This window comes from Peromyscus eremicus, chromosome 9, assembly GCF_949786415.1.
Source record: "Peromyscus eremicus chromosome 9, PerEre_H2_v1, whole genome shotgun sequence".
Taxonomy (NCBI): Eukaryota; Metazoa; Chordata; class Mammalia; order Rodentia; family Cricetidae; genus Peromyscus; species Peromyscus eremicus.
In genome coordinates this window covers 32,386,566-32,458,654 of record NC_081425.1, presented here as the reverse complement: position 1 = coordinate 32,458,654, position 72,089 = coordinate 32,386,566, and positions in this window count along the sequence as shown.

The window sequence follows — 72,089 nt, the reverse complement described above, 5'->3', positions numbered from 1 at the left end:
AGGTACCACAAAAATATTGGCTCATTTTAGTGTTGTGGTGCCTAAGGCAGTAAATGAAGATTCCAGCTGAGCTAAACAGTATATTTGTGCTTTGCTAAAACATTATGTGTTTTTGCTATGTTTGCAGTATTTTCCCATTATAGCACTCTTCAAGATTCTATCACCTTACAGCCTATCTATATTTTCCCCACAGTGCTCACAGGTATTCTTTTAAAAAACGTGAACTCTGCATTCTTTTCTACAGATGTTGATTTGGATTCCACCTTCTGAGCCAGGAGCCTTCCAGATATGTGTTCCTGTGATGGATAGTGGCCTCCTCTGATATTTATAGTACAGCCATGAAACCACTGAATAGGGTTAGTGATCTGTAAAGGAAACTTGCTAGGCTTGCTAAGACGCTGTTTTATAATGTAATTATGTGGTTAACAGCAAAGTGTGTATGTGTGTGTGTATAATATATAATATATATGTTAGAAAATATAAATAAAATACCTTCTAATATACATAGATCTTATACAAAACCTTTTAATCAAATAAGGCATTTGTGTTGCAACATGCTACATGGTTATGTTCTTTGTTTTTCTTACTGTTTTCCATTATTGGGCATTACATAAGAAGGAAGCATTATGTTGGCCAAGCTATGACAGAAATGTCTTTCTCAAAATACATACCGTATTGTATTAGGGTAATTGTTAATTGCAAATTCCATAATTTTGTCTTTTTTCTATTTAAAATAGAACTTGCAAGATACTTTTAGTTTCCATGCTGGAATGCATAGATGCTGTCCACACACAAGAAAAATAAAATTGAACACACTTAAATTCACCTTTTATTCTGTCATAGAATGAGGTAATATAAACAAACTACCCTCATAACTGAAGAGACACAAAGGAGGAAACAGAATCAAAGGACAATTGTGCAAAAGTATAAGACTAGAAATTCTGCCTGGAACGGAGACCAAGGGAGACAATCTTAACATCAATTGAAAATTTGCCAAAGGTTCACAGTGTAAAAGTTGGAAAGTTGAAAGCACCTAAGAGGCCATTTTGGAAGTGGTTATATACATTCATACTTTAACTTTCTCAACGCTATGAGACACTCACAGTGAAGAACAGAGAGAAAGATGCTGATGCTTCCAATAAGGAAGTGAAAAAAAATACACATTATAAATTTTGTTGAGAGCAATCTCTTTTTCATGAGGGCAATCTGTAAAAGAAACAGATTTCTAGAGCTTAAGAAATTGGAGTATTGCTAAACACTATTTGTCATGAGAAAAAGGATTTCTACATCTCTTTCCCCCTCTAACCTCATGTCATACCTAATGGGGGAAAAAAACCAATAAAACTGAAGAACTTGTGTGCTAAAAATGATGTTCAGAAAGAAAACTCTAGGGACATCTTAAGACAACAAAAGAGATAAAAAACACAGATACAGAGCAGCAGCAAACAGCAGTACTAACTTCTCATAGACCAAGTTTTTTTCCCAATATTATCTTGTTCAGTCTCTGTATTACATTCTTTTTTTTTAAAAAAAAATGTGGTGCATACTAAATAGAAAAAAATAGAACAAAAGGGAACAGAATGGAACCAGATTACTCCATTCATTTCAGAGATATAGGCATATCTCTTGGATTTAAAATAGCAATGGTTAACTTTTCAAGTAACCCAGTGAAAACAGTGAACAATGTGAAGATATCAATGAATAAACTCACAAAGGGATCGATATGTGAGAGATAATAAAAGTCAGTTAGTACACATTGTAACAGAAATGACTGATATTTGTGAAAAAGTCAGAACTTAAAATGAATAAATTTGAAAAATGTATGTCAATATTTTTCTTGACTTAAAAAATCAACAAAGAATAAATGCAAATAAGCAGAGCATGGTAATCACTAATTCACTGGCAGTCAATTGAAACAAATATAATGCGTTTAGAACAATTTCATGAATTCTGTATATTCTAGGTAAAATGTACACACCAGAACAAGTAAAGTTAACATCTACAGATGAAAGACAAGTAGCATTTATGCTCCTGAATTTGTTATTCATACACAACGATTACTTGTAGCTCTATCCATTTTCCTATAAATTTTATACTCTTTTGGCTACATTATCACTACACATGTTCTAACGTCATTTAAATTAAATATGTATGTATATATGTACTATTAAATATGTAATTTTAAGAAAACATAATAATGTGGTTCCTTAAAGCATTTTTCAAACATTTTTAGTGGCATTTATCACTTCTCCCTCCCCCTCTCTCTGTTCCCCTTTCTCCTGAATCCCCAGTTAAAGTAACTCATACTGTTTATCTTAACCCCTCCTATCATAGACCAAAGTCCTGATTTTCCTCCCTCCACAGCTCATTTACCCCTCCCTCCCTCTGTCACCTTTTCTCTTGGACCCCATCTGCTTTCACTTTCCTTGTTTCTGGGGTTCCTCTAGGTTCTGTACTCAAATCTAAAGTTTTAGTGGCTAGTAACATAAATAGGAGAAAACATGCAGCATTTGACTTTCTGGGTCTGTGTGACCTCAGTTAGTATACTATTTTTTTAGGTCCATCAAATTACATGCAAATTTCATAATTTCATTTTGGTATATAGCTGAGGAGAATTCCTCTGTGTATATGAACCACATGTTCATTATTACGTATAAATTTATTGGGTATAGTGATGGCTCTTCTTTGATATCACCTTGATTATATCTAGAATTAAATAAAAAAAAACATATGTCTTGTCACACCAGTGAGGGATTTTCTAATCCTTAGTTAACTCATTTGAAGTGAGAAGATCCATTTCTAACCTGGATCGTTGGGTTGGGAAAATTCTCTTTTAATCTTAGCCACACCTTCTTCTGGCAGCCTATAGAATGGATATGGAAGGCAGTTTCTCTCCTTTCATCTTTGCTCTTGCTCTCACTAGAATTCCATTCCTCCATTCGCATTAGGGCCTACGTCTGGATTCGGCATGTACTTAAGACCAACTGAGACAACAGCTTAATGGACTGAACAATCACTGGATTCTTCAAATTTCCATTGGTAGACAGCCATTCTTAAATTGGCTAGACCAAAGCTTCTAATCCACTCTAATAAATTATGTATATGTATGTGTGTATAAATGTACATATGTATGTATATACACACATAAAGATTATTAGAGTAATATATATATATATATATATATATATATGGAGAGAGAGAGAGAGAGAGAGAGAGAGAGAGAGAGAGAGAGAGAGAGAAAGAGAGAGAGAGGAGATAATAACTCTAGGCTGTTTCAATTTCCTTACTATAATTAGCAGAGCAGCAATGGACATGGACCAGCAGGTATCTCTAGAGTGGGATAAGGACTCCTTGGTAGTCATTCCCAAGAATAATACAGCTGGATCATTCCATTGGTCAACTTTTAGTTATTTTAACACCAGCAACAATGATTTTTATAGAGCAGTGGTTCTCAACCTTTTTAATGCTGTGACCATTGAACACAGTTCCTTGTGTTATGGTGCCCACCAACCATTAAATTATTTCTGTGCTACTTCATAATTGTAAATTTGCTACTTTTATTAATGTAAACAAATAGTATTGTATATATTAGATATGCAGGATATCTGATATTTGCCCCTGCCGGGTTCTTGACCCACAGGTTGAGAAATACTGCCATAGAGGCTGTACAGATTGCACTTCTCCCATCAGTGAAGAAGTGTCCCACTTTCCCCAACTTCTTCAGCATTTGTGATAATTCTTTTTTTTTTTTTTTTTTTTTTTTTTTTTTTTTTTTTTTTTTTTTTTTGGTTTTTCGAGACAGGGTTTCTCTGTGTAGCTTTGCGCCTTTTCCTGGAACTCACTTGGTAGCCCAGGCTGGCCTCGAACTCACAGAGATCCGCCTGGCTCTGCCTCCTGAGTGCTGGGATTAAAGGTGTGCACCACCACCGCCCGGCTTTGTGATAATTCTTGTTTTGTTTTGTTCTGAGCCATTTTAACTGGGGTAAAGTGAAATCTCAAACCATTTTCAATTTACGTTTCTCTGATGGGTATGGGTGTTGATAGTTTTTCTAAAGATTTTAAAATGTCATTTTTATTTAATGATTTGAGAACTCGTTTTGTTCCTCAGGGTAATTTTAATCAGATTTTATGTATATTTGGTATTGAGTTTTATTAGGTTTTTGTATGTTCTGGGTACTAATCCTCTGTCAAATGTATGTATATGTATGTATATATATATATATATATATATACACACACACACACACACATATGTGTGTCAAATGTATGTATACATGTCAAATGTATATATGTATGTATATATATGTATATATTCCCATCTTCAGGCTTCTTTTTTACTTTGTTGCAGTTATTTAATCACTAGGTGCCAAAAATATAGAAAACCCTAAACAATACATCTATTTAAGAAAAAATTATATGTTTATGAAAAGTACTTTTAGAAGTTTAGAATGATGAATTTCCTAAATAGAAATGCCTAATCATCTAATCTTAATTAGCCTCCTTTTAAATTATACTACATTCATTGAGCTAATCAGAGTCAAAAGGATACATAAATTCAGTAGTAGAAATAAATTAACCCTAAAGTTACATCTCTTCTAGCTCAAGTTTAAGTGAACAATGTCGAATTGACTCTATGCATTTTTATTACTACTTTTGCAATTTATGTGAATGATATTTAAATTTAAGCAATATTTAGCAATTTTTCTACATGGAATAAAATTATAATTTTATATTTTTGGTTGTGAGCCTAGCCTTTAATGGCTGAGCTATCCCTCCAGCCTACTCTGGTGATGGGATGGCCAAACACCCTAATTGTCATGCTAGAAACCCCATCCAAGGACTGAGGGATCTGAATGCAGAGATCCACAGCTAGGCCCCAGGTGGAGCTCCAGGAGTCCAATTAGCGAGAAAGAGGAGGGTTTATATGAGCTAGAATTGTTGAGACCAAGGTTGGATAAAGCACAGGGACAAATAGCCAAATGAATGGAAACACATGAACTATGAACCAATGGCTGAGGGGTCACCAACTGGATCAGGCCCTCTGAATGGGTGAGACAGTTGATTGGCTTTCAGCCTGGGAGGAGGGGACTGGATCTGCCTGGACTGAGTCTACCAGGTTGATCTCAGTCCTCCAGGGAGGCTTTGCCCTGAAGGAGGAGGAGGGGGGGAGGGGGTTGGGGGAGGAGCTGGGGGAAGAGGAGGGCGGTGGGGGGTAGTGGGAGGAGGGAGAACAAGGGAATCCGTGGCTGATATGTAGAACTGAATTGTATTGTAAAATAAAATAAAATTTAAAAAAATTATAATTTTAAATGATCACTAAATCATCTTATCAGAAAAAGAATTTCATCAAGATTCTAAATTAAATTCAAAAATAAAAGTATTAAAATTCTTTTAACTTTCTTTAATTTTTTTTATTTTTTATTTTTTTTCAGGATTTGATGTCCCTTGCTTTTTTTTTTCTTTTTTTTTGTCACTTGATTTCTTTTTTTTTTATTTTATCAGAAAAAGAATTTCATAAAGATTCTAAATTATATTCAAAAATAAAAGTATTAAAATTCTTTTAACTTTCTTTAATTTTTAAACACATGTAATGGGAAGAAAATGGGGAAAAAACATGTATAGTGAAAGAAAAATATTTGGAAATAAGTTTGTGTCTCACTCTAAAAATTTTTTTCCCTTCAATAAAAAATTTTGAATGAAGTATGATGCTATGAAGAAACACTACATTTCAGATAGATCCTGAGTTATAACACTTAAAATTACTATTTCATATCTATTTTGCTGTAGAAAAATGAGAGATTTAGTTCAGTGCAAAGAGGGTCTTGAATGAAATTTCTTAATATGTAACAACTCTACCTGCATTTAGGTCCCATTCTGCTACTACAGATACATGGACTACAACATATGTCATAATTCAAATGATTCTTACACCTTAGAAGAAAGTAGTATGAAATTTTAGTGTTGGATTTCTTTTCTCAAATTTACCTAACTCTATACCATGTCTATCAGTTTTATAAATATTTCAATAATGAATTAAAAACGAACTTGACACATAAGCTCATCTTAATGGAATACATGTAACAAAGTTATATTTGGGGTTTAATGAGGCCAAAATGATATATTCATACTTATTTAGTTAGATTTTAAATTATTATTTATTCATTTTAAGTTAAATGATGTGATTTTAGTTTCATAGAATTGCATATTGAAAGACATGATCAGGTGACATTTACTTAGAGAATTACATTTTTAAAAATCTCCTATGAATTGTCCATATCATTACTATTATATCACTATATAAATAATTAGAGAAATAAATAATATTTTACTCATATTTATATTTGGAATTGTTCTCAACAATGTATATCTGAAAGGATTAAGCAATCTCATAAATATAATTACTTATCAGTTAATAGTGTTTCCTCCTCAAAAATAGACTATTATTTAAGTTGAATTTATACAACCCACACCTGTACACATGGGTTTGTGTGCATTCATCTGAAGGATTTAATTTTCTGTTATCACTCTCAAGAACTTTGTAAATATACTTTTCCAGAAAATTTAACACAAAACAAATTTAGTATTAAAGGGAGAGAAAATCTCTGTAAACCAAGCAATAAACAATTCAGGATATTAGCATGAAAGAATATGAGAAAGTTAATCTTCAGAAGAACAGAGCAATAAAAGAGAGGCTTGTCCAAACTCTTCATTAATAATTGAAACACGGGTGCATACGTGAAGTGCTTTTGTAAGTAATGAGCACTAGCCATAAATATTTAACAGTTTGCTTATAAAAAATGTGTCCTAAATTATGTCTAAATGTTAACAAGGATGTCTTATATTTGACAGAACAATGAAGGACATAAATATTTCAAAGCAGCAAGCATGGCAGGTGGAAACCGAGGAAACACAAGGCAGTTTCTACGTTGATCTAATGCTTCAACCTTCACATATGTGCGTTTTAAGTTTAATCGGAACAAAGTGTTTCCTCATCAAAGCCAGTGTTTATATCAGTGACATCAAAGCCATCCTGGGATCTCTTTAAAGTACACTTATCAGACAAATAATGCATACAAAAGTGATATGCCTTGGAGGGAATGAAAGAAATCGACGCATAAAACAACTTGTTTGAAGAAATTATTTTCTTAAAGATTAATGTAATTTTTTTTTGCTTTTCTGACTCACATACACATGAAGACATAGGTAGACAATGAACAGTTCTCCAATTTATTATTGTATACATACACACACACAAACACACACATACATATGCACAAATATACATAAATAGAAATGAAGACACACACAAAAAAATGATAAAAATAGGCATGCACGTGAATACATGGACCTTACAGAAATTGCAATGTGGCTATACATAACCATTTTTTTAAAATGTGGCATTAGTTTAGGTTGATTATTTGCATATATACTTCAATCAATTTTTTCTGTCCTCTCTAAACAGAAAGGATTCAGTCAAGTATAATAAAAGACCATGTATAAGTAAAATAATGCAGGGATTTTTGAAGAATAAAAATGTATGGATGTAATATTGAATCGATAGCTCTGGTTCTACTAAAGTTGGGCTACAGATGCTTTGCATACCTTTAGAAGATGCAATCATACTCCTCTAAAACAATACCGTCTTTTGTAGACTAACAAAAAGGAAGGTCATCGTTAATTCAAATCTAAACAAGAAAATGTTTAGTAATACAAAAAATCTAGATGAACTCTTAATCTTATTTGAAGGCACAATATTCAGGAATTAGAACATGAAAGTATCTCTGTTAATGTCAACAGCATATTGGCTATCAGTAGAGAAAAAATGTTCTTTACTAGATTTAATAAAGTTTAACAAACACTGTCTTTGCTTTTTGTTTACTTGTTATATGTGATCTGATTTTATGGCATCTCATTGTTGCAGTCTTTCTTATTTAAAACCTTCATTACTAGATAGAAAACATCATTTCCTTTAGAGATGATCAGTAACATTCTTATTAGTCTGTAGCTATAGTTTTCCTGGTTCTGCCTGGCCCACGGTCAGGACAAATCTCTCTCACCCGCCAGTCCTGTAGCTGCTCAGAACCAACCAAGTAAACACACAGAGACATATATTTCTTATAAACTGTACGGCCATGGCAGGCTTCTTGCTAACTGTTCTTATATCTTAAGTCAACCCATTTCTATTAATCTATAAGTTGCCACGTGGCTTGTGGCTTACCAGTATCTTAACATCTTCTCATGGCAGCGGCTGGCTGCAGCTCTTGACTCAGCCTTCCTGTTCCCAGAATTCTCTTCTCTGCTTGTCCCACCTACACTTCTTGCCTGGCTACTGGCCAATCAGCATTTTATTTATACAGAGCAATATCTACAGCATTAGTATGTAAAGGTTTGTTCAGGAACATGTTTTCAATCTAAATCATTAAAGTCCTTAGAAGAGTGTCACTAAATAATGTTTCCATATTTCTTCCTATGCATTCATTTATTCATTTTATATTTATTTACACTGTACAACCTCACATGCTTTTCTATGAGTCAAATAACTACCCCAAAATCTTTTTTTTTTTTTTTGGTTTTTCGAGACAGGGTTTCTCTGTGTAGCTTTGCGCTTTTCCTGGAACTCACTTGGTAGCCCAGGCTGGCCTCGAACTCACAGAGATCCGCCTGCTTCTGCCTCCCGAGTGCTGGGATTAAAGGCGTGCGCCACCACCGCCCGGCACTACCCCAAAATCTTAATCCCACTTTTATCCCGTATCCAGTATGTATTTCTAATACGACATTTTTATTTCATTTAATGATGATTTCTAGCTTCACAAACTAGCTATCTTTTTTAAATTAACATTGTTCTTGCATATTCTTTCTGATATGTATATGTTTTAAAAATTAAGAAGTTTTCTTTGATATATACTGTGGTTTGTATATCATGATATCTCATTGAGTTCCTATTCTCCCTCTGAATAGTGCTGCGTCAGCCTCTGCAGTGCTGGGGACGACACTGGAGTGACCTTCCACAGAGTGACTAGTGCTATACCATGATGACATATCTCCAGCCCTGAGGTAAGTCCTTTCTACTTTTACCATAGCCACCAAATTAAGTAATTTCCTTGGTTAATAGTAAAATCTTATCAATGGTTCATGAGATTACTGCCGTTCTACAGTCTGAAATACGGTCACCTCTCAGCTGACTTTCAAAACAACACTACGATTCCTTATGTTTTAATAACTCTTCTTTTATAAGTCACAAAGTGATCTGAAGAACTCTAAACTGATCAGTTTTCATTATGAAAACAAAACTCATATTTTTCATTGGTCAAAACATAACTACAGAAATTATTAATACAAGCTCCATTATCACTCAACTTGTAAATTATCCACATTGTTAAGACATTCCACCCATCTTTCTTTCAATATTTTAAATACCTTTTAATCTGAAATACATTCACCATTTACTATTATTCCAATTTTTGTACCCATTGATTCCTATACCTGTAACTATCTTGGCTTTCAATATTGATTATGAAAATTGATTAAATTCAATTCCACTTACTTAGTAATTATTTCTACTAAATTCTGATTGATTGTTTTGCCTTAATATAGATTCTCCATCACTATAAATCTCTCTTGCAAAACACTTTTCACAACCACAATTTTGCATAACATTGACATTAATATCTGTCTTTTGTATCAGAAAATAAAGACTATTTGTACCCATATTCATAATTATGTTTAAGAAATATTCCATAAAACAAATAACACCCTGCATATGAATGATTCCCGGTATAATATATAAATTAGGTGTTCCATGAACCACTGATAAAGCCTTGGCTTTGTTACTTCCTTTTTGTGACAGAAAACACACACTTTCCTAGTCTTGATAAATTGATTGGCACATTGTAACATGCTTGTTGTGGTTGTATTAAAGAGAATAACCCATGTAGACTCATATATTTGAATACTCAGTTTTTGATTGATGGAATTGTTTGAGAAGAATTAAGAAGTGTGACAATATTTGAAGGCGTATGTTTCTGGGAGAAGGCTTTGACATTTCAAAAGGCTCTTGACATTCCCGTGTGTGTGTGTGTGTGTGTGTGTGTGTGTGTGTGTGTGTGTGTGTATGTGTGTGTGTGTGTATGCATATGTCTTCCTCTTATTTTTGATTTAAGATATAAACTTCCTCTCTCTCTCTCTCTCTCTCTCTCTCTCTCTCTCTCTCTCTCTCTCTCAGTGCAGGGACCCTGTCTGGCTTGAACTTGTGCACAATATGTGCACACCACTAAAATCTCTATAGGTTCATTAGTGCATCATTCCTGTTGTGTCTAAGAAGACTTTGTTTCCTTTGAATCATTTCTTACATCTGACATTTACATTCATTCTCTCTCATTTTCAGCTTTGATATCTGATCCTTGACATGCAGGAGTTCAACAAAAACATCACATTTAGGACTGTATGATACAAAATATATCACTTTTCAATTTATCACCAATTTGTGGCTCTTTGTGATAACTACCATCCCATGTAAGAAGTTTCTCTGAAAAGGGTTTAGTGAGCCACGATCTATGGGTGTAGCAGTAGGTTATTAGGTGTTAATATATTGCTAATTTCCTTTAGCAAAGGAATAGTATTAGATTTTACACAAGTCTATGACGTAGCTAGTCTCTTGTTCTTGGACACTTTAGCCTTGGCAGGTATGGATTCCATCTAGTGAAGTGGGCCTTAAGTCCAATCAAGAAGTGCTTGGTCGTTCTCAAAATATTTGTACTTCTTCAGCACCAGCATATTTTGGAGGCAGATCACAAATGTAGGGCACATAGTTTGTAGTTGGTTCGTAATTAGGGTACTACCCATAACCAAGAAGCTATTTGTAACTGATACCTGATCTTAAGGGAAAATCAGTTGTCTCCATTCAGTATCACTGGACATATCAATGACACTCCAGAGCAAGCCCCATTACTGAGAGTAGTTGACCAACCAAAAAAAAATAAATAACTCCATGGTATTTTTCTGAACTTTTTGTTGCATTATCTTTTATTTTGGCGCTTGTTTCTCTTATTGATCTTTTTTGTTTGTTTGTTTTAATTTTTGTTTTGTGAGATATTTTTGGAAAGAAAAAGAACATATAATTGAATGAGTGAGGTGGTACAAAGGATGTGAAGGGATTTGAGGCAGAAGAAATATAACCAAAACATATTTTATAAAAACTTTATTTAAAAATGTGTGTGTGTGTTTGTGTGTGTGTATATGTGTGTGTGTGTAGCAATGGAACAAATTCACAATGTTTCCTCTATGACATGATACATTTATTATAAAGAACATATTGTAGGGTATTAATTAAAGATGTGTTATTTTCATTTATGCTGTGGAACATTTTTGTAATGTTTCAAAGATGTGTTGCATTCTTTTATGTTGCATTTGTCTAACTCTGTGAAACTGTGTTATTTGCCTGTCTAAAACACCTGAATGGTCTAATAAAGAGCTGAAAGGCAGGAAAAAGGATAGTGGGCTGACAGGTAGAGAGAATAAATAGGAGGAGAAATCTGAGAAGAAAAAGGGAGGAGTTAAGGAGGAGATGATTACTCAAGGGACCAGCCGCCCAGCTACACAGCAAGACATAGAATAATAAGTAAAGAAAGGTATACAGAAATAGACAAATGTAAAATCCCAGAGGCAAATGATATATGGGATAATTAAAGAAAATCTGGCAAGAAACAAGCCAAGCTAAGGGCAAGCATTCATAAGACAGAATAAGACTCCATGTGATTTATTTGGAAGCTTGGTGGAAGGCCCCTCAAAGAACCGAAAAGTAAAAATAAAACAACCAACAATAAGAACACAAGATCACATTTGAGATATTCCTAATATCAAATTCCTAATATCAAATTCCTATTCTTAATAGCAAATTAAATCACTAAAAACCTTTACAAAACTAAATTTGAATGTCATTAGATAAAATAAGTGGCATATACTCCTTAAAAAATATTGAGGACATGAAAGACAAAGAAATCTTGAATAACTGTTCTATATTAAGGGAGTCTAAAAGAACATCATTATTAAATATAATGCATGGATCTTAGTTGAATCCTACATAAGAACAAAAGAATTATTCTTTTACCCCATTTTCTATAAATAACATTATTTTAAAAACTGACAAAATATTATTGGAATAATATTATATAATATCATTTTGGTACTGTTATTTTCTTGATTTGCACAGAAGTTGTGTAAAAGAATGTCTTATTTTTTCCCGCCAACCTCATTTTTACTCCTATTTTAAATAAACACTGAAGGATGCATGAAGAAGCATCATGTCTGCTTTTTTTCTTGTTTTATTTTATTCGTGTGTGTGTGTGTGTGTGTGTGTGTGTGTATGTGTGTGTGTGTGTGGTTTTTTAGAGCCAGGGTATCCTGGGACTGTCATTGAGGACCAGGATGGCCTTGAACTCACAGAACTCTGCCTGCCTCTGACTCCCCTGTGCTTAGATTAAATGCAAGTGCCACCAGGCCTTGCTATGACTCTGTTTTATATATCTCAAAAAAAGATATTCTTGCTTCTGTGCCTTTGTTTTACCAATATAGACTCTGACACCCTGAGAGCATAAACCCACATTAAACATTTTTTTTGTTAGATGATTTGACAATGATGTCCTATCACAAATGTAGAAAAGTAATGAAGACAATTGTCATGTTAGAGTTTTCAAAATAATGAAAATATATTGCTGAATAGATATTTTTTAATTTTCATACTACATTTAATAGCATATATCATTAACAGAATTTTAATTTTGTAAGGAATTTTCTAGTGAAATTTTAAATAAAGTGTTATCTGTATTAAAAAATAATGGAAAATTGCCAGGCGGTGGTGGCGCACGCCTTTAATCCCAGCACTCGGGAGGCAGAGCCAGGCGGATTTCTGTGAGTTCGAGGCCAGCCTGGACTACCAAGTGAGTTCCAGGAAAGGCACAAAGCTACACAGAGAAAACCTGTCTCAAAAAACAAAAAAACAAAAAATAAAAAAAAAATGGAAAATCAAGTACAAACATAAATATAAATTACAACAAGTTTCCTGATACAAAATATCTAAGTTTTGCTTCTTACTATTACTTTTAAATTTGAAAATAAATTCTGTATTCCTTTATATATTAATCAAATATTTACATTTATGTAAGTATTTATTATTTTTCATACTGCTTATCCCCATACTAATCAATGTCCAATCTTATTTTATTCATAATTTTTTTTCATATGAAAATAAATTGATGGAAGGGACTTCAGCATTTATGTTTTGTTAACTCATAAAATTCTGCAATAAGAAACCCAATAACTGGGACTAGAGAGGTGGTTTGGCTGTTAAGAAAACTTTTGAGCTTATATCAGAGTTAGGTTCCCAGTATCCTCATCAGGTGGCTTATAAATTCCTGCAACTCTAGTTCTAGGTGATCTAACTTCTATTTCATGCTTTGGTGGATAACACACACACACACACACATGCACACACACACATGCACACACATGCAAACATGCACACATGCACACACAGTACACATACATACACACATGCACACACATGCACATACACACAGACACACACAGTACTATTAAAATAAAATAAAACTTAAAAACCAAACCAAACAGAAATAAACCTAATAATAACTGTGTATTGTTCTCTATAAATAAGCTTTCAGTATTTCCTTAAAAAATAGAAATGAAATCATTCAGTATTTGTAAGAAATTAAGATTTTTAAGACTCATTTCAGTATTTTTATCTTTTAGAGGATTGGTTTATTTTATTTTATGTATATGAAGGTTTTTCCCGCTTTTAACCACTGAGCCATCTCTCTGAGCCCCACTTGCTTGGTTTATTGCAGCTGTTTTAAGTTACATTCTAGATTTCAGTGTACAGAAAAGTAGAAGTACAGGAAAATTTGGTGAAAATAATAAAATCAGCTGATAATGCTGATAAATTCACATTAAGCGCCACCTAATGAAAATGAGAAAAGGAATAAATTCTCTGCTCTTAGTTTGAAAGTAGAATTGATTTTGGAACCAATGGGCTTCTCAGGGTCAACCTAGGCAGGTATGGGTTATATTAGGACTTGTTTTGAAACCGCTTCTTCAGAACAATTTATGAGGGTAATTTCTTATTTGATCAAGCAAATGGATCTTGATTTTCACACATCTTACCCTTCCTAATAAAAGAAATAAAATACATGCTCATAAGTTTTATACATTTGTCATCAATAAATTATGCTGAATATTATGTAGAAAGATATTGCATGTAAGAAATATTGTATTCACACCTTAAATTATAAAAATAATCATATTATGTACCATATTTTGCTTATAATAAGCAAATATATTGTTTAGTTACAAGCTTGGTCATTATATATTTTTTAAATATTTCAAATTTATGAGATTTTCAGACAATGTGTTTTGATCACTGTTTTCGGTTGTTGTTGTTGTTGCTGTTGTTCGTCTACTACATCTGGCTCTTACAGTCTTGCAATATCTTCCATAAATGCCTCTAAAATGTTGCTGGAAGTGATATGAGATAGATGTCCTATTTAGAGCTGCACAGTCACAATTTCTTTCTCTGCACCTTGGCCAGTTGTTGGTCTCTTTGTTAATCCTCATTTACTCCAATTATAAGCTTCTATGATATGAGCTGAGGCACACATTAATTAAAATGTATAACCATGATTAAGATTAGAAGTCAGGTTACTACTCTGCACATTTAGTAGCATAATGATTGTAGTTTCTCTCCTAAGAGCTATGACCTGGCTAAACATAGATTCTGACCCTGACAATGGTGTTAGGTATGTGTATCATTTTGTAGAGCAGGATTGAAATGTAATGAATAATTATTTGGCTAATCCCATATCATTCATTCTTCTACTGGACTTGTGGACATGTCTTGCCAGGCCAGATATTATTGCAGCTTGTAAAGTTCTCAGCTGAGTAAGACTTTTGATTACATTTAGATCTGGTAATTTTCAAGCACCATATATCATTGTGAAAGCCAGCTAGTAGAAAGGAATTAGGCTTCCTCATCAGTACTAGGTTAATATTGCCATGTTCTGCCAATCAAGTACATGATCTACTGCAAAGAATCTTACTATCCAATTCTGAATGATAGCCAATAGCATTCCAAATAACCTACAATGTTTTGGAGGAAAGTTTACAAAATTCTCTACCTAACAACCCTTCTCCCCAAAATAAAACAATACAAAACAAACATCAAACACAGACAAAACCCATTCCTCGCACTGGGATTCATTTTTGTTAGCCTGTGGTGCTCACCTTATTGAATATGTCCATTTAATGTACCTCAAGTATGTTTAACTTCTAGACTTGTAAGTTTCCACAAGAGGTTAAGGTTTTCTGTAGCTTTCCCACCCACTACTCAGACCAAATCAACCTGTCCTATCATAATATTTCCCTTTTAGCCTTTATATAATTGTTCCAATAGTCTCCTCCTTGAAAACTCACCTCCACAAGGTCTGTTACACATCTTTGACTCAGGATTTCCTCACTCAAAATGAATCTTCCAACTTCATTTATTTACCTGAAAATTTCACATTTTTTTAATTTTATTTTTATGTGTATAGATCTTTAGTTTGAAGGTATGAATATGTACCATGTGTTTTTAGTGACAAAGAAGGTTTTAGAAGACTTAGAACTGGAATTACAGACAGTTGTGAGCCATCATGTCAGCATCAGGAACAGAACTTTGGACCTCTTTGCTGTGGAATGTTGTTCTGTTTGCTGTGAATGTGTGTTGCTCTGATTGGTTAATAAACAAAATGCTGATTAACCAGTAGCCAGGCAAGAAGTATAGGTGGGATAAGCAGACAAGGAGAATTCTGGGAGGCAACATGGCAAAGCAGAGCTGAGAAAAGATACCAAGCCACATGTCTAAACATAGATAAGAATTATGGGTTAAGTGTAAGAGCTAGACAATAATAAGTCTGAGCTAATGGCTAAACAGTTATAATTAATATAAGCCTCTGTTTGTTTACTTGGGGAATGCAAGTGGGAGAGATTTGTCCCAACCACCTGCTGGCTGGGACGCAAGAAAATTTCCAGCTACACATCTTCAAGTGCAAACAGTACTCTTAACAGCTGAGCCCATCTCTCCAGCCCTAATTTCATTTTTCTAATAGCTGTATAATATTCCATTTTGTAAATATGCTGTATTTTCATTATATATTCATCAGTTAATGGTCACTGTGGTTGTTTACATTTCTTGCTATTGTGCATAGAGCAGCAATGAACATGATGACCAGGTATCTCTGGAGTAGAACATAGAGTTCTTTGGATATAAGCTTAAGAGTGATATAGCTGGATCATGTCTTAGATCTATTTTTATTTTTTTTTTCTTAGGAACCTTCACACTAATACACATAGTGTTTGTATGAGTTTGTGCTCCCAAAAGCAACAAATGTTTCCTTTTTTCTACGTTGGTGCCAAGAATTTGTCATCATTTTTTCATTTGTTTGTTTGTTCAGTTTGGTGTGTCTGAAGATTAAATTCCAAAGTACTTTTATTTTTACTTCCCTGGTTGCTAAGAATTTTGATTGTTTAAATGTTTCTCAGCACTTTGTATTTTGTCTTTTAGGAATTCTGCTTCATTCCATCACTTATTAAAAGTAATTTTTATTAGTCCTTTGAGAATTTCACACATATTTAATTATATTTACCCACCCCTCCCAAAATTCTTTAACTAATCTCAGATGGAACCCTTTATGTTTTCACCTAACTCTGTACCATTTTTTTTCCATCAAGGCCAATGTGTCCTGTTCACATATTGTTGATTTTGTGCCCATCTACTCAAGCATCATTAACTTAGTGGGGACTGCATCTTAGAGAAAATTGACACACCCTCTTCCAGCAGCTAACAATTGACAACAATTCATCAGCTAGGATTGGAATACCATGCGCAACTTCCTTCCCCATGCTTGGATTTTATCTGTGTTTGTTTGCACATTTTCTGTGTTCGTTTTCCAAACTGCTGTGAGTTCATGTAAATCTCTGTGAAAAACCTATCTGTGCAGCCCCGCTGCTGTGTCAAAGCTGGAACCTTTCCTTGTAGTCATTTACTGCCTCTGGCTCTTGCAGTCTTTCAGCCCACTTCTTCAATGATCCCTGAGCCTTGGGAGGAAATGTGCATCATTTATTCAACCCATGGCTGAACATTCTACTGTATCTTCTTCTCTTTGTCTTGGCCAGTTGTGGTTCCCTGTGGTAATCATTACCTGCTGCAAAAGAGCTTTTGTATTAAGGTTGAAGAGATGCCTTAATCAATAGGTGTAATGAGAAGTCATTAGGCTTTGGTTTAATACAATGTCCATTTAACAGACTAATAGTAGTGGGCTCATTCCTAGAAGCAATGACGTTTCTAGTCATAGATTCTTAGATCAATAATGGTGGCTCATTTTATTTCAACATGTAGGGTAGGCATTAAATACCCAAAGAATGTCATTGATTACGTCCAAGTATTCATGTCACTATTACATCACAGGGCAGTAGATTTCTAGGCCAATCATTATTGAAGTTCATATCTTGATAAGATTTATTACCATGTCTCATTTTTAGTTGGATTTTTTACTTGATGTTTAGGTTTTTGAATTATCTGTGTATTATAAATACAAATTTTCTGTCTGACGTATAGCTGTTAAATATATTTTACCCATTACATAGGTTGCATCTTCACTCAAATGATGATGACCTTTGCTCTACAGAAGGATTTTAGTTTCATGAGTTCCTATTTATTAACTGTTAATTTTAATACCTGTGTTATTGGGGTCTTATTCACCATAGGAATTACTTAGTAAAACAAGAATACAATTTCCATTATTGGTACTAAAATTATCTTAGAAATATGTTTGTTTTATTATTGATTATAAGGAAAGGGTATGGTTAGAACTTTTAATGTAAAGACAATAGATTTGTGATTCAGAAAATAATAAGAAAACAGATATACATATGAATTATTGCAGGGAAATTGTTGTTAAAACTGAATTTGTGAACAGAAAATACTCAAATCAACATTTTATGCACAGTTTACACTGAATTATGAGAATTTGCTTTTATGTACCAAATTTTTTCTCAAAATTGTTTCTATCCTTAAAATTACATTTTTAATAATATAATAGATTGATATTTAATAATATATTTATCATCTCTATTACTTTATCATTTTGGGAGACTGAACACTTGACAAGAAGCAACTTGCAGAAGGGAGAATTTATTTTGAGTTATGATTTGAGGTACAACTTAGTGGAAGACAAGACAGATGGAGTATCCAGAAGCTGTTCACATTGTACTAGGTAACAGGAATAAGAGAAATAAATTCTGGTCATCACCTCTTTCTTATGAGACTCATTACAGTGTTTGTGTGTGTGTGCCTCTGACTCATTAGCCTTCACTTGAGACTTTTCCTTCTATTGGTTTCCCTGGTCCATCCTTATTTGAGGGTTTTCACCTTTTCTTATTATAGCGTCTTCTGTACTATATAGATGTCATCTTTTAGAGTCTTACTCTTTTCTAAAAAGAAATGAAGGGAGAGTAGATCTCACAGAGAGGGGAGGTGAGGGGAGCTGGAAGAAGAGGAGGGAAGGGATATTGTGTTTGGGATGTATTGTATGATAGAAGAATCAATTTTCAATAATAAAAAATGTCCAAAGTCTCTTCTGAGTGTGAGAACAATCTCTTCACTATGAAATGTGATGATATTTTATTTGTGCTGAAATGTAGTGATATTTTATTTATGCATTAATCTTGTGAAAAGGCCAGCCATTTTAAGTAAACAAAGAAATCAGACAGCACACGCCCTTATTCCCTTAGCAGGCAGGGTCTCTATGTGTTCAAGGCCACACTAGCGAACAGAGCCAAGCATGGTGACACATGCCTTTAATCCCAGTACCAACCATAGAGGCCTGGAGGTCTGTACAGACAAACAGAAAGCGATAGCTGTTTTGGAAGAGGAAGTGAGGTAGATGGGCTAAGAGCCAATGAGAGGGCAGAAAAGCAAGGCATATAGGCCTGGGTAGACAGGAAGTCACACTCCTTGGAAGCTGTGGAGTTGATGAGGTGAGGTTAGCTGGTGGCTTTCCATATTTCTCTGATCTCTCTAAGGCTTTAACCAAATTTCTGGCTCTGTGTTTTTTATTTAATAAGACCATTTAGAATTTCCTCTACAATGAACCACTATTTTGAAAAGTTACATATTTTTAATACACAACTATAAACTGGAAATATTCCCATGCCAAAAGAAAGGGGTGAAATAATAAAAATAAAACAAGACAACATTGGACCAAAGCAACACCAAATATCCAAAGGGAAAAATACTGAATCCTGAAATTCCACACCTGTCATCACAAGCTCATAATGGCATCATCTGTGTTTCAACATACTCAGGCATCTCTGCTTTTACAGTCAAAACTCTCTTTCTTGGGCAAGTTCTAGCTCATGCTTCTAGGCTTCTTGTACAAAGACCCATCTTATTGCATCTACAATTACTTGAGGTCCTCCAATATACAAGTTTGGATTACTTTTGATATATTATTGTGGCCTTTTTAAAGACAATCAAACTTTGCCCCACATTTCCTGACATGCTTTGTGAAATTTGATGTTATTTATCACTCTTACATTTTGCACCACCCAAGTAGTACAGCTCACTTGAGATGTAGTCTTCCCTCTCTGGACCACAGTTACATTAACATATGTGCCTTCAGGGCTCCTGTGATCCCCTCAGTGGCCTTCTCAGTTCAATAGCACTCCTATAAAATGAAGTTACAGTTTCACAAACTGGACCCAATTTTTACGTAGTTCTCAGGGTACCTTCCTATTGTATCATTGTAATATGTGTGGTTTCTCTTCAATACCCATTCATGTCTTTAACAACTATAGTTACTTTCTCTGCTCTTGTCTTATCTTTAGCACCTCATACTCCCAGGTTAAGATGTTTCTGTGCATTCTTCCTAAATAATATGATTAAAACTGTTATACAGAAACAATGTCAAAACCTGGATTTTGTTGTCTCGAAATATGGTCTGTCAAACAACTTATTCACAACTTTTGCAGTAGATTCAATCACAGTTCAAGTACATGGGAAGAGTACAACCAGATTATTTGCAAAAATCAAATGATCTATAGCCTAGATCACCAAGATACACAGTGTTTCCCTGTGAAACCTAAAACCATAGGAAACCACTGTCAACATTTTCCTCAACATTCTCAGACCCTCACTGCTACCATAATGGCCTATAGGGTCAGTTTACACTATTCTAGGGCCTTTTAAGCCTCAACATTATTTGACATGCCTTTCAAAAAATAATTTCAAAGGCTAATGGCTCATTGCAAGAACTTTATTACCTCCTATATCTATTTTAGTTATTTTTTTTTGTTGATGTGGCCTGTCTTTAAAGAAAGAGTTTTTGGGGGCTTTAATTTATCCTTTCATTCCATACATTTATAAGTATCTAAAATGTATTAATGGATGGCAATGCTTTACTTTTAAGAAATTTAAGTCAGCATAACTATTTCTATGCTCTTGAGCTTTTATTATGTATTATAAAAATCTTTGTTAATGCTTATAGAAAATAATACTCAAGTTAAAATTTGGACATGCATTTAATATTATCAATTTATAAAAGATATTTGTGTGTATATTTTAGTTGTAAGTTCAAAGATAAATATTAGAGTGACTATTCATAATAGAAAGTTTTAATTATTATTAAAGTTAATATTAAAATAATACAGTCATATAGGTGAAACTTTATGGGTGTTCCTTCTGATAATATTAGGAGACAATATCACAACAAACTCCCTGATTCTCTGAACTACAATCTTTTTGTCCTCTCTCCTCCAATATTCCCTGAATGTTAGGTAGGAGACTATGAGGCCTAAATTCTACACTAAGATCTACAGGTAACTAAGGAATAACGAGAGTGGGAGAAAGAGTTTTCAACAGGAAAGAGCATACCAATTGGTTATCCAATATCAAATTGTCAGCCCTGAAAATATACAATTAACATTATAGAGCCTGGGCAAGCTATATATAGGTGTGTGTGTGTGTGTGTGTGTGTGTGTGTGTGTGTGTGTGTGTATTTTCACTAATAGTTAAAAAAGAAGTTGTGAAATTGAAAGAGAGAAAAGAAGAGTATATGGGACAGTTTGGATGGAGGAAAGGGAAGGAAGAAATGTAATTATAATCTCCAAAATAAAGAAAATGCATGCAATACTTGCTAACATGTGTGAGGTCATCATTTCAATTCACCATTCTCCAAAAAATTGAAATAATATCTCTCTATGATGAAATGGACGTGATAGATAATTAAGGTATTTAGAAGATGAAGAATGCTAACATTTTTTAATCTGTGAAGATGAATTATAAGTGCTTAACTTGCAGATTTACTGTTATAATTAGCTACCACACACCAAATGTATATAAAACCTAGAATATGTTTACCACCCCGAATGAATAGTAATAGTTTCTAAAATCATACTCTCACTTCTTTGCTATCAAATATAGTAAATTTAATTTATCCTTTGGCAAAAGATATTGAAGTTCTTTTAGCTATCCATATTCAAGGATGTATCACTTAGCACACAATCGTGAAGGATATACAAAATGGTAAGTTAGAGTTAGGGAGTGAAAATCATATTATGGAGTTTTAAATGGTGGAAATTTCAAAGGGATCAAACATTTAACCCTTTATGCACTTGTGAAAAAAAGTAAATTAGAAAATGTTTATGTATTTTCCAATTACAATAAGATAAATGCTCTGATAAAAGATAAATCAATATCGATATTCTCTTTTAAAAACTAAGAAAACACAAATACTAAGTAAACACAGCTTTGTTCTATTCTCATGTTTCACAGTGTCTTTTAAAAAGTACTAACTCTTCCAATTATTATATTTTTAAAAACATATTAGTGAAACGTTAAGTCCTTAAAGGCTGCTATGAAGCTACACGTTATGGGGATGTTTTTACTCAGTGTGTGGTTATGGTGTGAAATGTAACTGTGAAAATGACATTGTGGACTGCTATATTTACTCTCTCAATGATTTGCGCAGTATATCAAGTTTACCAGGTTTATAATTACTTTTATCACTTGATGCTGCAGGCACAACCTGAGAGAAAAAATTAGCAGTTGCTTTCTGGGCCTGACATCATTTCTCATAATAGGAAGTCAGTATTTAAACTTAATTGACAGATTGATTGACTGCTCAGGGAGATACTACATGTGAGTAAACAGCAGAAACTTCTCTGTTCTTCCACCTCGCACTGAGTTTTATTTTTATTACCACTTTTAGCTTAACTCTCAGAATAATGTAAGGCAGAATGAATATAATTTCATTAAATATTCCTTGAGAAATGTATTAATAGTGAAGAATGAACTTTTAAAAATAATTAAATGGAACATTTTTCCTTCTTGTAAAATTTTAAAGGGAAATTCATGTTTTTGAAATCTCTTTGCAAGCTTGTCCGATGTGAAAATAATTACCTGTAGGTGTGAAGCATTTTGCTACAAGCAATAGAAACAAGGACTTTAATTGCAAAGTTGGTTTCATAATTGCAAAGTTTGCTGTTTGAGACAGTGATTTCATTTAACTAATTACCAATGCTAATGGTTAAATACATTTAATTATTGAGTACATATTAGGAAACATATAAAAATATTTCAGAATTGTTAACAAAATAAATTATAGTAGAAAGATAAATGTTCTTGTACTCATGAAGAACAAACTATATTGACAAGAAAAGAAAGCTTGGACTATCATATGAGAATAAATAATTAGAAATTTTCTGTCTCTTAAAATGATAAGAAGGTGTTTCAGTCACATTAAGATGTCTCTGACATCAGTCACAAAAGGGAAACACACTTGCAGAGTAGTACCATGTGAAACATTTTCGTTGGTTATGCCAGGTGGAATGTGTAAATGAAATGATTGCACTGGCAATGAAATTATTTAAACAAGGTGGATTTATACATTTACTCCTTTTATGATTATTTATTAGCTGGTAGGGGGAAGCAATATAACAAAAGGAAAACCAAAAGTCAGATATTTCCTTTGTAGTTAAGGAATAAGTGAAAAAGAAATCATCAAAAGCAATACAGAGCATCTCAAAAAGATAATCAAGAAAATTTGAACAAAATGAATATGGAGAACTGCAGGGCAGCTACCCCCCAACCCCAGAGTTCCCCAGAGTTTTCTTGAGTGAAAGCAGTTGAAAATATTAGATAGGATCCCGCCCCGGACTTCCCTTCTGGAGCACAGAGAGAGAGAGAGAGAGAGAGAGAGAGAGAGAGAGAGAGAGAGAGAGAGAGAGAGAGGAGAGCTCCCATCCTGCCCCGGACTTCCCTTCTGGACAAGAGTTCCCATCCTGCCCCGGACTTCCCATTTGAACAAGAGAGTCCCATCTGGACAAGAGAGAGAGACTTCCTGAATCTGTCAGCTCTGTCTGAACCAAGTGTGCGGATAAGCCCAAGAACGAACCACAAGGAGATGGGCAGACGTCAAGGCAGAAACACATACAATAAAATGAATAGCAATACAGCATCACCAGGACCTAGCCCTCCTCCAACACCTAGACTTGAACATCAGAAATTGGAAGAAGCAGAAGAATACAACCTTATGAATGACATCATGAAGAAGGTAGAGGCTTGTGTAGAGGAAAAGACAAAAAAATGGGAAAATGCTGTAAACAACTAGAGGAAAGGGCAAACAAATTAGAAGAAATCAATAAAGTCCTGGAAGAAAACAATAAAGTACTGAAAGAAAATCAAGAAAAAGCAATGAAACAAATGAAGGAAACAGTCCAAGACCTGAAAAGGGAAATAGAAAAAATGAAGAAGACACAAACAGAGGGAATGCTGGAAATAGAAAATCTGAGTAAATGATCAGGAACTTCAGATGCAAGTATAATCAAAAGAATGCAAGAGATGGAAGAGAGGATCTCTGGCATCGAAGATACAGTAGAAGAAATAGATTCATCAGTCAAAGAAAACACTAAAGCCAACAAAGTCATGAACTAAAATGTCCAAAAAATTTGGGACACCATGGAAAGACCAAACCTACAAATAATAGGGGTAGAAGAAGGAGAAGAATACCAACTCAAGGGCACAGAAAATATATTCAACAAGATCATAGAAGAAAACTTTCCCAACTTAAAGAAGGAAATGCCTATGAAGATACAAGAAGCCTATAGAACACCAAATAGAATAGACCCCCCAAAAAAAGTCCCCTTGCCACATAATAATTAAACAACTAAACATACAGAATAAAGAAAGAATATTAAGAGCAGCAAAGAAAAAAGGCCAAGTGACTTATAAAGGCAAACCTATCAGAATAACACCCGATTTCTCAATGGAGACTTTGAAAGCCAGAAGGACCTGGACACTAATGTAATGCAGACATTAAGAGACCATGGATGTCAGCCTAGACTAATATACCCAGCAAAACTTTCAATCATCATAGATGGAGTGAACAAGACATTCCATGACAAAGCCAGATTTAAACAATACTTATCCACAAACCCAGCCTTACAGAAAGCACTAGAAGGAAAGTTCCAACCTAAGGAAGTCAGATACACCCTCGAAAACACAGGCAATAGATAAAGTCACAGCAGTAAACCCCAACGAAGAGAAGTACACACACATCACCAAAAAATAACAGGAATGAACAATCACTGGTCATTAATATCCCTCAATATCAATGGACTTAATTCACCTATAAAAAGACATACGCTTACAGAATGGATATGAAAGCAAGACCTATCTTTCTGCTGCATACAAAAAAACACATCTCAAATTCAAAGATAGACACTACCTAAAAATAAAAGGCTGGGAAAAGACTTTCCAATCAAACGGTCTTAAGAAACAAGTGGGTGTAGCCATCCTGATATTCAGCAAAATAGACTTCAAACTAAAATCAATCAAAAGAGATCAAGAGGGGCATTACATACTCATCACAGGAAAGATCCACCAAGATGAAGTTTCAATTCTGAACATTTATGCCCCAAACACAAGGGCACCCACATATGTGAAAGAAACATTACTAAAGCTTAAATCACATATAAAACCCCACACATTAATAGTAGGTGACCTCAACACCCCACTTTCACCACTGGACAGATCTCCCAAATTGAAACTTAACAGAGAAATAAAGGACTTAACTGATGTCATGACTCAAATGGACTTAATCAATATCTACAGAACATTCCATCCTAACAAAAAAGAATATACCTTCTTCTCAGCACCCCATGGAACCTTCTCTGAAATCGACCATATACTTGGCCACAAAGCAAATCTAAACAGTTACAAAACAATTGGAATAACTTCCTGTGTTCTATCAGACCACCATGGTCTAAAGTTGGATTTCAACAACATCAAAAACTACAGAAAACCTACAATCTCATGGAAACTGAATAATACTCAACTGAATCACCAATGGGTTAAGGAAGAAATAAAGAAAGAAATTAAAGACTTCCTAGAGATCAACGAAAATGAAACATCACATATCCAAACCTATGGGACACTATGAAAGCAGTACTAAGAGGGGAATTCATAGCACTAAATGCCCACATAAATAAGTTGGAGAAATCTCACACTAGTGACTTAACAGCACACCTGAAAGCTCTAGAACAAGAAGATGCAAAGTCTCCCAGGAAAAACAGACGCCAGGAAATTATCAAAGTGAGAGCTGAAATCAATAAAACAGAAACAAAGAGAACAATACAAAAAATTAATGAAACAAAGAGTTGGTTCTTTGAGAAAATCAACAAGATAGACAAGCCCTTATCCAAACTAACCAAAAGACAGAGAGAGAGCATCCAAATCAACAAAATCAGAAATGAAAAGGGGGACATAACAACAGACATTGAAGAAATCCATTGAAGAATCATCAGGTCATACTTCAAAAACCTCTATTCCACAAAACTGGAAAACCTAAAAGAAATGGATAACTTTCTGGATAGGTACCACATACCTAAGTTAAATCAAGACCAGATAAACTATTTAAATAGTCCAATAACCCCTAAGGAAATAGAAACAGTCATTAAAAGTCTCCCAACCAAAAAAGCTCAGGACCAGATGGTTTCAGCGCAGAATTCTACCAGATCTTCAAAGAAGAGTTAATACCAATACTCTCTAAATTGTTCCACACAATAAAACAGAAAGAACATTACCAAACTCCTTCTATGTGGCTACAATTACCCTGATTCCTAAACCAAACAAGGATACAACAAAGAAAGAGAACTACAGACCGATCTCCCTCATGAACATTGATGCAAAAATACTCAATAAAATACTGGCAAACAGACTCCAAGAACACATCAAAACAATTATCCACCATGCTCAAGTAGGCTTCATTCCAGGGATGCAAGGATGGTTCAACATACGAAAGTCTGTCAATGGGATACAGCATATAAACAAACTCAAAGAAAAAACACCACATGATCATCTCACTAGATGCAGAAAAGGCATTTGACAAAATCCAACACCCCTTCATGATAAAGGTCTTGGAGTGATCAGGAATACAGGGAACATACCTAAACATAATAAAGGCAATTTACAGCAAACCAACAGCCAACATCAAATTAAATGGAGAGAAACTCAAAGCAATTCTACTAAAATCAGGAACGAGGCAAGGCTTCTCCGCTCTCCCCATACTTATTCAATATAGTACTTGAAGTTCTAGCCAGAGCAATAAGACAACATAAGGAGGTTAAGGGGATATAAATTGGAAAGGAAGAAGTCAAGCTTTCCCTATTTGCAGATGACATGATAGTATACTTGAGTGACCCCAAAGATTCCACCAAGGAACTGATACAGCTTATAAACACCTTCAGCAACATAGCAGGATACAAGATGAACTCAAAAAAAAAAATCAGTAGCCCTCCTGTATACGATGGACAAAGAAGCTGAGAAGGAAATCAGAGATACATCACCCTTTACAATAGCCACAAATGACATAAAATACCTTGGGGTAACACTAACCAAGCAAGTGAAGGACCTATATGACAAGAACTTTAAGGCCCTGAAAAAAGAAATTGAAGAAGATGACAGAAAATGAAAAGATCTCCCATGCTCATGGATAGGCAGGACTAACATAGTAAAAATGGCAATCTTACCAAAAGCAATCTACAGATTCAATGAAATTCCCATCAAAATACCAACACAATTCTTCACAGACCTGGAAAGAATAATACTCAACTTCATATGGAAAAACAAAAAACTCAGGATAGCCAAAAGAATCCTGTACAAAAACACAACCTCTGGAGGCATCATGATCCCTGACTTCAAGCTCTACTATAGAGCTACAGTAATAAAAACAGCTTGGTACTGGCATAAAAACCGACATGTGGACCAATGGAATTGAATTGAAGACCCTGACATTAATCCGCACACCTATGAACATATAATTTTTGACAAAGAAGCCAAAAGTGCACAATGGAAAAAAGAAAGCATCTTCAACAAATGGTGCTGGCATAACTGGATATCAACATGTAGAAGGCTGCAAATAGATCCATATCTATCACCGTGCACAAACTTAAGTCCAAGTGGATCAAGGACCTCAACATAAATCCAGCTACTCTGAACCTGCTAGAAGAGAAAATAGGAAGTAGTCTTGAATGCATTGGCATAGGAGATCACTTCCTAAATAGAACACCAGTAGCAAAGACACTGAGAGAAACAATCAATCAATGGGACCTCTTGAAACTGAGAAGCTTTTGTAGAGCAAAGGATACGGTCAACAAGGCAAAGCGACAGCCTACAGAATGGGAAAAGATCTTCACCAACCCCACACCTGACAGAGGACTAATATCCAGAATATATAAGGAACTCAAGAAATTAGACATCAAAATGCCCAACAGTCCAGTTAAGAAATCGGCTATAGAACTAAGCAGAGAATTCTCAACAGAGGAAACTCAAATGGCTGAAAGACATTTAAGGAATTGCTCAACATCCCTAATCATCAGGGAAATGCAAATCAAAACAACTCTGAGATGCCACCTTACACCTGTCATAATGGCTAAGATCAAAAACACTGAAGACACTTTATGCTGGAGAGGATATGGAGCTAGGAGAACTCTCCTCCACTGCTGGAGGGAACGCAAGCTTGTACAACCACTTTGGAAAGCAATATGGCGCTTTCTTAGAAAATTGGGAATCCATCTCCCCCAAGATCCAGCTATACCACTCTTGGGCATATACCCAAGGAATGCTCAACCACACCAAAAGAGCACTTGTTCAGCTATGTTCATATCAGCATTTTTTGTAATAGCCAGAGCACGGAAACAACCTAGATGCCCTTCAACTGAAGAATGGATAAACAAAATGTGGTACATATACACAATGGAATACTACTCAGCAGAGAAAAACAATGACATAATGAGGTTTGCAGACAAATGGATGGATCTAGAAAAAATCATCCTGAGTGAGGTAACCCAGACTCAGAAAGACAAACATGGTATGTACTCACTCATAGGAGGATAGTAGATGTGGAACAAGGATGACTGGACTGCTACTCACATCACCAGGGAGGCTACCTAGAAAACAGGAGCCCAAGAAAGACACGGGGATCGCCCAATGACAGAGAAATGGAAGAGATCTACATGAACAGCCTGGACATGAGTGGGGGTAGTGAAGGGCAAGGGCCTAGGGAAAGAGAGCTTGGGGGAGTGGGAGATCCTAGCTGGATCAACAACAGAGAGGGAGAACAAGGAATAGGAGACCATGGTAAATGAAGACCACATGAGAATAGGAAGAAGCAAAGTGCTAGAGAGGCCCACAGAAATCCACAAAGATACCCCCACAACAGACTGCTGGCAATGGTCTAGATATAGCCCGAACTGACCTACTCTGGTGATGGGATGGCCAAACACCCTAATTGTCATTCTAGAAACCCCATCCAACTACTGAGGGATCTGGATGCAGAGATCCGCAGCTAGGCCCTGGGTGGAGCTCCAGGAGTCCAATTAGCGAGAATGAGGAGAGTTTATATGAGTGAGAATTGTTGAGACCAAGGTTGGATAAAGCACATGGACAAATAGCCAAATGAATGGAAACACATGAACTATGAACCAATGGCTGAGGGGTCACCAACTGGATCAGGCCCTCTGAATGGATGTGAACAAACTAACAGGAGGTAATATCAAGCCATTTCTAAGTAGAAAATAAATGTCTAGTGCCAGATGAAAAAAAAATGAAAAAAAAGAAAATATTAGATAGAAGGAATTTAGAGTGTGGAGATAAACAGAAAATACAGGTTAGCCTTGAGAGGGCCTGGAACCTTTTCCAATGGGCCTTGACTGCCTCTGCCCTAGGGTATTTATAGAAATGCCAAGGGGTGGAACAAAAGACCTCCCTCCAGCACAGCCAAGTGCAGACCATCTTAGACACCTGCACTCAGGCCCGTGGTCCAATCATCCTCTCTATGCAGACCTCGTAAAGCCACGAGGAATCTGAAGGGCTCCCACAGAGAACCAACTTACATTCATGATACAAGGGCTATTCTAATTTAACAGAGTGCAGTGAAAATTAATATGTGATATTTATAAAACCAAAGACATTAAGGACATATTAACCTTTAATCAATAATTCAAATAATTCTAATATTAAGAAATACTACATAAATATCCAAGAACATATGTATCCAAATAAAATTGTTTGAAAACATGAAATAGTCTATTTGTCCAGTGTATGTCTGAATGCATGTTTTTATGGACCATTGAAGAATTAGATACATAATGTAACTCAGTTAAATATTGTTTTTTAAATTTTCTATCAGCGTTGATTCTTTTATTTTATGTTCAATTTGGATATTTTATAATTTAAATGTTTAGAAAATGAAGTTCAAAGGATTTTCTAATCAATTAAATCACATATTTTATTTGCCAATATAAGAACTAAATGATGTAGTCATAAAATATAAAATAGTCTAAAATATAGCCTGTATGTAAATGAAAGTAAGATTAATGTTTGCACTAATACCTAAAAAATTGAATCAGAAATGGTAGAAAATTGAGGAACTGAAGTGGTAAGGTTCCTAGAAGCAATCAATCAATCAATATGATAAAGTTAATATAAAAGAAAGAGGGAATTGATGATTATATTTTTATACAAGCATTAAGACTGGATGATGTTTTTAATTTTTGTAGTTGGTATTTTAATACAAAAATAAAATGAGGACAGCACAATTTTTTTTTAAAGTAGATGGGGGACTTATAATTAGTCAAAGAAAATTAAATCAGGTATTGAAATTTATTTTATTTTTAAAATATACATCGTATAGAATTTTCTTTATGTGAACTCTAGTCATGTTATTTTCATTTCTCCTCCTCCTATAACTCCTCCCATTCCCCCCAAATCTTTCCTAAATTAATGGAATCCTTTTTTTAAATCATTGCTGTTACTCACAAACATGCTTTTAAGTCTCCCTGTGTGATTGTGTTTTAATTAGTACCCTAAAGGAAAAGAAATGATATATATATCATTCAGTATGTACATTATATTGATTATATATGTTTGAATGCACGTGTGTGTGTGCGCGCGCGCGCGTGTGTGTACATATATAAATGTGCACACTCAAACTGACTGAATCCATTTTATGTTCCTAATATGTATGTAGGTTTTTGACTGACAAATTAGGATTTAATTGTAGCTGGAGTTTCTCTCCGGGTCCTGCCAAGTCCCTGCAGTCTGGCAGCCCACTTATAAAATAATCACTCAGAAGTTTATATTAGTAAAATAATATAAGCCCACTTATAAAATAATCACTCAGAAGCTTCTCCAGGGATCTCATCTTATATTAATTGCTTCTAGCTCTTTATATAGAGGTGAGACCATTTTAGATTTTCTCTTGCATGTTGATGTGTCAACTTGTGTTGTCATTAAACATATGACATTAGACAACCATATTGTTATCATTTCATAGGTGGAGCTCCTTGTATATTGAAGGCCCTACCTCACAGCAGATGTCCTTGCCTTGCTCTTGCAAACTTTCTCTCCCATCTTCTGCATAGTTCAGCAATATACAGTCAGTTGTTTTTTGCAAGCTGGACATTTGTAGATGTCTGATGTAGTTTCTGTCTGCCTGCCAGAGAAGCTTCTTTGATGAAGGTTAGAAGCTACACTTGTCTATGTAATTACACCAATTTTGCAAAATGAAAGCAATAGATTCCCTTCTGGTTCTACCAATCCAGTCAGGGGTAGTTGGCTAGGTTTACAGTACTAGACATGAGTTCTATGTTCAGCTAGCTCTCAGCCCAAATAGATAACTGTTGGTATCTGCACTAGGTTACCATTGTGTGCGACTTTTCAGGACTCTTCAGGATTGCATGCTTCATAGGCTTTACAGTGTGAATTAAAAGTTGGTTTTTTTCTTGTTTTTTTTTTTTAATACAAAACACTGACTTACTTCTGTTCATTTTATAAACTCATACACATTACATACATATTCTTTGAGGAAAAGTTAAAATTATTTACAAATTTTGATTTATAAATATTTATAGACTGGTAGTTAATTTTATAAAGCTCTCCATGACTTGAACATAAAATTAGAAAACATGTCCTTTCAGAATTAGTAAGACTTTTGCTAATAGTTTATACTAAAAAACTAAACATAACGTTTAATTTTTATTTGCTTTTAGTAGAGAAACACCATTGACAATATATCATGGGATTGTTTCTTATTTTTCATTTAAAATGATTAGGATTTCTTCTACCATAACTCCTCCCAGATCCTCACCACTTTCCTTCCCATTCTAATCCATATGCTTTGTTTTGCTCTCTCTTTAGAAAACAAATATGCATCTAAACATAATAGTAATAAAATAAGATAAAGCAAAAACAAGGAAATTGAACAGTATGAAAAAACATTGAAGAAAAGTACCCAAGAAAAAGAACAAGAAACACATATAGATTCAGAGACACACGTATTCACACTCACAGAAATTCCATAAAACATAAAACCAGGAGCCATTATATATATGCAGAAGACCTGTAAGACAACATCAGAATAAGATAATACATTTTAACTGTAACATGGAATGAAAAACACAAACAAATCAGCAAACATTCAAAAATTTTTCTTAATACATTTTGAAACAAAAAATTAATAGAATCAAAAATGTAGTCAACAGAGCTAGAGACATCTCCCCCATATTAGAATACAATCAAATGACAGGGAAGTAGTTGAAAAGTGAATGAGAAAAAGGAAATAATATAGTTAATTAATCATTGAATGATGTAAAACCAGGATACTGACCAGCTCAGTTAATAAAATTAATTTGTGTGAGGATAGATCAATGCAAAATTTCAGAAAATCAAAAGAAAATGTTATGGAAATTGTTTCAAAGGAGCAAAACAAATTTCAGGAGTTGAAAGGGTATTAGAAGTATGAATTTTCAGCCCTCATCAGTTGTGGGCTGGATGCCTGGGAGAGCATTCTCTCTGTTTTTGTTTTGTTTTGTTTTGTGTTAGTTGATCAGATGTTGGTCAATTACTCTTGAACATGAGGCATACCTTTGATCTTCAATATACTAAATGCCCCAGTGTCGCTCCACTGGATAAAACAAATTTCCCACCACCAGTGGGATTAATGACAGTTTAGTTGTTAACCTTTACTCTAGTGACTAGGTTTTCATTCAGTCAGTCACAAGGTGTCTTGATGGCTTGCTTTCTCCTGAAGTAATAAGATTTTGTGAACTGATCATTAGGAGAAATTTTGGTGGTTGGTGCAGAAACCATTCAAGACAGTAGAAACCCTGTCTGGGTTGTCAGCAGCCAACCCCCAAATAAGGGCATGGACATTTATTATTATGAAAGTTTGACCTTTTGCTTAGTCTTATTCCAAACTAGCTCTTATAACTTACAGTAACCTGTTTCTATTAATCTACAATCAGCCACATGACTTTTTAACTCTCCTTCATTTTATATATCCAACTTCCTCAGTGTCTTTCTGGTATCTGACAAGAAAGTCTAACCATGCATGGGATGGGATGGCAATTCTTTGAGACACAAGATCTTTGTGGCTGTATGTTCTAGAGACATAAGTAAAGATGACTGGTTGGGTATTTAAGTCAAAAGAATAGACTTCCCCAGTTTTCATGTTTTACTTGAAAGTTTCCTTCAAACATCTCAGGTTGAAGTATTTTTTCTTCAGTGATTGGACAGTCTACCACTAATGCACAGCTCAAGGCTAATATTCATGCATCTCCATTGTATTTTTATTTTGACATTTTATCATAAAAATTTGTAAACAGGTCCACACAAAGCTCTATAGTGTCATTTAGCTGTAACTGTCCACATTTGGTGACACAGATAGTCCTCTGAACTATTTTCAATCAAACTACAGGTTTTATACTGTTTCCTCTTTAAATATATCTGCATATTTCTCATTACAATAAACCTGTTGATGGTCTCAGATCTTGTGGTAGTGGCCAACCAATGACTTTTCCAACTTGAGGCCTATACCACAAGAGGGAGCCTATGCCCAATATTGCTTGGATGGCCAGGAAACAGAAGCTGCATTGCCCAGAGGCATAGTGTGGAACCAAACATGACTGGAAAAAAAAAAAAAAGAGTCACTGAAATGATTCCAAATGACATTCTGCTCTACTCTTAGATCATTGCCTAGCTCAACTGTCATCAGATTTGCTTCTCTGACAGCTGACGGGAGCAGATGCACAGAATGACAGCCAAGCATTAGGTGTAGCTCAGAACTCTTCTGAAGAGTGGCAGAGTGATTGTGGGAGCCAGTGGGGTCCAGGATATCAGGAGTACCCTACTCACAGAATCAACTAAGCAGGGCTCAGAGGAGCTCAAAGAGACTGAAGCAGCAATTGCAGAGTTTGCAAGGGTCTGCAGTAGGCCCTCTGCATACATGCTGTGATTCTTTAGCTTGGGGTTTTGTTGGACTCATAACAATGGGAGTGGAGTTACCTCTGAGTCTTTTGCCTGTTCTTGGGCCCCTTTTCCTCCTACTGGGTTGCCTCATCAAGCCTTGATATGAAGATTTGTGTCTTGTCATGCCAAGTTTATTTGATATCCCTGAGTGACCTGCTCTTTTCTGAAGGAAGTTGAAGGGGAAGTAGATCTGGGGAAGAGGGGAGGTTAGGGCATTACCGGGAGGAGTGGAGGGAGGGGAGCCCGTGGTCAGGATGTATTGTATGAGAGAAGAATAAATAAAAAGAAAAATATTAAAATTAAACTTTTGCAAATCAAAACTTTATCCAAGATATTCACATTTGTTTTTTTCTTCACAGGCCTTAGGATCTATCTTCTTACTCTTGACTTTTATGAATTGGTCTTAAACTTCCTTGTATCCCAATATCCATGAAATCATGTAACATTTATCATTATTCTATCTGAGTATAAAGTCTTGTGGGTGTCTCTATGGTATTACAAAGGGGAATATTATATACTTAGACTAGCAAATAGATGAAAGTTCTTTGAATTGACCTGCTTATACCCTAATGAACTAATGGTGGAATTCCATAAGTGAAACATGATTTCAATTTCACTTACCAATCTAGTGGCATCTTAACTTAGTGACCTATCCCCGTACAGGATAACAGCTGTTTTCTCAGTGATCATCTGAATGACTGGGAAATCTAGCTCAGTCTCATTGTCCAGAGTCACAGGGGTCAACGACATCACATGCTGCTAGCTTTGGAAAAGGCTTGACTCCAAGCTTTGAAATATGATTTTCCCTGAATTACTATTACTTGTATAGCATTGTACAATAAAAAATTAAAATAAATTAAAAAATAAACTAAAATAATACTTTTGTAAGTAAAATATTGCCTGTGTGTCTGCATTCTACATTTCTTTTAATATAGTCAGGTGCCAACAAATGTTTAACTCATTTACATATCTCAATTACTGTGAAAATTATGGTATCAACATATCAACATTAGTGAGTAGAACCTTTGATATTATGATTTTATTCCTTTGGGTGATTATATACAGAGCTAAATTTTATACTTTAGAGTATTCTTATTTTTAGGCTTTAGAGATTAATTCTAGAAGAAACTATTGATGTACTTAATAGCTATTTTGAGAATAGATCTTGATGGAAATAATCAATCATTTTCCTGTTTTAATATTTTACTATTTATGTGACTTTCCTTTTCTTAATAAAAAAATGTGTTGGGGAATCAAAGCCAATTTTTTGTATATAAGTAAAGCATAACAATGAGTTACAGATCCACTGTGATTTTCATAAAAATTGTGTAATTACAACTGGTGTCATTTTTTAAAAGAGAATATTATTTGCCAGAATGTTATAGTGATGATTAATGCAGCAGGGTTTAAAGTACAGATTTTATAATGTATTTCATTTTATGATTTAAAACCAACTTCAAACTCTAAAACCCTTCAGTGCTCCAAAATCAATTTTAAACTCAGTAGTACTATTCCATATACTCTGCTACCTTTTCATGTATCTCTTGGTAAGGATTTGCCTTTTATGTAAATGGAGCCAGGGTAATTTAGGAAGAACTTCTAAATTAGACCAGATGACAGCTACACTTCAAATTGGGTGTGCATTCTTGAATAACTTAAGTGACAAGGAGCCAAGAATGAGAGAGTTCTAAGTCTGCTAGAGGAAGAAGAAAACCTGTTCAAGCCACATTATAATTTTCAATTTTAACGTTAGAATCATCTATAGTGATTTACTTATCACTTTAGAATTCATTCATATTCAACTAGATGGCTTATTTCTACTCTTCGTTTTTCTTTTCTACACAAGCGTTTCTGATAAATTATGTCCAAACTTTGCTTCAGTTACTCATTATTTATTCTTTATCACCTTACTGAACTAACTTGGAGTCAAATGTTTAATATTTCTTCTTTACCGAAGCAGGCCCATGTTAGCCTTCAATTTTTACAGTAAGTGTCAGTGTGTCATCTTATCAATCATCTGTGTTATATATTTGATACATGTTTGATTGTGTTTATTTTTATTTTGACATTTCATATTGGTTCACTCTTCAATAATATATATTTACTTTGAAAAATTATGGCTTCCCTATGCCATTTTCATACATATGTATCAAATGTTTTCAATTGTATTCACCTCCATTAATTTCTCTTGCTCCCCCTTTGCTTATTAAATATTTCTTTGCAATTTCAAGTTATTTATAAGTATATATAAATAAATTAATTGATATCATAGAAAGCATGATATTTGTCGCTCTGAGTCTGAGTTATTTTGTTGAAGCAGATGAACTTTAATTACACATAGTTTTCACTAAGTCACTCCAAAACATTTAATGATTCCTTATGGAATCTATATTTCCAAGACCATGTCTGCATACAGGCCACTCCATTGCCACTTTCTTATTTTCCATTATTGTTCTTAGTATAAACCATTCTTCAAAGCACCATCTATTACTTGCTAGAGATGATCTCTAAATAGATTACTAAATAATGTGATTAAAGTATGAATATACATTATAAAACAAAAAAGTTTTGTCCATATTAATTCATTTACTTTTAATATAATTGCATAACAGATATACAGCATGAATATTCCCATTTTATAAATTTATACATTGAGCTATAGAATGTTTAAGATCCCTGAATTCACAAACTCACTTAGTGATTTTAGAAGATTGTGTTTCTAAAATATGTAATCTAAACCATACAATTTAATCGTGAATTATTAAAAAGAAGTTCATCCCATGGGCTTGAAATTATATAGTCATCAAAAAGGTAATCTCTGCATAAAATTATCACTTATATTTTATTGGTGTCCATGAAACGGTCTTGTATACTGCTGTTCCTTCCCCACCAATGACTCTAAACCTTTACAAACTCAAATGGACACAACCTACTGTTGCACTATTAGAAAATATTTTTTCTTCACCTTCCTTCTCTTCCTTTATACCTCATATTATTACTTTCTTTATTTTCTTTATTTCTCTCCTTATCTTTTTGTATGCTGTGGAATACTTTCTACCTCCATGAAATAAGGAAAGTCAGCTGAAGCTTTAGATGCTTCTTTTGATCTCTCCCTTTTATATTTGTCTATGGTGATATTTTATTTGTACTGAAATGTGATTTAATTTGTATGTTAATAAATAAAATTGCCTGGGGGTCAGAGCTAATAGAAAGTCATAGCAGAAGCCAGGTGGTAGTGGTGCATACCTTTAATGCAGATCACATGAAAGACAGATCTCTGTGTGTTCAAGGATACAGCCAGCATGGAGACACATGCCTTTAATCTCAATACCAACCATAGAAGACCTGGAGGTCTGTACAGACAGGCAGTGACAAGGAGGTCATGTGGTTGGGTTTACAACCAATGAGAAGGCAGAACAGACAGTCAATAAAAAGATAGACACACAGGAAGTAGGCCTTTTTCAGAGGGGAAGGACAGCAGCGGCAGTGAAGGGTAAGAAAGGTTTTTTAGTATCAGCTCTTAACTACTGCTCTGACCTCTTGGGCTTTTAACTCTGAATTTGGCTCTGTGTTTCTTATTTAATAAGACTGTTCATCTACATTTGTCCCTAAGTTTTACTACCATTTTTTTTCTTACTGAAGCTCCAGTTGTTCTAACATCCTCATCTTGACTTCAGTGGCTCAGCCCTGTGTCATAGACTCTTAGACTCTGTGTTTCTCAGAATATTATATTTAATTAGTATCATTAATTACACTTATTAGGAGGAAGTAACAATGAAACCAGAGAGAGGTCCCTTGGTTATTTCTTTTCTGCCCTAAGCAGATGATTGTCTGTTTCGTTTATGCTTTTAGTTCTCTCCAGTATATACAGTTTCAAAAGGTCATTGTAGACCTTGAACTCTCCTGTCACTGCTGATGGTGGTTTTCATCCTTTTCATGGGAGCAGGGTGTTTAACAGTTCTAGTTTCTGGATTGCACAAACATTTATCTTCTTTTTTAAAGTCATACTAAAATTCTCTACATCAATGATTAATAGTTCAAGTTTTACATCCTTTATATCAAAAGAAAACAAACAAAAGTGTTTCATATATCAACTCTATCTAGTATGTTTTCTGATCTGGAAGTTGTGGTGATATTGTGTTCCCCAAAATATTCTGCACTCTAATAAACTTATCTGGGGTCAGAGAAGAGAACAGCCACTAGATAAACATAGAGACCAAAAAATGGTGGCATACACACGCCTTTAATCCTAGCATTCCAGAGGCAGAAATTCGTCTGGATCTCTGTGAGTTCAAGGCCACACTGGAAACAGTCAGGCATGGTGACTCACGCCTTTAATCCCAGCACTGTGGAGGCAGAGGCAGGCGGATCTCTGTGAGTTCCAGGCCAGCCTGGTCTCCAAAGCGAGTTCCAGGAAAGGCACAAAGCTACACAGAGAAACCCTGTCTCAAAAAAAAAAAAAAAAGAAGAAGATTCATGCTATAGCAAGTCACAATTATGTATTATTTTTCTTAATCTATAAAACTAAAAGTCAAATCATTTTTTGAAAAAAGAGTATGAAGATCAACATTAATTATTGAATTTATGGAATCTAAAAGTCATGTAAAAAACAAACATCTGTGTTTGGGAGGGATTTTCTAGACTTACCAAATTGCACCTTAAATGTTGGCAGTATCACGTTGTAGGCTGTCTTACTAGATTGAACACAAGCCACACACACACACACACACACACACACACACACACACACACACTTATTTAAGCAACAAAATTTCATCTAGCTCTCCTCCCTGTCTGGATGCAATGTGATAAGGTGTCTAATGCTCTAGCCATTGTGTCTTCTTCGAAGGGATGGACTATATTCCCTTGAACTGTAAGCCAAAGTAAACTCTACCTCCTTAAAGTTGCTTCTTGTCAACTGCAATTAGCAAAATAACTAATACACTTAGTCTTAATGGTAGTTTCTGTTCTTTTACCTTATGCCTGTGATTAAGGTTTTGAAATCCTAGATTTAATTAAAATGAAATGATTATCTGTTATTAACATGAAACAAAGCACTCACTTAAATATAAAGGATAGGCTAATAAAAATTAGCTGTCATTATTTTCAATATTGCATGAGCAAATAAAGAAATCTAGTCAAGTTTTATTGTCTTTAAACATCAGAATGTTTATCATTACTGTATAGCTGTAAGATATTAGTATTTGGTTTTCTGGGTTGATATTAACTGATATAAAAATAATCCAGTAATATTAAAAATTAAATAAGAATATATCTAAAACTGCATAATATTTACACAATCTTGAATATAACATAAGTATAAAAGACTACTAGTTACAGTATAAATCTCCTATAGAAACCCATTAAAATATGTCATTATCTTAGCAACAATGAACATTTTCTTTTGGTATAGAGGTAAACATATTGTTCTCTCTATATAATACTATGCTTGAATATTTTAAGAAAAGAGAGAGATAGCTCATTGTTTTGATGTCTAGTTTCATGAGTTCTTTATATAGTTTGGAGATCAGCCCTCTGTCAGATGTGGGGTTGGTGAAAATCTTTTCCAATTCTGTAGACTGTCTTTTGGTCTTATTTACTGTGTCCTTTGCCTTCTCAGTTTCAAGAGGTCCCATTTATTAATTGTTGCTCTCAGTGTCTGTGCTACTGGTGTTATACTTAGGAAATGATCTCCTGTGCCAACATGTTCAAGACTATTTTCTACTTTCTCTTCGATCAGGTTCAGTGTAACTGGTTCTATACTGAGTTCTTTGATCCACTTGGACTTCAGTTTTGTGCATGGTGACAGATATGGGACTATTTTCAAACTTGTTGCTGTCCAATTTAAAAATGGGCTACAGAACTAAACAGAGAATTTTCAAAGGAAGAATTTCAGATATCTGAAAGACATTTAAGGAATTGTTCAGCATCCTTAGTCATCAGATGCCAATCAAAATGATTCTGAGATACCATCTAATACCTCTCTGAATGACTAAAGATCAAAAGCACTGCAGACAGCTTATGTTGGAGGGGATTGGAGCAAAGTGAACACTACTCCACTGTTGGTGGGAGTGCAAACTTATACAGCCACTTTGAAAATCATTGTGGCGGTTTCTCAGAATAATGGGAATCAATCTTCCTCAAGACCCAGCTATACCACTCTTGGGCATATACCCAAAGAATGCTCAATCATACCACAGGGACACATGCTCAACTATGTTCATAGCAGCATTATTTGTAATAACCAGAACCTGGAAACAACCTAGATGTCCCTCAACTGAAGAATGGATTAAGAAAATGTGGTACATATACACACTGGAGTACTACTCAGCAGAGAAAATGATATCATGAAATTTGTAGGCAAATGGATGGAACTATAAAATATCATCCTGAGTGAGGGAACCCAGACTCAGAAGGACAAATATGGTATGTACTCACTCATAAGTGGATAATAGATGTAAAGCAAAGGATAACCAGACAACAACACACAACTCCAGAGAAGCTAGCTAACAAAGAGGGACATATGAATCACCATGGAAAGGGAAAATAGATGATATCTCCATGAGTAAACTGGGGATGGGGGTGTACAATGAAAGGTAGAAGCTAGGTGATGAGAACATACGGGAATGGGATGGTTGAGCTGAAATAGGGATGGAGTCGGAAAGCAATGAACGAGATACCATGACAGAGGGAAACATCATGGTGATAGAGAGAAACCCAGTGCTAGGGAAGTTGCCAGGAATCCCCAAGGTGACCCCAGCTTGGACTACTAGAAGTAGTGGAGAGGGTGCCTGAACTGAACTGGCTTACCCCAGTGATCAGACTAGTGAATACACTAATTGTCATCACAGAGCTTTTCTTCAATGACTGATGGAAGCAGATGCAGAGATTCGTAGCCAATCACTAGACAGAGCTCCAGAAGTCCAGTCAAACAGAAAGAAGAGGGATTCTATGAGCAAGTATATCAGGATCATAATGGGAAAACATGCAGAGATGACCAAACCAAATTAGTGGGAAATCATGAAAGTTGGATCAATGCCTGTGGAGCCTTCATGGGACTGGACCCTCTCCATGGCAAGACATTTGTGTAGCTTGATCTGCTTGGGGGCCTTCTTGCAGTAGGATCAGAGTCCATCCCTGGTGCATGAGCAGGCTTTCTGGAGACCACTACCTATGTTGGAACACCTAGTGCAGCCTTGAGGCAGGTGGAGGAGTTTGGACTTGCCTCTACTGGATGTGCCTCCAATGTGAGGTTCTTGTTTTCTTGTAGCGGGGAGTAGAGGATCAGTTGGGAAGGGGAGGCTGGGGGGTGGGAGGAGGGAAGAGGCGGATCTTTGATTGGTCTGTAAAATGAATGAAAAAAAATTAAGAAAAATAAAGAAAGGATAGAGAAAAAATATATGTGCCATGTAACAAGTGATGAAAAAGGGGCATGAATATAAAAGAGGGCAAGCAGGAGTACATGGGAGGCTTGGAGGGAAAAGAAAAAAATAGAATGAAGTTCTAATTGCTTAGTATAGAAATTATATTTGCCCATCATAATAATTACACAGAAAGAGTCTGAAGTGCCTTGATAATTAAATGTATATTCTAATTCCAAACAAAGAAATTGGTAGGTAGGTCTTATATACTTGTATTGTGTGTGAGTATATATGTGTGTGCATATTTATGGTGGCATGCTAGTAATTGTACTTGTACGCAGAACCCTGTGAGTTCCAGAGATCATCATTTCTCAGTCTTTCCATTGTTGGGATTACAAGCATATGTCACTGCTTTTGGATTTATGTGGTTATTAGATATTTTATTAGGTCTTCATGCAATCACAGCAAAGGTTTTACTTATCGAGTGATCTCTTCAGGCCCTATTTAATTATGGAATTAGGTTAGTATTATAGAAAATAGCATTTCAAAATCTCTAATAGCATGAACTACAATGTAATGGCATGTTAGTATTATTGGAATGATAAAATATATTACTAAATAGTTAATTTTAAAGAAGTGCTTATTCTCTAGATATTGTTTTCTTCACACAGTAGAAAAATAAGAATGTTCTTTTTTGCATACTTCATACACTGTGCTATCTTTAGCTGACAATTAAATTAAGTATCATATGTTTATTATAAGAGGTGTTATAAATTAAACATCATATTTTAACCATGATTAATTTTAAATATATTAGAAGATGATAATTTTATTATCTCATATGGCCATACAAGAAACCATGACTGACATTATGGAAGTAGAGATTGTGATATTTTGTAGAATTAGGATGAAGAGATTACCTTGCCAATCTGGAACACAAATTGAACTATCTTTATTATTAGGAACATGTTACATACTAGTCTATGTTCTAGACATTATGAAAACCCCAATGAATGATAACTTTCTTCCCTTGTGGAAAATGTATTTTAATGTATTTAAGAAGGGACAATTAATCAAAATATAAAGCAAAAGGCAACAACTCATAAAAGAATTATTGTCATATATAAAGTCAAATATCAATGTGACCGAGAATTACCACAAGGGAAAATATAAAATTACTTTAAATAGCGTGACTTAAAAAGCATGTCATTTTACATGAGGCTTTATTGAGATTCGTGAACCATACATGAATATATTCAGGAAGGCTAAGTGTGGTAGCCCACTTGTATAATCCTAGCAGGTAGTAGGTAGAAGCATGAGGATTGGGAGTTTAGTCTTATCCTTCACAACACAGCAAGCTTGTGGCTAGCCTGACTAATTTAGACCTTATCTTGATTAAAATAAATAAATACATAAACAAATAGATAAATAAAAAAAATTAGGTAAAGCATTCTAAATAGAATTAACATTGTCCGAAAAGGTTTTGAACAATTAAGGGATAAGGTAACTGTGACTGAAGGCAAATTAATGAAGGAGTGTGTCAGGAAAAATAAGAGTTTAGAGATTGTGCAGACTGCAGATAATGTGATTCAAATACTTTGGTAAGTAACTTTTTTTTTGGTATGTTTACATGTAACTTGGATTCCCTGGGCAAATAAAATATTGCCATATTTGGTGAGAAACATAAGCTGCATGGATTTGTCACTGAAAATGTAGATGGTGGAAAGAATGCTTTTTTTTTAGGAATATTCAAGTGCATCAGTCTCAGTCAAAAAAGAAAAGATAATTGTAATTTTCTAAGGAAAGGTTATGGTGTGCCCCACCCTTTGATTTCCTGGTCTGGTTTTATTTATCCCTGTGTTTTCTTGGTTGTGTTTCTACACTGCGGTTCAGTGTTTTTCTTCTAGTACATCCTGGTTCACTAAATTTGTAGGCGGATACTGATTAAATTTAGCTTTATCATTGAATATTTTTACTTTCTCCATCTGTTATAATTTAAGGATTTTCTGGATTTGGTAGTCTGGGCTGGCATCTGTGGTCTCTTAAAGTTTATACCATATCCATTCAGTCCCTTCTGCTTTTTAGAGTCTCCATTGAGAAGTCAGGTGTTATTATCTTTTTTATTTAAAATATGATATTTTCCATGTTTTATTTAAAATATATTTTCCATGTTTTTAGATATATTCAGTCATTGTAGTAATGTCTAAAACTTAAAAGGAAATGAAAATTGAGAGTTTTCTTTGCTCAAGGACTTCTTAGCAATGATGTTTCCTCTTAGAAGCACAGAAACAATAGTGAAAATCAGCAAGCTGGATTAAATCAAAACTATAATTAAAATACCCCATAGAGAACAGCAGAGAGAAGAGAAAATCACAGATTGAAAGCAAGTGTTTGTAATCTATGTACCTCATAAGGGTGATGTCCAATGTTATACAAGCAAGAAACATAAGTCTATATGAAGACAATGAAGAACCTAAACAAACTAGAACAAAATTCACTAGTAGACCCTAATCACTTCCAAGACATACTTAGGAGATTTACATCCTCCTCTCCTTCATCTCCTGACTCTTAATTTTCCTCCTCAGATACTAGGTTCTGATCAATAATCTGCACAGGCCCTGAACAATACTGAGGACTAAAGTATGGTTTCAAAGACTAAATTTCAAAGCCCCCAAGGGAAACTCTTGTATGTAAAAAAAAAAATTTCATTTTTAATTATATTTATTATTTAAAACATTTTTTAATTTAAATATATTTTGAATGTATTCTTCTCCCCCAAGTCCTTCTAGATGCTTTCCTAATCCCTATCCACTCAACTTTAAATTCTTTCTCAAAACAAAAAACAAAAACTCAATACAACAAAAGCTCTCAAAACCAATAAATCAAAATAAAATATCAAAAACAAAGCTGAGCGGTGGTGGCGCACGCTTTTAATCCCAGCACTCGGGAGGCAGAGCCAGGTGGATCTCTGTGAGTTCGAGACCAGTCTGGTCTATAGAGTGAGATCCAGGACAGGCACCAAAACAACACAGAGTAACCCTGTCTCAGAAAAAAAAATAAAAAAAAAGAAAAGCAAAGAAAAAAACAAAAGCAGTAGCAAAATTCCAAGAAACTCTAATCAATTACACTGCACATGAAAATACTCTGTATTTGGTCAACTACTTCTGAACATGAGGCCTGTCCTACACTGGTTGATATATCCAGTGTCACTCTGTTAGAGAAAACTGATTTTCCTCTCCCCAAAGGTAAAAGTAACAGATCAGATGTTAACCTTCACACTACTGGCAAAGTTTTAATTAATTAATTAATTCATTCACTTTTTAAAATATAATTTATTACAATAAATAGAAATTATCACATTAAACCTGGACACCAGAAATCAACCAAAGGAAAAGAGTCCAAGAGAAGGCACAAGAGTTAGACACCCACTCTTTGTCATACTCAAGAGTCCCATGAAAATACTAAACTGGAAGCCATACTATATAAGCAGGGGACTTAGTACAGAACTGTGCAGACCCTATGCTTGCTGGTTTAGTTTCTGTGAGTTCATGTGATTTCTGCTCATGTTGATTTAGATAGCCTTGTTTTCTTGGTCTCCTCCATCCCCTGTGGATCTTTTATTCTTTTTGCCTCTTCTGTGGGATTCCATGGTTTCTGAGGGAAGGGATTTGATGGAAACACCCCATTTAGGAATGAGTGATCCTAGATCTCTCACTCTGAGTAATGTTTAGCTATGGGTCTTCATAACAAACATTCCAATGAACTAGAAGCTTAGATTTCCTCTTGTTGACTTTGAGCCCCTGGTACCAAGAGACTAAGAAAGGAAAAAAATGTGTTATGTGTAGCTTAAGTTTTGCTGCCTGGCCCACAGTCAGGACAAATCTCTCTCACTTGCCAGTCCCACAGACACTCAGACACGACCAAGTAAACACAGAGACTTATATTGGTTACAAACTGTATGGCCGTGGCAGGCTTCTTGCTAACTGTTCTTACAGCTTAAATTAATCCATTTCCTTTAATCTATACTTTGCCACATGGCTCGTGGCTTACCGGCATCTTCACATGCTGTTTCTCATCGTGGTGGCTGGCAGTGTCTCTCTGACTCAGCCTTCCACTTCCCAGCTTTATTCTCCTCCTTGTCCTGCCTACATTTCCTGCCTAGCCAACGGCCAATCAGTGTTTTATTGATTCATCAGCAACACATTTGCCATACAGAACTTCCCACAGCAGTTATGTGGGGTAATTGATCCAGATTTCCAAGGAGAAATTATATTGCTTATCTATAATGCCTACTAAGCAACAAGAAGAAAAGCAGGTAGTTTTATTTCCTGCATCTGTTTTGTTTTCCATGTCAATGGCTCACAGATATTACATTTATCAATGCTTGAAAGGATAAATGAGATTTAAAAGATCCAACTTAATTACTATTGAGCAAGCCAAAAGTTAATTTTAAAGCTATTGGTTAAAACATTGATTACAAAATATTTGTTCAAAATTATCTCCTTTGTCATTCAGGCTGGGTGGTGGTGCACATGCCTTTTATCCCAGCACTTGGGAGGCAGAAGCAGGAGGATTTCTGAGTTCAAGGCCAGCCTGGTCTACAGAGTAAGTTCCAAAACAGCCAGGGCTTCACAGAGAAACCCTCTTTCTAAATAAGAAAAGAAAAGAAACACATTTGATTGAATATTTCTTGTTATATTCACATATCAAATCAGACAGAACATTTGTGTTATATTTTTTACTAGATATTCAGTGAGTAATATACTATGAATAATGGATGAATCAATACCCTATTGTGATATGCTTCTCCTGAGAACTATGTTACTCCTGAGAAAGAACAAATAATACATAGAAAGGCAGAGATAGAAAGATTGGACTGACATATATATATGATAGAAAAAAAAGATGATAGAAAGATGACAGAGAGATAGATAGATATTAGATAGATAGATAGATAGATAGATAGATGATTGATAGATAGATAGATAGATAGATAGATAGATAGATAGATAGATAGATAGATAGAAAACATTTAGAAACACAGATAGATTTATTATAATGAATTGGTACTAACATGACTATGACGCTGATATATCTCAAAATCACTTCAAAACTGTACAATCAGGAAACTCAAGGCTACAATATAAGGAATGGCAGTGCAAGTTGAATTTAGTGTGATATCTATAACTTGAGAAGATCTTTTTGAATGATTAGGAAGGCCAAGGTTTCAGCTATTTAGAACACCATAGTGGAGAGAAGTACATAACTAAAATACTAGCTGACTTGAAAGGAATTCTTTTCAGCATTCAGCAATAGAATCTGTGCATGTGTGTGAGAAACTATTAAAAGAAACTGTAATCTGCTATAAACAAGCAATGCTCCACAACCCTTAGAGCTCAGGCTATTGTCTAAGTTTGGAAATTATTAGAAATCCCACAACTGGAAGCAACATTAAGCCAGTGTTTGACTTGATGATGATAAATAATTAGATTCAAGTGTAAGACTGTTGTTATTTCACATATAATATCTTTTAAACAGGTGTGGAAGATCTTTTACAAATTTTAAGTTCCTTTTCTAAAATATTTATATGCATATAATATGTTTTGGCCAAATGCCGATGCTTAACCTTTCCATCTAGTTCATCCCACGTTTTGCTTTTATGGCAGAGGGTTTATTTCAATGCACACTTCAGCTTAACAGTTAATAATTAAGGGAAATCAGAGCAGAAACCCAAACAGAAGACAAAAAGGAATAATGCCTACTTCCTTGCTCACTGACCCATGCTTGTCTAGCTTTCTTATGTAGCCTAAAGTTCACTTGCCTATGGAGATCCTGCACACAGTAACATGGGCCTTCCTATAACATTTTTCCATCAAGAGAGTCTCTCAGAGGTGTCACCACAACCCAGTTTGATGAACACATTTCTTCCACTGAGGTTCCTTTGTTCCAGATGACTTCAGAGTATATTGAACTTATAGTAAAAATTAAGTATGAGAGTGGTTTACTACTTATAAAATTGAGATCTCCAGGAATAAAAGTGGCAGGAGCCTTGCTTCTTGTTTTTATTTGTGGTTATTCATTCATTCATTTATTTATCGTTTATTTATTTTATTTAGAGTTATATTGCAATAAAGTTTCTTCTCATTGATTGGGGCTTACATATTTTGAGTATCCCATAGTAACAGGGAGAGAGCATCAGCTGACTCTAATGTTAGTCCCAGTAGCACAAGGCAGGGGAAGTTACAAAGATATTGGCCCCAAATACCAGAAGTTCTACATTACAATTGATACCCTGATAAGATATATAAAAAAAGAGATGACTGTAATTCTGATATAAAATTTAAAAATGTAGTATGCACAAAATTATTTTACAAAATAACAGTGGTAGTATGGCCACTTTTAAGATAAATTTAAATCAATGTTTGCCAGCTTATAAGATAAAGTAGCTTATACATAAGTTGAAAAGAATGGTCTAGAAGTTGTTCCTTCCCCATCATATTTGAACAAACAGATTTTATTAAAACTGAAAAAATAATCCAATAAAAGAAATACAGTTTCACAAATGGGCAGTCATATGAAAACATGAAAAGGAGGCGCTTTGTTTCATATAGAGAATCATGAACAAAAATCAGTAATGTTATGGCTTGAAAAGAGGCACAGTGGTTAAGTACTGTCTGTTATAATATGGTATATAAGCTCAGTTCCCAGCACCCACCCATATGGCCTCCTGTTACTCAAGTTCCAGGAGGATCTAAAGTCTTTTTCTGGATTTTGCAGATAGACATGCCCAAGTATACTCTCTGTCTCTCTGTCTGTCTGTCTGTCTGTCTCTCTCTCTCTGTCTCTCTCTGTCTCTCTCTGTCTCTCTCTGTCTCTCTCTCTCTCTCTCTCTCTCTCTCTCTCTCTCTCTCTCACACACACACACACACACACACACACACACAATTAAAATTAAATTAGCAAGAGTCACATAAATAAATGTGAAACTTACAACTACAAAACTAGTTGAAAACATGGAAGAAAAGTTTCATCATTTTGGACTAGTTATATCTTCTAAATACAACCCCAAAACAATGATATAGAAAAATGACAACCTGAATGACATCAAAATGAAAAGCATCTTCTAAATTCATTGTTATTTAAGAGACAAGAACATCAGCAGAAGGTTCAAGAATGTCTATTTGATTAGGGTTTTATTCCTGACCTGTAGCAATATTATTAACATCAGGGCCAGTGGTTCTTTTCATTTTTGTTGAAAATGAATATTGTCTTTGGCCTCTTTGTTTCAGAAGATAGATAAGAATCTTTTCAAACCTAAGGCATGAACATGGCAATTAGTCCCCACAAAATATAGGATTTTAGAACAATATAGTCAATGAAAAATATTCTCTCAAACTTGAATAAAATTTTTTTTGAAGACAGACAAACCGTTTAAACAGAATTTTTCTCAAGAGAGCCTTTCAGACTGCAAATCAGCACGTACATAAACATTCAAGCTAAGTAATTGTTTGCAACACAAATGAAGAGAGAAGGATATATTATGCTGGACCTATTGCAATGATAAAGTGAAGCAGACTGTTTGTAAGAATGCAGAACAAATGGAAGCAATTGCTCATATGGTGCTATTTGAGAGGTAGCATGGCAAGCCAGTTTAGAAAATACTTGAGTTTCTCAGAATATAAAACTTACATCTGTGATTAAAACCAGTCAGTCCAGCCTTACATGATTTCCCAAAGGAATACAGTGATGAAAATATGCCTTGACTCAGTAACATGAATGTTTATAGAATTATTATTTCTAACACCAATATAAAATAAAATATAAAAAGGGATTCAAGTATTTGTCAATAGAAAAATGTACTCACCAGTCAAAGTACAGTTTTTGTTTTTGTTTTTTGTTTTTTTTTCGAGACAGAGTTTCTCTGTATAGCTTTGTGCATTTCCTGGAACTCACTCTGTAGCCCAGGCTGGCCTCAAACTCACAAAGATCTGCCTGCTTCTGCCTCCCAATTGCTGGGATTAAAGGCGTGTGTCAACACCGCCTAGCAAGCACAGTTATATACTGTAATATCCTACAATGAAGAGGAAGCAGCCGTTGATGCATGGACATTGTAGAATTTCCAAAAGCACATGAGAATTAAAAGATGTCAAACACTACTTATAGTTCATTTTAAGTAAAACTCGGGAGTGCAAATATACATGTAGTACCAGAATTAAAATCAATGCTCATCTATGTCTAATGTCATATTAAAGAATAATAGTTTTAAGAAAACAGATGGACTTTATGTACCGCAGCTCAGAAGTTAATAGCATCCCCTGCCCTTGCATGAGGCCAGAATTTCCCAGCACCCACGTCTGACAGGTCACAACTGACTGTGTCTCCAGCTTTAGGGCATCTTGTGTACAATCTTCTTTTCTCCGTGAGCCCCTGCACTCATTAGAACACATTCATACACACTCATACACATAATTAAAATTAGTTAAATTTATTTAAAAATGGATTTTTAAAGGTACACAAACATCCTCTAAGGGCCATGAAGCAAAAATTATCCTTGAGTTCCTGATCGTTTTATTTATGGCAGCATCTCAAACCTGATGAAATTATATAGATTAAAAGGCATACTACATATTGATATCATCTTTAGCTTAATATAACTTTTTGAAAATCCTAGACCATAAGAGTTGAAAAGCACCAATTCCCATAAAATATGTAATGTTAAATAGCTTAGACTTATAGGCAAGGCAAATGCTGACAGTTTGTATTTGAAGAAGGTAAATGAAAAGAAAATCTATCTAAATTAAAAAAAAAATCTGATAGCCAAATAATTTTCCACAATTCCTTTTTGATATAAGTGATGTTTCAGAGTTTGTTAAATTAATAAATGTCACCTTTGTGCAATTACAACGTACTGCTATTTCTGTAACTTTCATGTAACGAGTCATGCCTGAGTTGAACACAATGCAAGAGGTTTTTGAGTCAGAAAAGGTATATTCTCTCATGTATTAAACTAGGATTGTCAGACCTACTGCCTTCACACATAAAAAAATGTAAAGGTTTGTTCACAGGCTATAAGGAAGACAAATCAGAATATAACTCCCTAAGAGAATTATGGAATGTAAATCAAGTTGAATGGCCTCTTGAAATTGTCCTCACTTAGGATCATGGGGAAAACAACAAATGATATTCTTTGGTATGATGTCATTTTCTCTTTGGCATGAACTAGGGTGTTAGATGGCCATTAAAAATGAGGAACATTGGAATTTTCAGTTAATTATTGTTTTAGTAGAGCATAATAAAAGTAAAACTCAGAGATTTTTTTAGCTGCTATTGCAAGAAATAGGACTTTTCTCTGAGAGGTTAACAAATGGACAGGTACAGCACAGAGGTCAGTAAGATGATATTATGGAAACATCCTCAAGTGGAAATAGTTATTCTCAGGAACGTCATTTCAGACCAGAACCTTTATAAGTATTTATAAGTGGCAGAGCTCTCCATGTGCTACTCAATCTTCTTTCATACGTTTCTATAACTCCACACTGTGAAGTTACTTTTACAATGGTCCTGGGCAAAAGGGAGAGAGAGTTTACTCAAACCAGACTGGACCTGCAAAGTCGACTTGAAGTGGAATGTGTGACATGGAAATAAGATTCCAATTCTTTACCTCAAAGCAGGATAGCATCTGTCAGTTTCAACTAATATACCCTTGAGTAAAATACTGAATTGGAAACAAAGGACATAAAATTTCATCTGTGATGAGAGGGACGATGAGGTGGAATTAAGTCCTGGATGTAGAGTGCCAGTAAATCATCATAAAGGAAAAGTGACACAACCTTAAATACATGCTGATTTTGCCACAAGAAATAAAATTGCATGGGATTTAGCAGCCAAGACTGGTTTATATTTTCTTTCAAAATTCAGTTATCTTTAATAAGATTTTAAGCTACTGTTTAGCATTAAAATTTAACGTGTTCTGTATCAGTGAATGAGAGACTTTTATAAATTTAACCTTTTTTTGCATTATTTAAGGTGATTTGCTCTAAATGGCAGAGTAAATATCTGAAACCTGTTTCTTAACATCAGCGTATATTTCAGTAGGTCTGAGAAAAGAACAGATTTGTACTTGAATTGTTTCCAAGCAATCTGTTTAGTTCTTCTCTGCTTCAATTCCATTTCATAAACAAGTTGTATTTTAATCTACTCTGCTGTTAAACTAAAGCTAACCTTTTCCTTTAGTTATATAACATGAGTTTCTAACACAAATTGAAATAATAGGGCATTTTGAAGCAATTTAAGCTTTGAATAGTTTTTCAATCATTCTCCAATTTTATCATCCTGTTCATATAATGATTTGGGGTTGCTGAATTTACTGAGAAGTCATCTGTTTTTTCACATTTTGAATAATTTCATTTATCCTAAGTGAATCCACTTAGCTGAGTTACTGTTAGAAATGATAGTTAGTACTTACTTGAACTATAAATTCTAGAGGTTAGTAATTACATATGATTACTAAATGACATATGTTATTAGAAAACAGAAAGTCATACAGTGTCAGAGATTTTTATTGAATTTAAATTTATCTGTACTAGAGAAATAACTCACAGGACAACTGTTTGCTATTCAAGTATGAAGCCTGAAGTTCAGAACCCACTTCATAGCTGCATGGGAGTAGCAGCCTAACTGTAATTTCAGCACTTAGAAGTACTCAAGTGACCCCTGGAGGAGGCTGGCTAGATAGAATAGTCATATTCATAAGCTCTAGGCTTACTTGTCCGATTCTTTCATGCCACAGTGAATAAACTGGAGAGTTCTAAAATTCAACATTAGACCTTTGCCTGCATGCACTTATCTCTGGATGCACAAGTGTGTTCATACACAGTGGGACATGCATGTAGACACACACACATACATCATGTACATGCACATAAGAAAAACTTATATTCTTTCATTTTATTTCTACTCAGTTCTAATGTGGAATCAAATAAAGTTAATTTAGCTTTCAGTGTTTGAATTCCCAATAAGTAGATGTTGCCTACTTTTGTGATTTTTGTTTATTGTGAACTTAACACAAGTAAAGGTCATCTGTGAAGAACAGACATCAATGGCAAAAGAAAAAAAAGGAAAGGCAAAAGAAAAAAAAGCCTCCTTGTAGGCACCTTTTGACAGTACCCTCCTGGGAAGGCAGTTGTGGGTTATATAAGAAAACATGCTGAGCAAGCTATAAGGGAACAAGTCTAGAGGTAATGTAAGGCCTCTGCCTCAGTTCTTAACTCTATACTTAACTCTATACTCTCGCTCTGCTTGAGTTCATGCCTTGATTTCCTTAGTGGACTGTGATCTGGAGAAAATAAGCCAAATAACCCTTTTCTTCCACAGGTTGTTTTTGGTCAGTACTTTCTCTTAGCAACAGAAAGCAGAATAAGGCAGCATATTAGGGAAAATAATTATAAAAAAACAACTATCTAACATATTATCATGCAACACATTGTTGGGCCTATATATAATCTAACATGAAAATTTGCATCTGTTATATTCTCAAAAGTGGGTCAAAAGCTATTTCTTTTACTATAATATTTTTCTATGTGTCCACAGCAATGCTCCTATATGATAGTGTTCAACATTTTAGAATCTTGTGGAATAATTCTCATTCATGATGCATTAAAATATATAGGAAAAACAAAATATATATCTGCTCACTGATATCATTTGCATAGTAAAAATAACAGTTCTAAACTTCCTAACATTGTAGTTATCACCTAACATGAATACCTTTTCATTTCTCTCAAGAAGGAAAAATGGTAAGTAGGTTTTAGGATTCTATATTAGCAAAACATAATATTATTTTTTATCATTTCTTCAGTTAACAGACAAATTAGAAGGGTTAATCTAGTTAAACCAGTATTGAAAGTAAGGTTAAATATTATAATTGGTATAAAGACACTCTAGCAAGTGTGCAATTTTAGAATGAGCTTGATTATGGTTTATCGAGTTACCTCTGTTATCAGTGGTGCTTTAATTTTGGTTAGCTTCTTTTTTTTCCAACTTTAGAGCAGTCTGTCATTGTATACTCATGATAATCTGTATATATTTTAAAATATAAACTCAACCTTCTGTTTGTATTTTAATTATATACTTATTGTAGAAAATGTGTATATAATTTATTATTATTGTGTATTATGTATTAAAATATTCATAATTAAAAAATAAGAATGCCCAGGCTGGCCTCGAACTCACAGAGATCCGCCTGGCTCTGCCTCCCGAGTGCTGGGATTAAAGGCATGCACCACCCCTAGGCGCAAAGCTACACAGAGAAACCCTGTCTCGAAAAACAAAGAAACAAAAACAAACAAAAAAAAAGAATGCTTAATGTGCCCATAGCTTTCAACTTTAGGTTTTTAAGGAATTTATAAACAAACAAAACATAACCTGTAATGAGTAGTCGATCCCTCAGAGATTTGGAATCATGTGTCACACTCAAGTTTCAGTGTAAATCTCATAATGATAAAATAGGGTTTGAATACAATACAAGGGATACAGAATTAAAATGTACATATTGAACACAATCCTTACTATTTCTTTTAAATACTTTATTTTGTTAGTCTGTTAAAATCATCAAGATTTCTATTGGTTACTTGATTAATTTTCTTACATTCCCTACTTAAATATCCTACAGATTATTGATACTAAATTGTCTGGCTCCTGATTACTTACCATAAAAATGTTCAATGTGTTAATTTATTCATGTTTGATCTGTGACTCATTTAACATTGTATTATTTATTTTAAAAGTTAAAGGGATTATTACATTGTATTTTCCTCCACTGTTTGATCTAATTCTAGAGCAGACTTGTGGTTTCAATATGAAGTGTACACTGTAGGTGCCTGTGTCCAAATATTAGGTACCCAACTGATCAACGCTGTTGAGGAACATTGTGAAGTCATTAAAGAAGCAGAATCCTGATGAGTCACTGATGTGACTCACGTCCTGTTTACCCTCTTTCTCCTTGTCTACAGAAGCAATATGACCAGCAGCTTCCCACTCATTCTGACACAATTTTCAAACAATGATTGATTGTTTTCCGTTGAATTGTAAGAAATAAAAAATATATAATCCCTGCCTCCCTTAAATTGCTTTTTCTAGGAACGTTATAGCCATGAACAAAGTAACAAATACAAGTTTGATTAATGTCCTAGCAGATGGTGTAATTGTTGTATGTTTCATGTTACTTAGAATGAGGACCTAAGTAATTTCTCTGTGCAGGTAGCATAGACTACAACCTCACTATATTTAAATTTGTGCCCTGTCTCTAGTCAACATCCATGACCAGAAAATGTAAAAATGAAAGAGAGCATACCACCCTCCACATATACACCAATATAAATAATAATGGTCTCCTTATTTACTAGTAAGCTAAGAAGGAATCTTTAGATTGTTTCATTTTAATAAGACTATTTCCTCTTTAGTTTACTCCTCTTGAGTTTAACCTGTCATGTTGTGGGATAATCTTGTACACTGTGAAGATGTGTCTGTTTTGCCTCACTTGCCTAAGGCACCTTGTTGGTTTAATAAAGAGCTAAATTATCAATACTTGGGCAGGAGTGTATAGGCAGGACTTCTGGGAAGAGAGAGGAACTCCTTGAAGAAGAGAGATGGGATTTGCCAGCGAGACCTGGAGCAAGTCAGCCATACAGTATGTAGGAGAGTTGACAAGCAATTTGGCAGAAAGTAGACTAATATAAATAGATTAATTTAAGTTTTAAGAGCTAGTTGAGAACAAGACTAAGCTAAGGCCAAGCATTCATTATTAATAATAAGTCTCCATGCCATTATTTGGGAGCTGGCACTCCATAGAAAGTCCAACTACACTTGGCGTGACACATGGGGCAATAAAGTATATTTTTCTGTTGGCTTAGTGGCTGCAAATGAATTCACTGATATTTTAATTACCATCTATTGCCCTATAGCCCCACAGTCAGTGTATCCTGCCAGCAACTCAGGCTGCAGCCAAGAGGTACTTCCAGTCCTGTGGCCCCAGCTCTGATATGGCTGAGATATGTAGGTTTAAACTAAGTCTCTCTCATTATCTTTACCAGCAAATAATTGGAAATCAGTTGTAAAAACCTGATAGATCAGAGAGGCTGAGAAACAACCATCTGACCTTCCTTTTTGACTGGAGACTCAGCAAGAGATGCATCTCTCCACTTGTCCAAAACCAAAATAAGCCCAAAAGTCCAAGTCCCTCCCACTCCTTCTTGTGTATCTCTATATTCCTGGCTCTCTGTGTTTCTTAACTCTCTATGGTTAATCCTGGTCAACTAGATGCTGGCTCCTCACGCCGAAGCAAGGTTGATTTCATTCAACTAATGTCAATGCAAATTTGGAGTTCACAGTGTGATCAAATATCACACAACACTGTCATTTGCTATTGTAAGAACTACAAGAGTTCAAAGTTGCAATCATATAGTCAATACATTTTACATACATAGTGATTATCTATGAGCAAAAACATAGATGTTTGGCATCAGCTTTATACTTTGCTGAGTATCTCCTACAATATGTGGCAATATCTATTCTAATTTAGGCCTTCCAAATATGGTGACAGTACTACATAAAATAATGTATTCTACAACACTGAGAGTTTTGAACTTCAAATCTCAGCTTAAATGTTTTTCATAGAAATGTGTAGGATTGATATTTTAATATAAAGTTTAGCTCAACATTCACTGCATTGCTTTGCTCTTTCCATCATAACATAACTCTGTATATTTGTTATATACAAATATTTGTATACATTTAACACACAGTTTTATATATAAATACACACATTATATATATATATATATGAATCTTATATATGCTGTTTTTCATTATTAATGATATATCATGACACAATATATCATGACACATGAATAAATCCCTTGAAGAATGCAGTGTGGCCAGTTGAAAAGTTTATAACTTTATTCAAACACCTGCATTGGAGATGTTCTGAAATAGATTAAAGAATGACAATAAGTGTATTCAGGTTAAACACTAAATAGATATTTGGAAAGAATATGTGTACATGTATATAATAGAAAATTAATCTAAATACTACAATTTGCATTTCCCTAATGATTTTGTAAACAACTGTTTATTACACAGATAAGGAAACACTGAAAACGAGAAGCACCGCTTATGTATCTCAGAAATTCATTCTAAACAATTGTTAGTGCCACTCCCAGGGAGTCAGGAGTTCAGGACATAAAGCTCTAATAAAATGCGTCCCAGAGTGAGCCATTTGTAGTTGTACAGCACCATCAGTAAAGTGAATCCAGATATCTTATACATTATGGTGAATGGCTTCAAATCTCATCTTCCTTGAAGCAACTCACAGTGAAATGAGCTGAATAAAACAAATCCTGATTTTTCACATTTACTGTTATTAAAGAAAGGAAGAAAATAGTGCCAAAGGGACTAAAGGGATAAAGCTATGGCTATTCAGTTGTGAAGAAAGTAAATTAATAAAACTAACTTCATTTCTTTTGTACACGCTTTCAGTAGATGCCCCTGGAGAACAATTCCCTTTATGGAATAGAGTTAGTTTGAGGGTGAGCTATGAAGATTACTAACTGGGTCTTACCTTAGTCATATTTGTGCTTGGTGTGTCGTGAAGCACTAATGCCTTACCTTCCTTACCATCTGATACTTGATTTTTTTCCCCCTGTGGGTAATTTCTTTTTCAAACTGCTTTCAAGAAATGTTGGTAAATATTATAGTCTCATCAAATATAGTATATAAGATATTTTCAGGGAAAAATGAAAAAAAATCATGTGAATATATTGAAGGGAATTCTCTAAATCTTTAAAACATGTCTGATGCTCTGAGCTTATGTAAAATATTAAATCCATCTTTGCCATTGCTGTGTAAAACTTATTAAAGTATGCTAGAAAAAGCCTTCACCCACCATGACAAACACAACAAGCTCCAGGCTGTTCATCTGCCAAGGGGAATATTTTTCATTTCAGTGCCAGCTGAGTTATGTATGTGCAGATACTTCCCAACCTGTCTGCCTGCCTGTCACTTTTCTTTAGTGGATTCCATTTAAGAATTATTCCAGCTTCATTTAATACTGTACAGTACCCTATGTAGAAAATTAGACTTTATGCATATATACATATTTTAATTTTTTAAAACAGAGTTTGAAGCCAAATATCTCAATATCTGTTAAAAATAATACTTATTGATAATGACTGACGTATCCCCAATAATAGGGCTTTTCAACAGCCTTATGCTTCAACTAAGTAATTTTTTCCTAGCTAAGTGTTTGAGAATATGGAAAATTACATCTGTTATGTTTACTGAAAGTTAACATTTTCCATTATTCTTATATAGAACAATGTTTATAAACTTATGTTATTTTTGTAGTTGTACATTATCAACAAACAAGTTAATAAAACATTTTGTCAGTACCTGTTAAATGAATTTAATAAATTATTTGCATGTTTAGTATTTAGTTCAAAGATTGTTCTTCTGTCCATATGAAGAAAATTACATTTAAAAAGTAAATACAGGAATTTCACAGAAATGTTCAATCTTGGGTTTCATTCTACAGCTACTGACTTTCTACATTGTGGAAACACTCAGAATCTGATTTCTAAACCAGATTCCAAATTATTGAGTGCAAAAATTGACAAGTGGTCCTTGATAAAAGTAATCTTCACAGGTGATAATACAATTAATTGATTGAAGAGAAAGCACAAAGAATGGGAAATAATCTTCTTCCAAGTAAATTAAAAATTCAGCAAAAATCTGTAGCCACAGTTCATAGCTCTGTTGTTAATTGGATAATTTGATCCCCCCTCTCTCATATATGTATATACCGCTCTCTTTCATATATATATATGTAAGTATGTTTATAATCTGTGTTTTCAATTTATACTTTCAAATTATAGGCCTTTGTTTTATCTTTCTTTTTTTTTCACATGTACTGTGAGCTTCAGCAGAACTAATAGCATAGAGACAGAAAGTATGATTTTAATCCCGAAAGGTCAACACTTTTGAAATATTTTAACTTGAATCCCTATCCCAATATTTTCCTACTGTGAAATGAGATAGCATAGCTTTCATTTGAGGATTGTTCTCATGAACACAGTAAATACAATGCTAAAACATGTTTTGATTCAATATGTGCTCAGTCTTCCCACATTTCCTCTCTTTTTTTCATTATTATTCTTAAATTACTATGCTGATTACTACATTCATTATTTAACCAACATTAAATGATGACATTAAAGTTGTTTTTCCTCTACAATGTAACATTGAATAATGACAATATTTATATCTTTAGCAAACTTACTTTAAAATAGTTGTTTATTTGCTTTTAACTTAATATTAGAAAGCACTTGTAAGCATTCTTTCTACCAACTATTATTCTAAATTTTATAATAGTTTTATTAATCAGGAAGAAAAATCACTTTGGTCCTGATAGTAATCTTTGGTCTTAAGATTAAGTTTTTATAGTTACTTATTCTACTTGGTATGCCATTCTTACTATTTTTCATTTATTGTTATCTTGATGGATGCTGTAGAAGTCAGGATTCTCTAACAGAAATGAACTGATAGAATGAATCTTACTATAATGAAGAATCATTTATATTGGCTTAGATGATACACACTGAATTGTTCAACAATGACTGCTTCCACATTGGAAAAGTTGAGTACCCCAGAGCTGTTCAGTTCATGGGGCAAGATGCCTCAGTAATCACCAGTCTGGCACTTTAGGATTCCTGGAGAGCAGCTGATCTTCCGCACAAATTGGAGGACTGGAGTATATACAGCAACAGTTGCAACAATACATTATATGCACTCTACATCAAGGCATGAAGACAGTGAGGCGAAAGCTTCAGTATTTTGCCCCCAAATTGCTTTATATCTGGGTCACACCAAGAAGGGCTTCTTAAGTTGATACTAGAAGTGTTTTTCTTACATGTAACATAATTATCTCATTAGGCTTATGCAAAGAGTCTCCCTTTAAAGGTACACTATACATTATAATTGGCTCTTATTTTCCATTGATTGCTATACATATTTATATTGAATTTATAAAGAAAATTTACATCATTTAAATCTGTTATATAAATTTGTTATTTAATAATCACAAACTTGTGTCTCTTTCATAGCCATCTTTTTGTTTATGCCACATTTTAGATGTGCTAATCATCTGTCAATATATCACCTATATAATTCTGCTGCCAACTTTTAGTGGTGACACATATCTGCAGTGGTTATACATTCATGTAATCCCAGCACTTGGGAAGCCAAAGCAAAATTAAGACCATACAGGGCTACATAGGGAGTTTCAGCCCACCATGGCTTCCATATTGACATCCTTTCTCAATAAAACATATCCATAATATTCTATTGATAATTCTGTCCATTTGTTATATATTTTCAAATATGAATACATTTTTAAATGCATAGAAATTAAACCACATGGGCCTCTATGGTGATATTTTATTTGTACTGAAATGTGATTTTATTTGTATGTTAATAAATAAAGTTGCCTGGGGGTCAGAGCTAATAGCAAGCCATAGCAGAGCCGGGCATTGGTGGCGCATGCCTTTAATCCCACCTCTTGGGAGGCAGAGCTAGGCAGATCTCTGTGTGTTCAAGGATACAGCCAGCGTGGAGACACACGCCTTTAATCTCAATACCAACCATAGAAGACCTGGAGGTCTGTACAGATGGACAGTGACGAGGAGGTCATGTGGTTGGGTTTACAACCAATGAGAAGGCAGAATAGGAAGTCAATAAAAAGCACAAACACAAAGGAAGTAGCTCTCTTTCAGAGAGATAGGACAACAACGACAGTGAAGGGTATGGTTTTTAGCTCTTAGCTATTGCTCTGACCTCTTGGCTTTCATCTCTGTATTGGCTCTGTGTTTCTTATTTAATAAGACAGTTACATCTACAGGCCTCTTTTTATATGGTTATGATCTAAATTTCTTGATCTCTGTCTTTTTCATTCAATTACATTAAAATTATGATAACAGTTCATTAAATCTTATCATAGTTTTAATATGATAATATCATTAAATTGTTTTTTTCATTAACTAAGAAACTTCGATTATGTCACTTATGTGTCTCCTTTCACCATATATTATATATGTATTTATTGCAAGAAATGTATAACTGAATTTTAATTTCATGAATTTTTCTATACTATTTAATGATTACTATTTATAATGGTTTGGATATGGTGTTAACATTTTCTCTATATATTCAAGTGCCAGAAGAAAAGACCACAGTGTGGCTTGAGTTGAGAAAACACTGAAATAGTTGAGAGAAAGGGTCTGGAGGAAGGAAGTAGGCCATGGATGCGTGACTGGTGGAAGAAATTATTGTAGCTATCCTACAACCAAAATAGTTCCCCTGAGAATCTGTTATCACAAGGAGATTGGTCTCCTCTGAATAGCCATTCTGCAGCAGCCATTTGCCTTCCTGCTTCTCTGGCATGGTATTTCACAGTCAAGGGGGAATGTCACCAGCTGCTGTACCAGGCTATTTTGACTTTATAGAAGAATCATGAGCCAAACAAGCCTCTTTATTGTTTGTATTATACAGTTGCAAATATTGAGCTATTTCCACACAGAATAGAAAATACACTAGTAAATTGGCAAAACTTGTAACTTTCTATTACATTTAATTTGGCATTTGTGTTTTAAATTTCCTCGTTTGAATTACTCTCTCTGTAATTCATTTATCTTAAATGATATTTGAGCACTACATTTTGTTTTTCCAAAATGGTCGTTCTCAATGTTTTCAAATTAAATTTCTCCTCCTAATATTAATCATGATCAGTGTCTTCCAACCAAATTGGAAAATGATTGAGTCACATAGTTGTATTTATCGCCTCCTAAGGTCTGTTATGCATATTTGTGGGAATATCTGATGGTCATTGTACATACCACTTTCAATAGGAAGTAGTATTTCAGTGGCTATGATACATTTAAATTTGCTTTGTGTCTTCAGGGCTCTGCACGAATGGTGCTTGACGTGCAGTTGCCTCTCAGAGTATAACTGTGAAATGGTTGAATGAATGCAATACACTTTTAAATGTGTGTTTCATGTCTTTTAATGGGACAATTCTGATGAGAACAGAGGAGTTAGTTTTTGAGTACAGTGACAACGTATGGTATGTAGAATATGATAATTTTATTTAGGACTGAGTTTTTTGGTCACAAAAAAAATCACAACCTGGATCATTATTAATTTAATAAATTGGAAGAAGTTAAGCATCTTCCACATTGAAGAGCACTATTCCACTATGTTCTCAATAATTTCCAGGTAGATGTGTTAAGTCAACATCTCCCTGACATAAAGTTCACACTCACCTAGAAAAGTGGAAACTAAGCCTCAGCAAAAATATACAGGGATTCAAATAAATGTTTTTTCTATTTGTTTTAGTAATAAACACATCAGATGGATTAAAAGTATTTAAAAGTCTATTCTCTTTAATAGTTTTGGAAAATATATTCTGAAATAGGTTAGTCAGCATTGATAATGTTGAGTGCCTACTTTCCAATTTTTATATTATAGTTATTGAATTAAAATTATTTCAATAAACTCAATATTATATTTAATTTCATAATGTGATGCACAGTTTTAAATCATATTTTATAATATATCTTCTACTGAACAACTCCTAAATATTATTTTCCAAAAGCTTCTGTGGCCATATTTTTGTTTGTAAGAAAACCTTATCTAGAAATTCACTAACAAATTTTCAGATTGTATAGTTTGATGATAAGCACTAATGCATTATAAGAGCAGAAGCAGGCACAAGTCTCAATTTCTAAAACAATTTTTGATTTATTTATTCTTCTTTCATATATTGCAACCCAACCTCCATCCCACCTTCCCCAGATCTGTTGCTCCTCAGTTTCTTTTCAGAAAAGAGCAGAACTCCCAGAGATGTCAACTGAACACTGCATAACAAGTTACAATACGACTAGGCACAAACCCTCATGTCAAAGCTGGACAAGGCAACCCAGTAGAAGGGAACAGATTCTATTAAAAAAATAAAATGAGCTTTGTGGTTTCATTTTAGCTTGAAAGGAATCATTGTCTAGAAGATTGAACACAAATGTTTAGATTGCATAGGTTAGTAATAAGTATTAGATCCATTACATCAAAATGTTATATCTAACAACCAAAGAAACTCACAAAAATTTCTGCAATTTTAATTTTCTTGTAACTTCTTCATATAACTATAATGAACATTATTTTTCTTCTTTGTGAAATCAACATTGCCCAAAATGACGCATTTAGGAAAAAAAAAAAAAAAACAGTTCTGGCTGAATGTGATAACAGCTGAAGTGACCAATAATTTGTGTATGTTGTGTTGAGAGTGGGTAGGCAAGGGAATCATGTCAGGTCATTATTGATGTTGATAACAGAGTGAATATTGGGAAGTAGGTAAAATAATGTGACTTGAACATCCTATAGGGCAATTGGTCCTAGAAAGTTTCTGATGAATAACTTTTCAATATGACTCAGCTAAACAGCTGCTAACTATGCCAGTCTCTGGAAGATCATTTTGCCCAGAGACAGAATCCTGTATTAAGACTCTGAAGTGGTAAAACATAATGTATTTAAATATTCCAATAAAGCCAGCTTGGATGGAGGATATAGAGGTATAGCTCAAAGACAGAGGATAGAGAATCAGATGATTATCTTATTTAGTGTCTGCTCAACCTTGTAAACATGAATATGTCACTCTTGGGCAAATGTGGTCTTTTAAGCTGATCTATGTTTTGTACTTACTCGTTTAAAGATCACATTGTCTGCAATCTGTAATGTACAGAAGACAAGCCAAATTGGTACCTATTAAAATGGTTCAGAACAGAGGGAATTGAGGGCTTGAAGCATTTTTTTTTAAATAAAACTGACAGAATTGATTGATGAAGCCTGAAGAATAAATATAATGAAATGTGACTATTTGAGATGAAGTGTTTTTGTTGTTTGTTCTTTTAATTAAGATGGTCAAAAGAGTATCATGAAATTTACTAAAATAGCATATGGGATGACTACGAGAGTCTAGGAATTATTTCATCATATTTATTGCATGATAAATGCTAAATATTCCACTAGACGTTTAAATCATGTAACAGCCTAAAAGTTTTGAGTCTTATTCTTCAACTTTATTGCTAATTATCCATCCTGCAGCAAATACAGGTAACTAATTGTGGTGCTGTTTTCAGTTTATCTTCTCTTTTTCTGTAGAGTTTACCATTCATTTGTAATGGTTATATGCCACATGAATAATATCATAGTAAACAATAAAGTTATAATTAGCTGGCTTACCAGAATCAAGTACATTGTGCAATATATGACCTATTGTTTCAAAGTTTCCTAGTACAGTTAAATGCTTATTTCAGTTGGTGTTGTGCTACTTTTTTATTCCAAACTCATTTCAAACTGCTTTGTTCTCATCTGCTTTATTTTATGATGAGTCCTAAGAAAGCTACCTCCAGTAACTGTTTCTGATCAGCGTGGACTCTATAAGATTTATGTCACACCGTTAGCCATAAAATCCTCATAACGTCTATTTTTCTGGAAAGTTTTAAAGTTATCAGTTTCAGTCTCAATCCAGAGTTGTTTCTTTTAATGTGAAAAAAGGAAGTTATAAACAGGTAATTTCCATCACCCACTTCTTATGGAGCCTAGCAATACACTGTATTGCTAGATGATTTTTATCTTATTGTATCACCTGTTTTTTCTTTTCCTTGTGCAGGCCTTAAACCATTAAGAAAAAAATAGAAGAGGGCAGATGTTTGAGAAGGGTTTCCATAATCATCATAGCTTATTTTGCTAGCAGAGTTTGCTAAATGTGAAATACTAAAGTATGTATTTGTTCCAACATCTCCACTTGTTATCTTTCAGTCTCTTCTTATAACAGACCTCTATGTAGCTAATTTAAAGCAATGAAACAGTGGTAAGCAATGTTCTCTACTTATGTCAAAACTGCTAGGATTATATGATGATGATTCTCAACAACACAAGCAGAGCTTCAGAATTATTGAGTATTTGCTAAAACATAATTATGTAATCATTTAAAGGTGATAAATGAGTTTAAAATATAACATAATTTTCGGTGTAGGTGGTTTACAAAGCTTTATAAATGAATAAAATATGATTTGAAATCCTACATATAACCATTTATATGGCTTTACGCTATTAAACATAAGGAAAACAGCATTAGAGGATAAACACAATCGGCAAATGTGTTTTAAATCAGAATCCATTATAATTACCCATCCTAAAAATCTGGTAAGGAATATTAAAGTTAATTACAGTAAAGCAGTTTTCAGCGCCATTCATAGTAGGTGGTTTTTAATGACTGTAAAAGGGTCCAGCTCATTTTGAGTAGTGCCAGACATTTGCAAGATAGTTCTTGCTTGGGTAAGCCATCATGAACTTCATAAATAAATGTAGTCGTCACTTCTTATCAAGAAAACTTCTCTCTTCAACAGATAGAGAAAAATGCAGAAAATCACAACCAATCAAAATATATGTTTTGGAGCCCCGTTTCAATGGATATATCTACAAAACATACCTGTACTTAAGGCTCAAGGAACATTGTGGAAAAGGGTGTAGAGAGATTGCAGACCAGAAGATCAGAGTGTAAACTCAGGGATTATGTCTCCTGTTAACATCAAAAGCTATGCCTGTAAAATCACAGCAAGATAACCACTCACACATGAGCCTAACAAAGATGACATGACACAAATGAATGTGCCAACCTGGACTGGTGAAAGCTCATGAGGCCTCAAACCTACATGCACAAAAAAACAAAACAAAACAAAAACAAAAACAAAAAACCTGTAAGCAACTGAGTAGATCAGGCAGTGGGAGATATAGTCCTCTGCAGAGAAGAGTACCCCAATTCACTGTCCAGTGATAAACGCTTATTACTGAAAACATACATACAAATAACTTTATATGGATGTAACATTTACGTTTAAGAATATATTATAAATATTCTCATATATAAATATGTATACTTATATATTCATATATATATTGAATATATAAGTATACAGTGTGTGTGTGTGTGTGTGTGTGTGTGTGTGTGTGTGTGTGCACTCAACAACAATTATTGGAAAAGAAGCCATGAATTTGGAGGATAGCAGGGAGTGGTACATGGGACATGTTTGAAAGGAGGAAAGGGAAGGGAGAAATGTTATAATTAAATTACAATCTGAGAAATAAAAACAAAAAAATTCTTAAAGAAAGAAAAATAGAAAGCAGGCTGAGCAACCCACTGAGAGTAAGTCAGTGAGTGGATGTCCTCTGTAGTCTCTACATCCGTTTCTACTTCCAGGTCCTGTACTGATTGAGTTCCTGTCCTAACTTCCTCCAGTGATGGACTATGATGTGGAAATGTTAGTGAAAGAAACCATATCTTGCTAAGGTGCTTATGATAGTGCTATATTATTGTACTAAAGAAACCCAAAGAAAATAAGGAATATAATGATTATTCCTTATGAGAACATTTGCAATCCAATAAATTATAGAAATGAAAAAAAAACATTGCCTAAATGGATTACCTAACACATTTTAGCAAAATTCATACTTAGGTTTATGTTATCTACATATATGTATATAAAAACCTGTATGGATGATTATGTACATGTGTATTTACATTTTTCTCAAATCAATACGTTTCTATTGATGTTCATTACTATTTAGTATAAACTCAAAATATCAAAATTCAAATCTTAATTCATATATTTATTCTACATAAAATACAGTCTGTGGACATACATAGTTAACTATTGTCAGCAGATACACTTGTGACTTCATAGCTGACTATGAGACTGGCTTGCTATAGTGTACAGAATGTTAGGGAAAATACTGAATATCAATAATCCCAGTAAGGATAAAAATTCAAAATTCAAGGTATACTTTCTATGTAACAAGTACGGCTAACACCATCTTTAAAACACAACTTATATTTACTATTAAAAGTTGAGAGCTCTGTGTGTGCATATGTTGGTATGTTTATTTGTATGAAAATCTCATGTTATATTTGACAACCATTGATTACTTTTAAATATGCAGTAATAATATAGCTTTCTAAATATCCTCACTGGCTACTTAGTTTTTTGTCTGAAATTAAATTTTTATTAATCAACTAGGACTTATTAAGGTCACAATACAGAGTCATGCTAATAAAGCGTTCCCTGTGTTTTGGAGCATCAGGCTTGCATTTATTGGCATGGTATCTAACACACATCATAATGTTGTTCTACCTCCTTTTAAAGTGTAAAACGCTACTCTCCCATTGACCTAAAACAGAGACTGTCTTTTAGATACAATCTTATGCCAATTTTTCATCACATATATTCTTATTTTGTACCAATACTAAATCATACTCCTTTGAATGGCCTTTCCATTATTAGTGTTTTGAGCTCTGAAAGACTGCACTTATCCTCTAGGACAACAATGTCTGAGTGCATAGTATACCTTGAGACATGTGAATTTCTGTCTCCCTTTTTTAAATCAGGTTTTTCATACATTCAACATGGTTGTTCTCTATGATAGATTCTATTATATGGAATTTAACTTTTAAGTATCTAATGTGTAAGACAAGACTGTATTTTATTTAATTCAATAATATATCTGCAACCTAAGATATGCATATATATCTTAAAGAGCTATCAACATGCAAATAGATATGTATATATGTAACAACTTTATTCAGGCTATGGTTTTTTTGTAGCATGATGCTCTGGTATTGAGAATTACCAAGATGGGTTTCTGCATGCCTTATGTGATAATTTTAGTTAACTTTTCTAAAATTGACATATACACTTGCACACTCTTTTCCTCATATCAGTTTTTCTCTAAAACTCTTAATTATCTCTCTGACAAAAATATATCTGGAATAACATTTCACTGATGAAAGCAGAAATTCCCCATACTTTCAGCAAAATAAGGCAAAGCTCAATGCTAAGTAAATAGGAATCTCTTCATACCTTAATACACTGAAGCTGAATGGTCTATTGCTGTGCTTTGGATAATTAATATATTCATATTCAGTAATAATAATGTCAGAATATATATATATTTATATGTATATATATTTATATATATAACCATATATATGATTATAAAATGTTAACAGCTGGACTCCTGGAGCTCAGCCTGGTGCTTGACTGTGGATCTCAGCACCTGCCTCCATCATCCACTGGATGAAGGCTCTATGAGGACAGCCAAGGCACTCATCAATCTGATCACCAGGGTAAGCCAGCTCAGGCACCCTCTCCATCATTGCAAGTAGTCTAATCTGGGGTCATCCTCGTGGATTCCTGGGAATTTCCCTAGAATCAAGTTTCTCCCTATTGTCATGTCTCCCTCTGTGAAGGTATTCTCTTTCATTGCTCTCCTATGCTGTCCCTGTTCCAGCTCAACCATCCCATTCCCTTATGTTCTCATCCCCCATCCCCTACCCTCTATTACTCCCTCGCCCCCAGTTTTCTTATGATTGATTATCTCATCCAGGCTGAGCTCCAAGATTCCAGTCGAAGAGAGGGAGGAGGGATTCTATGAGCAAGAGACATCAGAATTATGACGGGGAAACCTACTCAGGCAGCCGATCTGATTAGTGGGAACTCAAGAACTTTGGCCCAGCAGATGCCGGGCCTCCATGAGACTGAACTGGGCACTCTAAATGGGTGAGACAGTTTTGTGGCTTGATCTGCTTGGGAGTCCCCCTGGCAGTGGGATAAGGATTTATCCCTGCTGCATGAGCTGGCTTTTTGGAGCCCATTACCTGTGGTGGGATGCCTTCCACAGCCTTGATGCAGGGGAAAGAGCTCGGGCCTGCCTCAAGTGAGTGTATGGGGCTCTGCTGACTCCCACATAGAAGACTTTGACTTTTCAGTGGAAGGAATTGGGGGTGGGTTGGGGGGAAGGCTAGGGGAACAGGAGTGGGGAGGAGGGGAAATTTGTGATTGGTATGTAAGAAGAATAAAGGATTTCTTAATAAAAATTCTTAAGTTTAAATACATACATATATACATACATGCATACATAAATACATAAATAAAATGTTAACAAAAAAAATCCAGTTAAGTCTATCTCTAAAGCTGATAGAATTTGGTAAGGGATTTAGCTCAGTCTATCAGGACAAATAACTGCTTGCAGGGATTGACGCAAATAATTAATCTTGTGATAAAGTCCAGATATATACCCAGACACACCAGTAACAAATATTGTCCCGTCACTAAATTTTGCATGACTTAAAAATTACAAAAAGCTCAAGTATACTATCATGTCATCTGCAAATAGGGAAAGCTTGACTTCTTCCTTTCCAATTTGTATCCCCTTAATCTCCTTATGTTGTCTTATTGCTCTGGCTAGAACTTCAAGTACTATATTGAATAAGTATGGGGAGAGCGGACAGCCTTGCCTCGTTCCTGATTTTAGTGGAATTGCTTTGAGTTTCTCTCCATTTAATTTGATGTTGGCTGTTGGCTTGCTGTAAATTGCCTTTATTATGTTTAGGTATGTTCCCTGTATTCCTGATCGCTCCAAGACCTTTATCATGAAGGGGTGTTGGATTTTGTCAAATGCCTTTTCAGCATCTAGTGAGATGATCATGTGGTTTTTTTCTTTGAGTTTGTTTATATGGTGTATCACATTGACAGACTTTCGTATGTTGAACCATCCTTGCATCCCTGGAATGAATCCTACTTGATCATGGTGGATAATTGTTTTGATGTGGTCTTGGAGTCTGTTTGCCAGTATTTTATTGAGTATTTTTGCATCAGTGTTCATGAGGGAGATCGGTCTGTAGTTCTCTTTCTTTGTTGTATCCTTGTTTGGTTTGGGAATCAGGGTAATTGTAGCCTCATAGAAGGAGTTTGGTAATGTTCCTTAAATCAATATGGCGATTTCTTAGAAAATTGGGAATCCATCTCCCCCAAGATCCAGCTATACCACTCTTGGGCATATACCCAAGGAATGCTCAACCACACCACAAGAGCACTTGTTCAGCTATGTTCATATCAGCGTTGTTTGTAATAGCCAGAACATGGAAACAACCTAGATGCCCTTCAACTGAAGAATGGATAAACAAAATGTGGTACATATACACAGTGGAATACTACTCAGCAGAGAAAAACAATGACATCATGAGGTTTGCAGACAAATGGATGGATCTAGAAAAAATCATCCTGAGTGAGGTATCCCAGACTCAGAAAGACAAACATGGTATGTACTCACTCATAACAGGATACTAGATGTGGAACAAGGATGACTGGACTGCTACTCACATCACCAGGCAGGCTACCTGGAAAACAGGACCCCAAGAAAGACACAGGGATCGCCCAACGACAGAGAAATGGAATGAGATCTACATGAACAGCCTGGACATGAGTGGGGGTAGTGAAGGGCGAGGGTCGAGGGAAAGAGAGCTTGGGTGAGTGGGAGATCCCAGCTGGATCAACAACAGAGAGGGAGAACAAGGAATAGGAGACCATGGTAAATGAAGACCACATGAGAATAGGAAGAAACAAAGTGCTAGAGAGGCCCACAGAAATCCACAAAGATACCCCCACAACAGACTGCTGGCAATGGTCGAGAGACAGTCCGAACTGACCTACTCTGGTGATGGGATGGCCAAACACCCTAATTGTCGTGCTAGAAACCTCATCCAACTACTGATGGATCTGGAGGCAGAGATCCATGACTAGGCCCCAGGTGGATCTCTGGGAGTCCAATTAGCGAGAATGAGGAGGATTTATATGAGAGAGAATTGTTGAGACCAAGGTCGGATAAAGCACAGAGACAAATAGCCAAACAAACGGAAACACATGAAATATGAACCAATGGCTGAGGGGTCACCAACTGGATCAGGCCCTCTGAGTGGGTGAGACAGTTGATTGGCCTGATCTGTTTGGGAGGCATCCAGGCAGTGGGACCGGGTCCTGTGCTCATTGCATGAGTTGACTGTTTGAAACCTGGGGCCTATGCAGGGTCCCTTGGCTCAGCATGGGAGGAGGGGACTGGACCTACCTGGACTGAGTCCACCAGGTTGATCTCAGTCTGTGGGGAAGGCTTTGCCCTGGAGGAGATTGGAATGGGGGGCGGGCTGGGGGGAAGGTGAGGGGGGCGGGAGGGGGGAGAACAAGGGAATCTGTGGCTGATATGTAGAACTGAATTGTATTGCAAAATAAAAATTAAAAAAAAAATTACAAAAAGCACTCAGATATTATTAGGCTCATTGTGACTATTATCAAAAATAAATTAAATACCTATCCTTTAATTTATGAATAAAATTAAGGCAAATGTTTTTTCCTATTTAATAAAACTGACAAAGAAGTCAATAAAGACTACTTATTGACTCAGAGTAAAATAAGACAGGAAATAACATCACAAGAATTTGAACAGGAATTTGAAGCTATCGGCCACATCAATGTACAACAATGTATAAAAATTGGTGTCATAGCACATACCTTTAATCCTAGCACAGGGGAGACAGAAGCAGTCAGATCTCTCTAAGTTCGAGACCAGCTTGGTCTACAGAGCATGTTCCAGAACAGCAAAGGACACACAATGAAGCTCTGTCTTGAACAAAAATACCAGAATAAGAAAAAACAAAAGCATAATAAAGAAAAAGGAGCATAAATGTTCTAGTGGCAGAAAATTATATAAGATAATACTAAACTAGGGAGAAAGGGAAAGGCAGACAGAAATTGTAAAAGTAGGTATACAGTAATATGAAACCAGTAAGTTAAATAAAATTATAAAATGATTTACTAAGTGAAATTAATTGAATAAAAATCATATATGTGCTAATATCATATTTTAAAGCCTCAAATGTTTTTATATTGAAAATTATAACATAAAATACACCATGCTAATAAATATCAGTTTTGGTGCTATCTATAAAATAGTAATAGGGGAGGGATGGTGATTTAACCTTACAAGTTAAAGTAATTTTAAGTCATGTATTACAGTTGCATGAGCAAAAATTTATTACAATAGAGAGTTTATGTATAATACATTCATGATAAATGGGTTATTGTTTCTAACCTTAACATTGTTTTTTATTCCTTTACCCAAGATGGGCTAATAACAATAAAGTGATATTAATTTTTTAATAAGGTAGAAAAGTAGAATTAGCAGCTAATTAAGCATAAACTATTATATATATATTAGTAGAGGTTTCTGTCTCCATTGGTGGAGTGGAAGTTGATTCAAAATTTCTGGAATGCAAGCTGACAAAGTTCATTAGAGCCATTGGTTTTTTATTTATTGATTATCTCATATATATAATTGATTATCTCTTCTATATCTCATATATATGCCTTATATACATGTGTGTAATATATATATATGTGTGTGTGTGTGTGTGTGTGTGTGTGTGTGTGTGTGTGTGTGTGTATACAATGTATCGGCGTCATATTCCCAACTCTCTTTTTCCAAGTTCACCTGGATACTCCCAGCACACATTACTTGCAATTGTATCTCTTCTTTTTTCTTAGTAACTCACCATATCCAAAGTGTACTCCTCCTGTGTGAAAGGATGTGGAGTTATCTACTGGAGCATGGGGGGAACTACAATTGGCACTACCACCCCTACCAATGTAAAATGACTCCTCGGGTAAATGTGGGTCCCCTAGAGTTCCTGTGTCCTTTTTGCTGGAATTTTATTTGGCCTGATATTGTGGACATCTTAATCTAGTAACCATAGCTGCTATGAATGTATGAAACAGCCAGGCTATATTCAGAGGATGGCATTGTACAGAACTCCTCTACTTATCCAACCC